The 71,926-nt window shown below is 34.2% G+C and overlaps 4 protein-coding genes across 13 annotated transcripts in view; 2 read left to right on the forward strand and 2 right to left on the reverse strand.

Moving 5' to 3' along the window:
* Positions 1-3,316: 3,316 nt before the first annotated feature.
* Positions 3,317-15,233, forward strand: NRPB2 (DNA-directed RNA polymerase family protein). Of its 2 annotated transcripts, none has more exons than XR_016058554.1 (25): positions 3,317-3,966; positions 4,439-4,660; positions 4,863-5,153; positions 5,321-5,518; positions 6,443-6,507; positions 6,654-6,740; positions 6,822-6,942; positions 7,046-7,090; positions 7,190-7,327; positions 7,450-7,522; positions 7,645-7,721; positions 7,886-7,993; positions 8,102-8,218; positions 9,020-9,175; positions 9,278-9,379; positions 10,542-10,667; positions 10,760-10,837; positions 10,976-11,071; positions 11,170-11,285; positions 11,392-11,461; positions 11,544-11,597; positions 11,679-11,845; positions 12,242-12,541; positions 13,102-13,524; positions 14,520-15,233. XR_016058554.1 is itself a non-coding variant. In XM_006858976.4 (25 exons), the coding sequence occupies exons 1-25, from the start codon at positions 3,733-3,735 to the stop codon at positions 14,649-14,651; spliced, it is 3,573 nt and encodes a 1,190-aa protein (XP_006859038.1). In that variant the 5' UTR covers positions 3,317-3,732; the 3' UTR covers positions 14,652-15,233. The 2 variants fall into 2 exon arrangements, 1 of the variants encoding a protein (XP_006859038.1); XM_006858976.4 differs by having other exon boundaries at positions 11,702-11,845.
* A 25,992-nt stretch (positions 15,234-41,225) lies between these two features.
* MAN2 (Glycosyl hydrolase superfamily protein) lies at positions 41,226-46,894 on the forward strand. 8 transcript variants are annotated; one of them, XR_016058568.1, is made up of 6 exons: positions 41,226-42,659; positions 43,910-44,107; positions 44,782-44,904; positions 45,167-45,402; positions 45,941-46,000; positions 46,138-46,273. XR_016058568.1 is itself a non-coding variant. In XM_020676486.2 (5 exons), exons 1-5 carry the CDS (start codon positions 42,306-42,308, stop codon positions 46,535-46,537), a joined length of 1,311 nt encoding a protein of 436 aa, XP_020532145.1. In that variant the 5' UTR covers positions 41,226-42,305; the 3' UTR covers positions 46,538-46,894. The 8 variants fall into 8 exon arrangements, 4 of the variants coding, with proteins under 4 accessions (XP_020532145.1, XP_006859039.1, XP_088726998.1 ...); XM_020676486.2 differs by lacking the exon at positions 45,941-46,000 and having other exon boundaries at positions 46,138-46,894; XM_006858977.4 differs by lacking the exon at positions 45,941-46,000 and having other exon boundaries at positions 45,167-45,378; positions 46,138-46,894.
* Positions 46,895-56,607: 9,713 nt separating this feature from the next.
* MT3 (metallothionein 3) lies at positions 56,608-58,147 on the reverse strand. The gene is made up of 3 exons (XM_088870894.1): positions 58,040-58,147; positions 57,549-57,596; positions 56,608-56,885 (listed from the first exon to the last, which is right to left on the reverse strand). The coding sequence occupies exons 1-3, from the start codon at positions 58,084-58,086 to the stop codon at positions 56,786-56,788; spliced, it is 195 nt and encodes a 64-aa protein (XP_088727020.1). The 5' UTR covers positions 58,087-58,147; the 3' UTR covers positions 56,608-56,785.
* Positions 58,148-67,078: 8,931 nt separating this feature from the next.
* NSF (AAA-type ATPase family protein) overlaps positions 67,079-71,926 on the reverse strand; it is a 12,934-nt gene continuing 8,086 nt past the window's right edge. For both annotated transcript variants that reach the window (XM_020676484.2, XM_011630507.3), the window contains 10 exons: positions 71,666-71,799; positions 70,646-70,856; positions 69,602-69,733; positions 69,432-69,492; positions 69,227-69,286; positions 69,093-69,151; positions 68,547-68,634; positions 68,000-68,122; positions 67,727-67,792; positions 67,079-67,467 (listed from right to left, as the gene is read on the reverse strand). In XM_020676484.2, the coding sequence (XP_020532143.1) occupies positions 67,318-67,467; positions 67,727-67,792; positions 68,000-68,122; positions 68,547-68,634; positions 69,093-69,151; positions 69,227-69,286; positions 69,432-69,492; positions 69,602-69,733; positions 70,646-70,856; positions 71,666-71,799 (1,084 nt within the window). In that variant the 3' untranslated portion in view covers positions 67,079-67,317. The remainder of the gene's footprint in view (positions 67,468-67,726; positions 67,793-67,999; positions 68,123-68,546; positions 68,635-69,092; positions 69,152-69,226; positions 69,287-69,431; positions 69,493-69,601; positions 69,734-70,645; positions 70,857-71,665; positions 71,800-71,926) is intronic.

Genomic DNA, 71,926 nt, shown 5'->3' on the forward strand with positions numbered 1-71,926 from the left:
TAGTTTCCTCCAATATCTAAAAAATTTCTATTGCAAATACCGAACTTTCTAGTTTACTAATCAAACTTTTTACCATTTTTTAACTTGTACCATAAACATTTTTAATTTGGTATCATAAATTTATTGTTTATTTGAAATTATATAGATAGACATTTGAAAAACTTATATAAAAAAATAAATAAAAATAAGGCTTATCACAATAAAAATATATTATTCCAATAACTTATTATGTTGAAACTAAAGGCTAATCATGTTAGAAGACATGTGATTCCATGTAAGTACCAAATGCATGCAAAATAAGTAAGAAATTGTGTGATAATGACTTTAAAATGATACAAGTTATTATTAGAAATTTTTTTTGGAATGGTGATGATGTTATTATTAGAAAATATTTTTTGAATGATGAAGATGTTATTATTATAAAATATTTTTAGAATGATGTGACGTTTACTTTAATTCCGCATTTCAATAGAATTTTGTGACCCCAAAAAAAAAAAATGATAGTTTATAGACAAGTGCTGCTAAAACGTTGGTAATGCATTTTTCATATTACTTTTTGGGTGGTCTTTAGATGCAACCTCAGATATACATAGCTATTGTTTGGCTATGTGTGGATATTTTCATATTTTTTACAAACAATATATTTCCAGGTATCCAGACAGAAAAACCTTTTAAACATATACTCATAAATAATGTATTACGTCAGTAATATATTTTTGGGTATCCAAACGGGACAACCTTTAAACATATACATGAAAAAACAGCTTTAAACATATTTCACGTCTTACTTATACTTAAGAGCATTGTTTAGCAGAAAATCGGGAACCGCCCGGTTCTAGAACAGAACCGCCGGTTCAGCCCGGTTCCTGTGCAACACGCACGTGCACGCATGCTCACCTCATGTATGCCTCCCACACGTTTCTATACACATAATAAAATTTCTATTACACATGACTTTATAGAGACCAAAGCAATACTCATCCTTCAATGTGGGATAATTCCCACAAAAAATCATTAAAGCAAGATGATTGAATATATATTATTATAGATGCTAATAAAATCACATGTAGTGATAGGGCCATGTTGGTTGACAACATTGATTTTTGGGTGTATGACTTGAGTTCGAACCCCCACAGTGAACACCAACAAATATTTTGAGTTTGAACCCCTTATTGCACCACAAATTTTTTATTTTTTTGAGTTCGAACCCCTTAGCGCACAACCAAAAAATACAAAAAAAAATTTGTTGTAAAAAAAAATAAACAAAGGCAGAAAATACTGTTGTAAAAAAATAGAAAAAATATAAAATAAAAGGCTTTTTAAGATAAAGATAAAAAAAATAATACAATATTTTTTTATTTTTTTGTAAAAAAAATACAATTTGTTGTCAGAAAAAAAAACAAAGGCAGAAAATATTGTTGTAAAAAAATAGAAAAAATATAAAATAAAAGGCTTTTTAAGATAAAGATAAAAAAGATAACAAGTATTTCTTGCAAAAAAAAAAAAACAAAAGGCATAAAAATATAAAATGTACTTTGGCAGTATCTTTTTTTTATTTTTCTTGTAATAAAAAATAAAAAAATAATACAACAAGCAAGAAAAAAATGTAGTACAACATCTTATTCTTTTGTAAAAAAAAAAAACGAAGATAATCAACAAATATCATATTTTTCTTGTAAAAAAAAAAAAAGATAACATAATAAGTATTTATTGTCAAAAAAATAAAAGGTATTTTTTAATACAACCTAGGAATAAATGGCCTAATTATATTTTTTATTTTTATAACTTGATGGTCTTTAACATAAAATTAGTAATATTAATTTAAAGATAGGATTCATACAATGAGGCCATTTGAAATCTCTCTTTCTTCTAACAATCTTTTTTACTAATTTATTCTAGAAACCTAAAAAATTTAAAAAAATTGGTACGCATTCTAATAATTTCTATATTGATAACCAAATATTTTATTTTATTTATTAATTTTGTATTATAAATCATGCTGTATACTATTTTTCTTACAGTTGTCAATAATACATTTTAAATTAGATGATATTATAAAATATTTTGGATTTGTTATTATTTATATAATAAAATAATTATAAAATATTGTTGGTATATAATATTATAGTTAGTTAGGTTGTAATAATTTGAGTTTTTTTAACGGATTAGGGTTTTTCGCCAATTCGAGATTTTAGTGGTCAAATTTTCATCGATTTAGTCAACTCTTTATTATAGTCCATATATGATTAGATAATTAATCTATGATATAATTAATCCATGATAATTCTATGATTTATTTTGTGTGATGTAAATTTAATGGTCAACATAAGTTCATACAGGGAAAGAGAATCTCAATATTCATAAATTGATTAAAAAAATAAAAGTTAATAATGTAGTACCCTCATTTTTTATTGGATTCCTAAAAAACAATATTTATAATATATTTTAATATTTTTTTCGAATTTTTTTGAAACTTTAATCTTACCGATTCAACCGATTCCCGATCCGAATCTCCGATTCACATATCCGAATCAGTTTTTATGGTACCTTATCCAGATCAACCGATCCGCTTTTTGAAACAATAGATATTAGCGGTAATGTATTACGCGAGGTTTACACCCAGTCTAGCCTAACAAAACCCATTAAAGTAACATATTCGTTAAAAACCGCTTTTTTCATAAAGATAAATAAGACGCCTTTTAAAAGTTTAGGCGATAAAAACGCGTATTTTTGTCGATCGTTTCACAATATCGCATTTTTAAACGCCGTATTTTTTTAGAACTCGCGTTTTAACCGCCGACTTGCTAACTATACCATAAACCTAGTTTGGACCTTTAGAAAGAAGTTGGGAAGTAATTACGTGATCGCCCTCCGTTTTGGCGGTTCTCGTCTCTATAAAAGGAAGAATGTGCTTCAGGTACGAGGGCTTTTGAGAAGCTTCACAAAATGGAAGACTTCGGCTTTTGAGCACCCTCACAAAAACGAAATTCAGATCGATACTTCGTTCGAATCCACCATTACAGAACTTCTAGATTGGGTTTTACAGTGTTTTATAGTTTTGGTGCTGCACCGGTTTAAGAAGTAGGGTCTGGATTATCCGAAGGATAAGGGTTTTCAGGAATCCATTACTGTATTTCAGGTGACCTAGAGTTCTAAAACGATCAGTGTGAGATATACCAACGAATTGCAACTTTCCAGTGTTACATTAAGGTCATTTGAGGGACTAGGGCATCATCTGTATTTTGGAGATTATATCCATGTAGAGAAGTGGTTTTGGTGCATTCCATCGGGACACTAATTGTAAAAAGTGAACTGATTTTTAATTCAAGGTCTTGAAATCTCTTTGATTATCCGAAGGATAAGGGTTTTCCGGAATCCATTACTGTATTTCAGGTGACCTAGAGTTCTAAAACGATCAGTGTGAGATATACCAACGAATTGCAACTTTCCAGTGTTACATTAAGGTCATTTGAGGGACTAGGGCATCATCTGTATTTTGGAGATTATATCCATGTAGAGAAGTGGTTTTGGTGCATTCCATCGGGAAAATAATTGTAAAAAGTGAACTGATTTTTAATTCAAGGTCTTGAAATCTCTTTGAAATTCAATCCCTGAAATGCAGGGGTTTTGATTCAAAATTCAAAACTCCAGGTAAACCAGAGTTTCTTCAGAGAAAGCCCCTTCAAATTAAGTTATTTGTCAAAGGAATTTCATATCGTTTTTTGAGGAAAGATGTCTGGAGGAGAGGATGACGACTATGTCAATGAAGATGAGGAAATCACACAGGAAGACGCCTGGGCAGTTATCAGTGCATATTTTGATGAGAAGGGTCTTGTTCGACAACAACTTGATTCCTTTGATGAATTTATTCAGAATACAATGCAGGAAATTGTCGATGAATCTGCTGATATTGAAATTCGACCAGAGTCTCAGCATAACCCTGGCAGACAGGCTGATTTTGTTGAGGTTGGTGTTTTTCAGTTGTTCTTTAGCTGTCTTCATGTTAATTTTTTTTGATGGGTGAGCTTGGGTTTCAAACTACATAATCGGATTGTACCCAATGTTGTCTCGATGTTATTTTTTTTGACGGGTGAGCTTGAGCTTTCAAACTACATAATGGGATTCTACCCAATGTTTAGTTTTTCGCTGTGGTTTTATGATTATACAAATGTTAATTAGAACCTACAATCCGGGAGATGGAAGTTGGCGTATGATCCTATTTATTTGTCATGTAAATCAAATATCATTCTCTATCATTCACAAAGCTACATTGGTTTTTTTAATTTGGTTCTTCGTCTCTTGCTAAGTGATTCAAACTTGATTGGGTTTGCTGATTATCATATTTAAAGAAGAAAAACCAAATGTGGGTTATAAGGGTTACTAAACAAATTGGGTTACTAACTACTATGGATTGTTACTATGTGGGGGTGATGTGTAGACCATCTACAAGATCAGTTTTGGCCAAATTTATTTGAGTAAGCCTATGATGACGGAATCAGATGGAGAAACTGCCACTTTATTCCCAAAGGCGGCAAGATTAAGAAACTTGACCTATTCAGCCCCTTTATATGTTGATGTCACCAAACGAGTCATCAAGAAGGGACATGACCATGAAGAACTCGCAGAGCAGCAAGAATTGACGAAAGTTTTTATTGGGAAGGTAGTACCTTGGCTATGAGTTCACTAGTCCATTTTTTGTTGGGTTTCTTGCCAGTGTTCAAATGTTAATGTTTCCATTTTTGATGAATAAAAAAGGAGGTGAATTGTTTCTATTATTGTGAGATGCCTATCTTTCATTTTTCTTTTTCTTTTGGGTTTTTCCATTGTAGGTTCCCATCAGGTTTTGGGTTTTTTCATTGTAGGTTCCCATCATGTTGCGTTCTAGTTACTGCACTTTGTTCCAGAACTCAGAAAAAGATCTAACAGAACTTGGAGAATGTCCATACGACCAAGGTGGTTATTTCATTATCAATGGGAGTGAGAAAGTCCTGATTGCTCAAGAAAAGATGAGCACCAACCATGTGTATGTATTTAAGAAAAGGCAGCCCAACAAATACGCGTATGTTGCTGAAGTAAGGTCAATGGCAGAGTCACAAAACAAGCCACCTAGCAGCATGTTTGTTCGTATGCTTTCACGAACAAGTTCAAAAGGGGTAAGATACTCTTTTCAACTTTTCTCAGAGCCGATAAGACCGATGCTGGTCTGTGCACTTGTTGACTAATTAATTTAGGCATAGATTGATCATTATGGTATTATATAGACAACGAATGATTAAAATGTACCATGATTATAATTGTCGAGGAATTATTGTTTCTGCAGGGCTCGTCAGGACAGTATATACGGGCTACACTCCCTTATATCCGGGCAGAAATTCCTATAATTATTGTGTTCCGAGCATTAGGGTTTGTTGCCGATAAAGATATTCTGGAGCATATTTGCTACGATTTCTCTGATACCCAGATGATGGAGCTATTGAGGCCTTCATTAGAAGAAGCTTTTGTCATTCAAAATCAGCAGGTACTCTATGCCTAGTCTCTTTCTTGAAAATATGGATTACAATTTCCTGAACAGCTCTTTGTGGAGCAATTTTCAATTCTGGACATCCTTTTAGAATGGATAAGACAGCTTTTGGGAAAGCTCTAATATATATATATATATATATATATATATATATATATATATATAAAGCAAAAATGCTAGGTTAACTTGTTTTTGGAGGTCTAGATATTGCTGATTTTTCAAAGTATGGCCCCTGTACAAAATCCATGGCGCTGAACAGATGAATTTTCTTGATGCAACATCAAGCTAAATATTCAGTCAGCTGAGTTTTGTCTACTTTGAATAAAAGGCTTTGTTTGGAATTGGAGTTGTCAGATTCAACTATGTTCTTTCGCTTGTAACTCTCTTTTCTTGCATGGGTAGCTTGTGACTTTTCAGTTTGGGAGTTTTACCTTCATATAAACTCCATTAAGTGGGGCTGTTTCTATTCTGTGAGTTCTCTTCGGTATTTTCTTTCTTATTATGTTGGGAACATTTTTATTATGATTATGTTGGGAAATTTTTTTATTATGATTCATGTGCTTCACTTACTGGTTGGTGTTTAGATTCTTATTGTCACTACTGGTTTGAATTCGTGTTACATTCTAAGCTCTTTCTTTTCCTCGTTAAGTATAACCTTTTGGCATTGTATAGGCTTTCAGGTTTGGATCTGGAATTCAGTTATTCTACATAATATGCTTTTTATTGCATATTGCTTTTATTGGCTTAACATACTAAGATAAACTTCTTGTTGCTAAGTGGGACAATTATGGCTAATTTAATTAGGTGGAAATTGGGATGATGTATATCCCCCTTATATGTTTTTATTCATAGGATTTCCATGTAATTGGATGGTTGGGCTTCTACTTTACTGTTATTTAATATTTCCACATGGGTCTTTAGGTAGCACTGGACTACATTGGAAAGCGAGGATCAACTGTTGGTGTTACCAAGGAGAAGAGAATCAAGTAAGTGTTTTCTGGTTCTCTTCTGATGTTGTGTGTGATTACCCTCTGGTTTGGTATTCTTATGTTTTCTCTGTTTTTTTAATAATTTCTTACAATCTCTTTTCCTTGCTTGGCATCATGCTTCTTAACCCTTGGTTTATTTGTAGGTATGCTAAAGAAATTCTCCAAAAAGAAATGTTACCTCATGTTGGGGTGGGGGAATATTGTGAGACAAAGAAGGCTTATTACTTTGGGTAGGTATTTCACTCCTCTTTGTGTTTGCAATGTGTTTTAGTTTCATCTCTGGTGTGCTTATTCCTGTTTGTGTCTGCCAGATATATCATTCATCGGCTTCTCGTATGTGCACTTGGTCGAAGACCTGAAGATGATCGTGATCATTATGGGAATAAAAGACTGGACCTAGCTGGTCCCTTGCTTGGAAGCCTGTTCCGAACGGTTTGTTTTATATGAAGTTTTGAACTCTTGTAGTATCGGTTGAAAGATTGGATTTTTTTTTTGGGAGGTTTTGTTTGTAATTCATTATTTTGTTTAAATTCAGATGTTTCGGAAGCTGACAAGGGATGTCCGATCGTATGTTCAGAAGGTATTTGTATTGTTATATTCTTAATCCAGCTTACTTAAGTTTAAGTTGTTTATGATCATCTGATTGTGATATATTGGCTTACTTTGATTTCATGAACAGTGTGTTGATAATGGGAAGGAGGTAAACCTGCAGTTTGCAATAAAAGCTAAAACAATTACAAGTGGTCTGAAATATTCTCTTGCTACGGGAAACTGGGGCCAAGCAAATGCAGCTGGTACAAGAGCTGGAGTTTCACAGGTTTTATTCCTCTTTTCCTGCTTTCTATTTATGGGTCTAGGCAGATTCAGTTTACAAGCTGTCCATATATTTCATCTTCATGCTTCCAGAAAGCCTTATTGGTTGTGAATTTGTACATGCAGGTCTTGAATCGCTTGACATTTGCATCTACTTTGTCTCACTTACGGAGGTTGAATTCTCCTATTGGGCGTGAAGGTAAAATCTTGTAATCATATTGTTTTGCTAATAGTTGCAATTGTGCCGCCTTTGTTCATGGAAATTGGAACTTCTGCGTCTGGTTCAAGCCGCTTGAGCTTATTAGTTTCATGAACACTCAGGGAAGTTGGCAAAGCCCCGACAATTGCATAATTCACATTGGGGCATGATGTGTCCTGCAGAAACTCCGGAAGGGCAGGTAATTTCTCTTCACTAGTGCAATCAAGGGATTTTTTTTTTTGTTTGGTTATGGCTATGTTCAATGGGTTCATATACTTCCAAGTATTTAAGGTTTCCATTTTTGTCGGGTTTTCTGAGCTTGTCGTATGCTGTAATTTAACTATTTTTGGTTTTTGATGTAAGGCTTGTGGACTGGTGAAAAACTTGGCTCTGATGGTATATATTACGGTGGGTTCAGCTGCAAATCCTATTCTGGAATTTTTGGAAGAGTGGAGTACTGAAAATTTTGAGGTTTGTATATTATATTACTGTATATCTCTCTCTCCTTGGATTCTTAGTTTTTATTATTTATTTTGTTCTTTACAATTTTTCCTGGGATTTTTGATGTGCTTTTTATAGGAAATATCACCTGCTGTTATTCCACAAGCAACAAAGATTTTTGTCAATGGTTGCTGGGTGGGGATTCATCGTAACCCTGAGCTATTGGTGAAAACTCTAAGGCAGTTGAGGAGACAGGTAGTACTTTGCTATGTTAATATTTTGTTGAGAGTGCTTATCATTTATTGATTCCAACTATATCTACGGGTTGGTTCCCTTCGAACATTTTAGTTTTAAGAACCATATATCCCTTCTTAAAAAAATAAAAAGTTAAAAAAAGGGGTTCATTTTCTCTAGTTGTCCCTGTGCTACGATTCTGGACTTTGTTAACTACTGAATTGCATTAAGTTACTTATCATAAAGAAAAAGGTGCAGTTTGTACGGAGCCGAGGCTTTAAACGATCAAAGTAGAGTGCACCTTTAAATAGTGTCGAGAAATATGGTTTCAATATTAGAAATTTTTGTGATAGCCTTAAAATATATTTTCAACTTTAATGATAAAATTTAAAGCTTCAAAAATAGTATGAAAACTTGAAAATTGACGGTCCAAAAATGCGTTACAAGATGCACTATTTCCAAACTTGAAATCCATTTTTTTCTTATGTCCATGCATCTTGATGTTGAGATGATCAATTTGATGCGACCTCTTCTAGTGAATTTTTTTAGGTGGGTTCTAATTTGATTGTTTAGAGCCTCGGCTCTATATAAACTTTTTCCTAAAGGGGAAAAGACAAAAAGACAAAAGGAAAAATTGAAGCAAGCTTAGAATTGCTTTGAGGACAAAATCCACAATATCTCTTTGATGGATGTACTTTTAGCTATCCCTAACTTTATGGAAGTTTTGACATATTTTTCTTTACTACCATGCTTATCTTCCTTAATTTTTTTTCTCTTTAGGTATTCCTTGATTTTTGACCTATGTTTGTTTATTTCATACAGGTTGATGTTAATACTGAAGTTGGTGTTATACGAGACATTCGTTTGAAAGAACTGCGATTGTATACTGATTATGGTCGGTGTAGTCGTCCTCTGTTCATTGTGGAAAAACAAAGGTTGCTGATAAAGAAGTCAGATATTCGAGCACTGCAACAAAGGGTTTGTTAAATTACACCTTTCTCGAATGAAATATTGTCGTACAGCAGGGGCAGTGCGTGATTAGGGAATGCTTTTAATTGTAATGATTCCTTCTTGTTATAGGAAAGCCCAGATGAAGGTTGGCATGATCTTGTAGCAAAAGGATTCATAGAGTATGTGGACACAGAGGAGGAAGAGACGACAATGATCTCAATGACGATATCTGTAAGCTGGGCATTTCCTTTCTCGTACCTTGTAGAGATGTGGTTATACAAAATACACAATACATCAGAAAACCTGATGATGTGATCATTTTTCCAACTCCGAATATCAACAATGTTTACAAATATTGATTTTCTAATAGCAACCCTAGGCTCTGGGACAAGGTCTGAGATGCCTATACATCCGTGCATTTATTCTGTATGCTGATCATTTATACGCTGTAAATGTATTAACATGTGGTTTAGAATCGGTCATGACCTGCATTTTCTTGCTCAGGCATATATTAGATTCTTCTACTCTACCTTTGAAATGAGATGGAAAACATGATTCTTATGTTTTCAGGTATTTAGCTCAAGGCTAAAATGCTTTCTGATGATTTCCATCTGTGCCTTATCCAATAAATTTCCTTTATTCTTTTGTCTTGCTAAGTGTTGGATTTTGCATTCCTATTCGTACTCGTAAAAAGAAAGTGCATAGATTAATTTCTGTTGGTTTTCAGGATTTTTAAATTGAGAAATATTTTTAAAGGGAGGACAAAGAAAATCATGAAAATTCTTTTGTCCAAATTGTGCTCGCACTTAATTTCTATCTTCCAACTTCAGTGAATTGTCCAGCACCTGCAATAAAATAGAAAAAAGTAGACATGGAACGCTTGGACTGCCAGTGCACTGTGATGATCCTTAACTGGGTTACATAGACCTTTGCTATTGTTCATGATTGATGATGTATTGACTATTGAGTTACTCGTGATGATTATTTTTTTTGTTGGGAATTTTTGGGCATTCTTGAAGGTTGCAATTTCGGCGTGTGCATTTTTGGTAGAGCTGTTTTGCAGGCCAGGAACATGATATTGGGTGCTTGGTAGACTTCATAGGAATAAGGCTTGTGTGCATGTAAACAGATAAGAGTGGATATATGATGCCATTATAATAAGTATATGAAATCGAAGTCGTCTTTTTTTTTTGATGAGTAAAAACGTGTTTATCAAGTTATATATAGAGAAATTCCAAAGAAAAAGAGAGGAAGGGGGGATGTATGGGTGTAATGACCATTGGGGCTGCTTGAATCCCAAAAGTCAAATCCATCACCGCTAGCTCCTAAATTAGCTTACTGATCTGTGTATGTCAAACTACAGTCACTCATAACGATGAAATCTGTATTGCAGGATCTTGTGAGTGCCAGGCTGAACCCTGAAGAGGCATATTCTGAAACTTACACTCACTGTGAAATTCACCCATCTCTGATATTGGGTGTCTGTGCCTCGATTATTCCATTTCCTGATCATAACCAGGTCAGTCATGTGCTCAAGTTTTTCTATTAATAATTATTAAATTTTTAATAGACTTCCTGATTGTTTGACCTTGGTTGTGCATTCCGGTGCAGTCTCCTCGTAACACATACCAGTCTGCCATGGGGAAGCAAGCCATGGGCATTTATGTGACCAATTACCAGCTTCGAATGGTGTGCAACTGACGGCCAAATCGTTCCTTTTTTTTGTTCTGTTTTATTTGTGGGCCTCTTGTTAGATTGCAAAGTTTATTTGCTATTAATTTCACTCTATGGTTATTTATTCTTGTTTTATCCCTCCTCTTTGTTCAGGATACTTTGGCATATGTTCTTTACTATCCTCAGAAGCCTCTTGTTACAACACGTGCAATGGAACACCTGCACTTTAGGCAGCTGCCTGCTGGAATTGTATGATACTTCATACCGTTTGTTTGGTTCTATCTTCTGTCTAATAATGACAGTAATTCTGATCACGCTGTTTTCTGTTATATTCATGCATTTTGCAGAATGCAATTGTTGCAATTTCCTGTTATTCAGGATACAACCAAGAAGATTCTGTTATCATGAATCAGTCTTCAATAGATCGGGGATTTTTCCGATCATTATTTTTCCGTTCATACAGGTAGAAGTTTTATATCTTTTAATCGTATGTCTTGCTTCTCTGTTCCCTATCCCTTACCCAGTGTTCCTCATGAATTTCTTTTTTTATTTATTCTTTTATGTTCTAGAGATGAAGAGAAGAAGATGGGAACTCTTGTGAAAGAAGACTTTGGTCGTCCAAATCGGGAAAACACTATGGTTTGTCCTTACGTTTTTTTTATAAATTGTATTCTTTTAGTGTTTATGAGAAACATGCACGAAATAGATGGTTTGTTTTCAGGGCATGCGGCATGGTTCATATGATAAGTTGGATGATGATGGTCTTGCACCACCTGTGAGTATTTGAAATCACTGCGCTTTTAATTTTCTTTTCTTTTTTATACATTATGAAGTTGCGAACTGTGTGTTGAATCAGGGTATGTGTTTGCTATTGCTTAGGGTACAAGGGTCTCTGGTGAGGATGTCATTATTGGGAAAACGACCCCAATTACTCAGGAAGAAATGCAAGGGCAGGCTTCAAGGTACACAAGGCGTGATCACAGCACAAGTTTGCGCCACAGTGAAAGTGGGATGGTGGATCAGGTACCTTTTATCTGTTGAAGCGCAGAACGATAAAAATTGCAGAGTTGTTGTAATAAGTTGATATCCTTGTTGGCAATCTAGTAAGAGAGATTTTGTTCTTTCAGAACCCTGGATGTGATTTACTTTTTAAATGTTACATATATTTTATTTTTGAAGATCAAAATTGTCGTCCCAAGTTAGTCTTAGAATTTGGACAGAAACTGTTTCAAACTTGCAACTTCTGAATCTCAAATAGAAATTTTAGAACATAGAAATGCTAGGATATGACCATAAAATGTATGGGTGTGGAGATAGCCTTCATTTCTGTTTTGTCAGATAGAAATTCCATGTAGTATTGGTGCCTGGCAGTGCTACTTCCACTGGTCTTTTCACTCAACATTGTGCTTCTCTCTGCAGGTTTTATTGACGACCAATGCTGATGGCCTCAGGTTTGTGAAAGTTAGAATGAGATCAGTGCGCATACCACAGATAGGGGATAAATTTAGCAGTAGACATGGTCAAAAGGGAACTGTGGGCATGACATACACACAGGAGGACATGCCATGGACAGTGGAAGGCATTACACCTGATATCATCGTAAACCCACATGCTATTCCCTCTCGAATGACAATTGGGCAGCTGATTGAGTGTATCATGGGAAAGGTAGCTGCTCACATGGGGAAAGAAGGAGATGCTACCCCTTTCACTGATGTCACTGTAAGCTATCTCTCTCTCTCTCATTCATATGATTTTAAAACCAGAAAATCATGAGGGAGTGTTCCTAACACTTTCCAATTTTTGTATCTTCTGAAAATCTTCCTTTTTCTGCTGCTCATCAATAATTTTGGGCAATGTTTTGAGTTTTGAGCTGTCTTGAATGCTGGGCTGGATAAACTAGTCATGGTGTTAGACATTCAAATTAAAAGTTGTATTCTGGTGTGGATTGGATTTGATTTATTAGAGTTTAGGATGCTAGAGCCCATGCTACTGGAGTAAAATTCTCTCAACTCAAACCTATGTACTTTGATCAAAATGAAAATTTAGCTAAAAATTATTACCTTCATATTTAGGGGACTTCCACTACGACGAGATAAATTCTCAAATTATAATCCTTTAGAATCTGCTAGAAAACGAACTTCGAACTGGTTAAAACTCTGAATTCTAAAATACAAATCTGTGCTTCCTTGCTATTGCTGAAAATAAACATAATATGGTGTGTTATAACTGAGGCAATATGCTGGTCCATGCTAAGCAGTTGAACCTTTTTGAAATTGCAGGTGGACAATATCAGCAAAGCCCTTCACAAATGTGGGTATCAAATGCGTGGCTTTGAGACCATGTACAATGGTCACACAGGCAGGAGGTTGAGTGCCATGATATTCTTGGGCCCTACATATTACCAGAGATTGAAGCATATGGTGGATGACAAGATCCATTCTCGTGGGCGTGGGCCAGTGCAGATCCTCACGAGGCAGCCTGCTGAGGGAAGGTCTCGTGATGGAGGCCTTCGCTTTGGAGAGATGGAGCGTGATTGCATGATAGCCCATGGGGCTGCTCACTTCCTTAAGGAGAGGCTTTTTGACCAAAGTGATGCCTATAGGGTCCATGTTTGTGAACAATGTGGCTTAATCGCGATAGCCAACCTCAAGAAGAATTCTTTCGAGTGCAGAGGTTGTAAGAACAAGACTGACATTATTCAGGTATGAAATTCTCTCCCTCTCTATGCGTACTTGCTTTTGTTGATAGATGATTGATTTCATTGTTTTTGGTATGGATGTTCTCCTTGGTTTGTGATCTTTTGGTGGAAGCTCTCCCATTTCATCTTGGAATTACAAAGCATTCTTAATTCTTAACCCACCTCCTGTGACCCCTTATGTATAAAAACTAATAAAGAACAGAAGAACCCCAACGTGGTGGATTTTGGGCTAGAGAATCTGCATTTCTGATGTGCTTTTGTGAATGTGTTCGACGGATTCCCAACACAATGAGCAACTTACTGTCGAAAAAAAGGAAATTTGGATGAACAAAAATGAAGATTCACAGTTCAAGAAAGAAACAAGGAAAAGGAGGTTGGGCTCCATTATTGGTAGCAAGACTTGGTAATTGCGAGTAAGCTTCCAAGGGCACCAGGAAGTCTGGAAATATTAGTTCCAATAACTCTCCCCTTGACTTCACACTATCAATCACCTGTCTTTGCCTTGTAAAGGAATGATAAGCCAGCAGTGTTGTTAAGATCTGGCTGGACTGGACCTGCAGATTGGACTATGAACCGGTGCCCAACCTGGTCCGAGCAGGTGGTCTACTCTAGGACAGTCAAGATAAGAAAATGGATTGGATTGACCGGGTCCATGTTGAACTGGTCGATATGTGTCTATGGCAAAAGAAAAAAATCTGGCCACAGTTTTATTTCATCTTCCTGCCCTTTTTCCCTTGATTTTCTGTCCTTTTCTTTTGGTTTAGAGTTGTTTTTAGCCATTATGAAAATGGTGGGCTGACGACCACAACACCCAAGTTCAGAGAGAGAGAGAGAGAGAGAGAGAGAGGTGCGGTGTTGTCTTAAGATGCTAGTGAGTTCTCTGTGCAGTTCATTCTGGTGTGTGTTTGTGGACACAATCATGGGCCTTATATTGTCATATCTGTTTTAAAACAGTATGAATCTGATCCTATTTGTAACTTCCGTCGTTTACTTTTTTAGGTGCACATACCCTATGCATGTAAGCTGCTTTTCCAAGAGCTCATGGCCATGGCTATTGCCCCAAGAATGTTCACCAAGGAAGAGAAGAAACCAAAAGATCATAAGAAGAAAGGAGCCCCTGGACAAAGCTAGTGCAAGCTTATATGGCTAATTAGCCCACGTTATAAGAGAATGGGATGTCATATGAAACTGTTCTCTCTCTTCCAAAGCCACTGCCTTCTCTTTATTGCTAAGTTAGAAGTTCACTTGAGAGAAGTTTTGTTATGGCAGAGGCCAGGATGCAGGATTCTCAGAGGTATTACATGTGATGTAATCAGAAAAGGAAAGAGGTTTCAAATCTAATATGTGGCGGCAGTTCAGAACTCATGAAAGGCTTTTATGGCCTTCTTTTTGATATTGGTGGAAGTGGAAAACTCATAGGCAGGGATATTCATGGAGAGATTTTAGTTATATGCTTCACATTCTGAGCTTTCGTTATAATTCAGAGTCTGAGAGGTGATGATGTGTTCCTTCTTTTATTCAAGAGAAAACAGCTCTATTTATTTAGGATTTGGAGGATAATTATCATGGTTAAATGTGGGATAACTTGAACTTGGAAGAGAGGACCAAAGGTTTAAGTTAACATTAGTTATGTACCTGTTTTGTTTTTTGGGTAAGTAATTATGTATCTGTCTGGTAAGTTTATTAATCAAAGAAGAAGATGACTTCCTTGTATGATGTTTGGCAAGATGATGGAAGTCCATATGAATCATGTTCTTGTGAATTTCTTAATGAGGGATGGGCAATTTTGAGTTTAGATTTTTTATTTTATTTTTGTTTTTTCTTTCCCTGATTCGTCCAAAACCAGCGAAGGCCAACATATGAATGAGTATGATCATGTAAGCTTTTAATTTTTATTTTTTATCAAGCATGCGAAATTGAAAGTGAAGCTTACAAAAGTCGCGGCTCTCTCTTTTCATTCTCTCTACGATATCATCTTTTTGAGATTATTTGTTGCTCAAAACCCTTTATTTTAGTAGCCCTTTTAATGTTATCAGAGTTCAAAGAATTGTCGAGACGGCCCGAATGCTGACGTGGCTCAAGACCAAGCTGGTTCGCACTCAAAACTCCTAGTCGCCCGGGTTTTATGTACAAAACATGCTTTTGCATACTACTATGGTCTTGGCAATAAATGCGGGTTTGGTAATAAATATATTTTTGAAATATAATTTGATTTTAATATTTTAAAAAATATATAATCTTTAACATGGAAATCATGAATATGATTTTTTTTAAAAAAAATTAGAAATAATAATTATATTAAAAAAGCATTTATACTGTAAGTTAACACCTTGTTTTTAGATTGAACGCCTATTTGCATCAATCTTAAAGATAGATGCTTTATACCTTTGGATCGCAGATTGTAAAAATGCGGTCCAGTCTGCGTGAAACAATTTTTCTTTTTGGTTTTTTTTGGGTGAATCAATGGGGAGAGGGCCTTTATCCTAGGTACTTTTTTTTAACTAATAATGCACTTCTAGTTATTTGAACCCCCATTTTGGACCATTTTGGCACAAATCTATTCCTTAGCCCCAAAGATCATTTTTATTTTAAAGTTGCATTTAGGCGGGAGTTTTTTCATCAAGACATTGTTTTATGGAAAAAATTTATGCAAGTGTGGGGCTCTAAACAATTAAATTAGGGTGCATCTCAAAGATTTTACTAGAAGAGGTTGTTTTGATGCCCAATTATCCTCAACTTGTAATGCATTTTTGAACTATTAATTTTCAAGATTTTCAAGTTTTTATAGATCTGCTCGATCTACAATGTTTTTGACACTTTAAATTTTACAATTAGAGATAAAAATATATTTTAAAGCTATCGCAAAGATTTATAGTATTCAAACCACATTTCTTGACACTATTTGAATGTGCGCTTTATTTTGATTGTCTGGAGCCTCGGCTTTATACAAACCACGCCTTTATTTTATGGGAAAGCTTTATATGTTCCCCTTACAACATAGAAGTTCTATCCTCCCCCTACCATCCAGCCGTCCATTTTTTAGCAAGAGAGTCATTCACTGTTTGATCTTAGATCCGACATCTCAAACTATTTTATTTTTAGTTTTTTTTAATAAAATTTTTCTGAATATTAAGTTTGGTACGTACCATCTTCTCATTGGGGCGCACCTATAAAAAATATTAACAATATTTTTTCAATAAAATATAATGACCAAAATACCTCTTGAAATTTTCAAGGGTATTTTGGTCATTTTATTTTATTGAAAATATTTTTTTATATATATTTTTCGTTAGTGCGAATTTAATAGAGGAATGGACGTCCAAAATTTAGTATTCAAATGGTTTATAGAAAAAAATTAAAAATAAAACAGTGTAGAGACGTGACATTGTGATTGGGGCAATCTTAGCCCTTCTTTAAAAAATGGACTGTTGGATAAAAGGGAGGAAAGAAGTTCTATGTTGTAGGTGGAACATAGAAAGCTTTCTTATTGCATTTTCCCACTCAATTCTCAAATAAATGATACGAAATTGGTTTCAAATTATCATCATGGGCCCTTTAACATACTCAAAATCACATATCTCTAGCTAAAAACTAGCTACAAATAATTTGCAATCACTGAGAAAATAAATAATTAAATAAACAATATACATCATATAGGGCACGCACGAAACAACTACAAAAATACTATCATATAAAGTATACTAATTTTTGTATACTCTAAATAAAATTAATTGTCATTAAACATGCCATAATCTACTCATTCGAGCAAAACCTAAAATAAAAGAATTCGACTACTGCTAAAAAAACCTTAAAAAAAATCAGGCCACAGTAGTATTAAACACAAATTTATATTTTATGGATGTTCCCTTCTGTGTTTAAGATATTATATTTGTTTTCAAAGAAACCATATGGTAATTGTGATTCCATTATTATACTATAGCCTGTTTTCGGGCACGCAGAATGCTTTTTTAAAAGAATATTTGGCCCTTTCAATACTGTAAATTGCGTGCATAAAAATAGGCAATTCGTCCTCAAGTTACAAGAAAACAGAAGATCTCTTGTTGCCCTTCTAGTATCTATACACCCAAACCAGAAGTCTATTGTAGAACACCATAATCTTGTAGTTTTAGAGAAATAAAGATAAAAATATACGTAGAGAGAGGCATGAGCGCTCTGTTTTGGAAAATTACATGCAGAGAATGGTGTACAAAAGGTGTATCTCAAATGGGAAATCGCATGTAGAGATTGGTCTACAGAGCTGTATCTTGAATGAAAAAAAGACCCATTTGAAGTGGATATATTACGTGCACTGCCTTTAATATCGATGGATGTGATATGTTTACCAGCCTTTATGTCTCCTATGGATGTCGATGGATGTGATATGATACAACCCTTTATGTCTCCTATGGATGTGATTTGTTAAAGCTTTTATATCATCAATGGCTAGTGACTAGTCAAAAGAGCATCATTAAACGTTTTTGTACATACACCCTAGCATACATATACACTTTGCTTGTTCCGATTACTCTCACTTTTATTCTTAAAACATAAAGCTGGACAATGCCCACACTTAAATACCACTCAATCTACTTTTTTTTTCAACACGACACTAAAAATCCACGCACTTTTCTCTTTATAATTTAAAAACAAAAACCACACAAAACATTTTGTAGTTTTGAAATACACCCAAGTATCTTACAAAACTAAAAAATACTAACACAAAATGTAGGGCAGCCGTTTGCTCCCGCGAACGTAGCTAGTAGTATTTTCCCCAAGTTTTAAAGATGTGAGTTATACAACCCAAAGACAAATCAAAATAAAGAAAGAAAAGCTTCAAAAAATTTCTCCAGAATTGCTCGAAATTAGGAATGAGCACAAACCACCTTTTAGACCGCCAATTTCAAGTAAATAAGTAAAAAATCCACGTTTTTGAGGAATTATTTATGTATTAGTTTTGGAAATCACTTGGTGTGACGGTAAAAGGCTCAGGCAGCTAGTGCAAGAGCACGGATTCGAATCCTGAAAGCAATCACTTTGTGCATAAGCCAAAAATTAATACCGTTTCCAACTCACCTCTCTCGAGACCCAGCGTAGGCGGGACTAGCACCAGGTCACAACCCTTTTGAAAACTTCATATCAAGAAAATCCTCCAAAGTCTTTTGCTTGAGGGAGCCAATATACAATTTCTCCCTCCGGAGTATATGCATTCTCCACACAAAATAGATATTTGTTTTGCCTTAGGGAACAAGTGCACAACGTACTCCTATAGTTGTCTGGAGTATATATATTGTATACTTATTTCCTCACGAAGAAGACTGGGAAAAAAAAATTTGATTCACAATTTTGGAAACTACATAAAATCACTAGATGGTTATGTTCAAGTAAAAAAAAAAACTGAATTTTGAGTTTTCTAACACTTAGTTCTCAATTTGCAGGGATTATGATAGGGCAATTTGGAAAATGTTATTCTTTAGTTTAACATTATGAGTTGAGGAGCTTGAATCCCCAAATTTTGGGAAATTAAGAATAATCTTAGATTAAGTTTTACTCAAGGGAGTAATGCAATATGCTCCTTTAGGGGCATGAATATTTTGGCTTTTCAATGCCTTAAGAGAGGATAATGGAGAGAACCATCAAACTTGACTTGGCCGGTTCAATTCAAAACCAGTGGGTGACCAGCTCAATCCACTGATTTGGCTCATCAATTTAAAACTAATGCGACCAGTTCAACATAGTGACTTAAAGTTAAAAAACTCAATGTATCAAGAAACTTTGCCAAGATCAAAATTTCTTTTATTCTCACCTGTCTACTGGTTACTTCCTCAAAACTTGCGAGGGAGAAAGAATGTTTAGTTGATTAAAAAAATATATATATATATCAAATCATTTTTACATCTACAGTAAATAATGATTGTGACATCTTTATACCAAAAGTAAATGATTTTATAGCATATATTTATTTTTGTTATACTTTTTTTTTAACCTTTCCTCCAAAGCCAAGCAACTTGTAAGCAATTTGGCACTATGATATTTATATTCCTCTTTATTTATTGGAGGAGATTTGTATAGAAGAATTTATCGAGAAAAAAGATTTGTATAGCACATGTCAACCTTAAAAATTACATTTCTAGGGCCACAAAATCCCTACATTAATTTTAAAATCTATTTTCACCATTAATTATATAAATATTTGAATTCTTTATGGTGTATGGCAAACTTATACACCATAAATTTTCTATAAATTATTGATTCTTGAATCAAAAATCAAAAAACAATGAGTTTTTGATGGATTGAAATCGTGGATTTTTGAAGCTTTGAAATTTCCGCCATTTTATTAATATCAGCTTCAATACTGAATGGAGTTTCATAAAAATGGAGGGCTTTGATTCATTATTGAAGCCTTAAATGTTTCCATATTTCAATTTGTCCAAAATGATGAAAATTAGAGGTTTTTTTGGGCCCAAAGTCTGCTGCTCGAAGAACTGTTTTTTATCCTAAAAATTTGATTTATGATCTATCAATTTATCATTTTTTATCGAATTGATCAGTCCATTTTGATCATCAAAGCTTCATCTGTCAAATAAACTTGGTATGTTGATTTATTATTGATCAGATTTTTTAATATCGATTTTTTTTGTCGTGTTTTTTCCTAAAATTTTCATGAAGTGAAAAATTTGTCATTTTTTGAAGAACAATCTCAATACTGAATGGATCTTCATGGAATTTAAGGCATTTGAATCATAATGGAAGTATCTATCATATCCCCATATTAATTTGTTCAAAAAAGGGAAGATTGGGGGGTTGATTTGGACTCCAAATTTTCTGTGTTCTTGATGGTTTTGGCTAGATTTTAGGGTTTCTTAAAAAAATTTATTTTCAATAAAATTATGTTTTTTTAATGTTATATATTTTTGGTGAGCTTATTGGATTTTTTTAATGGTATATATATATTTTTTTATAAAAATATTTTTTTTTGTCATGAATATGAGAATATATATATATATATATATATATATATATATATATATATATATATATATATATATATATATTCTTTCTTTTTAATGTTATATATTTTTGGTGAGCTTGTTGGATTGTTTTTTAATGTTGTATAATTTGTTTTTATAAAAATATATTTTTCATATTAAAGTTACAATCTTGTATAAATTTTTTTTCATCTTAATTATACATTTTAAGTTGCATGTCTACGAATGGCACAAATTTTGTGGCAAAACAAGTTAATTTTTTGATCCACTTCAAAATATGTTAATTCCCCATTTAAATAACACAAACCATGGAGGGTTTGCAGTTTGTAGAGAAAGTTGGGGCTCGCATTGCTCGGTTTTCGAGTTAGAAAAACACTAAGAGAGTTGGATCTATTTGTCTCGCTCTTATCATTTTCACCTTGCAATTGTTCTTGAATAACTTTGTTGTTGAGGTAATTATTTTCTGGTTATGAAGGCGATTTATTGATTTATGGCCATGATAATTTAAGGGAATGATTTATTAATGGACAACTTTGCTTTTCCTTTTCATGGATGATTAGTAGTGCTTCAATATTTTTCACCTTGTAAACCCTAATAGTGAAACACAACAGTACTATGATCCCCCTTGTCACTCTTATTACTACTAGCCATTGTTAGTTGGATTTTGTAACTTCATCAATTGAATAATGTCAAATTATAAATTGTCTTGCATATCTCCATAGTATTCAAATATTAATTTATATAAAAAATTATTTCAAATTTTTTTTTTTGTAAGATAAATGTATGTAATATGATAGTATACACTTAATCTAAGTTTTTCTATCTTTAAAATCTTTTTTATTTTTATTTTTTTAGGGGTTTTTGACCTAATTTTTTTTTTTAAAAAAAATCTACTTGACAAGTTAGTCCGGTTAATAGCCCCGGTTAGTTCGGTTCCGATTCAAACCACTCCCAGCCCATTTCGGTACAAACAGCTCCCAGCCCTATGTCCGGTTAACCATTCCGGTACAAACCGCTCCCAGCCCCCTGTCCGGTTAACTATTCCAGTTCAAACCGCTCTCAGCCCTATGTCTGGTTAACTGTTCTGATTCGATTTTACGAACGTTAGGTGCACCTCAAAATCTCATAAAAGTTGTATTTTTGGTGCCCAAACTCTTATCATCGCCTAAAATTCTATTTTTCATCCCTATAATGAAATTGAAAGCTTCGAAAATTGTTCAAAGCTAGCATATCTATGAGCTCTTGAAAATCTTAAAAATGGACGGTCTAGATGATGTGTTATAAGATGGACTAAGTTTTAGGACTTGAAATTCATTTTTTCTTTCATATCCATATATATTGAGGTCAATATGATCAATTGGAAAACTTTCTAATGACGAAACAACATTTTTCAATGGGTTTGTGAGGTGCACTTTACTTCTACAAAGGTTGGCACCTTATATAAATTTTTTCCTTTAATAAAAAGCATTGACGAGCTCTTGAAATTAGATAAAAAAGCATGAGGCGACTTAAAATCTTAGATGTAGTCTGATAAACTTCCCAAATTTAATTGGAATAGGTTTTTATACTTCCCTTAATGTATGGAAGTTCTATACTCTCCCCCATCGAGCGTCCAATCTAGATTAAATAAGCCAGTGACCATTTGATTTAGATCTGATGCTTCAAAATATTTTATTTTTAGTTTTTATTCTATAAATTATATTAATACGAAATTTGGTACGCGCCATCATTTCAATGGGGCAAACTTAAAAAAATTATAAAAACCATATTTTTAATTAAATAAAATGACTAAGATACCCTTTAAAGTTTCATGGGTATTTTGTTTATCTTATTTTATTAAGAATATTTTCTTATAATTTTTTTTCAGGTGTACGCTCAATGTCAAAATATTTTATAGAAAATAAATTAAAAATAGGACATTGTAATTAAATCTATGTCAGCTGTTCATTTAGATTTGACCCCGGGGGAAATATATTACTATACATTAGGAGAAGTATAGAAAGCGTGCTCAATTTAATCACAAGAATAGTGTCTTCACAATCAGAAAGACCCAACTCATGCTTTTAAAGTTTTTATTTTTCAGAAGACACTGATTATGTGCAAAAGCTTTTTATATCTTTTTATTTTTATAGGTGGCGACCTCCCTTTGGTTCTTGCCTTAGAAGGTATATGGCTGGTGCAGCTGTATATGCAGGGCTGGGGACCCATTAAATTGATATTTTCATTATAGCAGGGATCCCATGGCTAAATGCCAATCCTTTTATTGAAGAAACATGTTTTGATAGCGCTGCAATCCTACCAAAATAAGTAAAGTCTCCCCTCAGAACTCGCCAAAAATTATAGTTCTGGCGTGGGAAGACCTTCAATCATCTGACCATTATGGTTGTGAAAAACATTAGGATTTTAAGCCTAAAAATAGTGTATATTACAACACATTATTTAAACCGTCTACTTCGTCTTAAAAATAAGTGTTCACGAATCTACAAGATCGGTATTAATTTTTTAGCTTCTAATTTCATAGTTAGTAAACTATGAAATAGGCGATAAGATGAGAGAGAGTAGACTTAGGTACGCTGATCATGTGTGGCGCCGACCAAGTACAAGTACAAAACCTGTTAGGAGGTACGAGTTAATTCAAGTGGAAGGACTTAAAAAGGCAAAAGATAGACCTAAAAGGACGTTGTTGAGAGTAGTTCGAAAAGATATGGGGACTTATGGCCTCACTGAAGGTATGACATTTGATAGAGTAGAATAACATATCTCGATTTGTGTAGCCGACCCCAATTAATTGGAAAAATGATATAATGATGATGATGATGATAAAATTTCATCTTCCGTATTGGAAATTGATTTTAAAGCTATCATGCGATTTCCGCCGCTCAGAGTGTTTTTCGGATGAGGAATCAAGGTAAGGCTTTACTTTATTTTCATAAAGCATAGGCCTTAGACAAACTACACCCTTTCTTGGAATGGAAATCGTTGATTTGAGGGTGAATGAGTGATTTTCAATCTCCCATGGAAGTTTACTTCAAAAAATCAATGTTTTTATATTTATCTTTAAAGAAATAATCCTATAGGATCCTCCCCCGCCCATGTGTCCAGGACCCAAAAGGATCACCATTAAATTTGGCACCGATCTACAGAAAAGTCAAGTTTCACACCCATGTGACAACTTTTCTAGAGATCCATGCCAACTTTAATGGTGATCATTTGGGGTCCTACACACATGGGTGGGGAGGGTCCTATAGGATCATTACTCTTATCTTTAATACTTTCTCTAATACTTTTTCATATAATGACTTCTTATTAGCATGAGGGTGTTGATGTGTTGGGTGAGTGTGGCCATTAAAGGCTTCATAAGTATTTGTAAAATGAAATGATATAGTGGAACATGAGCTCAGTGGGAGTGTTTTCCCTTGTGGATCATACTAAGCAAACGATGTTTGCTGATACCGGACTGTGCTTGACAGTTTAGGTTAGTCAGTTGAGAAAAACCCATGTTACCTGATCATAGAGTATAAATCGATGAGGGTTTTAATGATTCATTCATTGATGAGATCGGAGTTTGCTCAGATGAGTGAGCCGAGAGACTGTGTGACCATTGTCTGTGATGGTGGCCTTTAAAGAGGGGGGCAGAGGCTCATCGATCTACCATTATACAATATGCATATTGATAGACTATTTCGGGAAAGCAACCCACCTTACATGGTGAAGCGTATGCATGTGCAATAGTTACCCATATGCACCATAGGAGCACTGGTCACATCAGGTTGAAGTGACCTTGGCCCGTCTCTAAGGGAGAACCTGAAATCTACAGATCGGGATTGCGACCCTTTGGCTCATCGACCAGACTTTGGTAACCCACTAATGAGCCCTTGCATGGACTATGGGTCATGGGAAACACTGGGTTGGTTTGATAAAGCAAGTGTGGTCCGTAGTCCACAGTTGAAAGTGGAGTGACCATGTGTTTGATTGATTTAATTCCTAGACCATGTGGATCATTTTCCATCTAATGAATTTAATTATATTTTTTTTATGATATATATGATTTTAGGGTTACTATTTGAATTTTTCTAGATCTCTGGATATTTTATTTATCAAATTTGGATTTATAAAATCAGAGATATTGATTTTACATTGATTTAAATAATCAAATAAATTCTAAAATTATTTTATTGAGTTTTAAAAATATTTAAAATTACACGGGGGCCCATTGTGAACATGGGCCCACCGTGGCCTAGATGGTGGGGCCCATGAGATCCTCTCATGGGTGGTAGCCCCACCAATTTAGAAGCTTTCTATTTTTGTGATAAGTGATTTTGGCACCTAGGCCAAGTTGCTATGTGTTTTGGAAAGGTATTGGCTTGAGGAAGCTTTGAATCAATTTTTTGGAAAGCATGAGAAGGCTTGTACATTATTTTGGTTTGCTCAATATTATATTTGGAAATATTTTATTTAATTTTTATTGATAGGAAAATAGTTTAGGAAAGGAGGATAAATGTTCTAGCACATTCTATAATGTTGATGGTCCATCTATAGAATGGAGGGCTCAAATCTCTCACCCCATAAGTCATCCAAGATTAATGGTTTATATTTAATCTCATCGAAGCAAACCAAAGAAAACCTTAAAAAACCCTAATATTGTTTAAAGCCTATAAAAATGGATTGTCTCTTACCAAAATCTCTACACCTTATCTTTCTATCTCTCTCCTAAGAAAGTTTCTCTCTTTCTCTTATGAAAGCCCAAAGGGGGCACACCCTACTCTATCATCTTTGTTCTTTCTCTACCATATTGTAAAAAGGGGTTAAGGGTTTTGACTATAGGGTTATTCTCTCTCCTATCTCTTAACTATGGATTTATGGCTAAGGGTTTTAAGATATAGCAAAAAGAGAATCCATCTCTCTCAAACTAGGTTGCTAAGGGAATTCACTTAAGGTTTGAGTTTGTGATCAAAGGGGTTTATGTTTTATTGGTATGGCTTAGCTTAAAACTGTTTTTTCGGTTGAGATTGAAGGTTGATCATTGATCCCGCATCATCGGATGGTCGTGACTAGGTGTGGGGTATAATAAGTCCGGTTGACGTAATTTCTGACTCACTCTTTTTGTTTCTTGCTATAGTTAATTATATTGGTTTTATATTTCCAAGCATAAGAATTGTGGATATTTTTTTTGTTTAAAGAAAATTGGTTTAATAGCATCAAGGTTTTTAAGATCTTGGATTTGTTAGTTTAATTTTATTTGAAGCAAGAGTTATTGCAATAAGATAACGTGTAAGTGATCTTTGCCAAAAGAAAAAAAAAACAGAAAAGAAAATGGGTGAATTTTTTTTAAAAAATAAATAAATAAATAAATAAATAAATAAATAAATTATATATATATATATATATATATATATATTTCTCGGCAAGATTACATTAGTTTATCTTTCATTGGTATCAGAGCAATTGATACTTGATGTCATTAGTTGTCTTTTCTCTTTATTGAGTCCAAATCAAGCTTGAGAATGAGATATGAGAAAGCTAATGACTTTTGTAGTCAACTAATACACCCCAGTTAAAGAATTATTGGAATATTCAAACACCAATACACTATGCATAATGAGTATTCTAGGCTATTTTAGATCAATGATATGAAGAAGATAATGATGTATTTTTCTATTGCATTCCTCAGTGATATTGTGTGTATTTGATATTAGGATCTACCTGTAAAATTTCAGTGGGAGATCCATTAAGAGTTACGAAATCATTAATGAAAGGTGTCAGCCTGCAAAATCCAAAAACTGTTTATTGAGTTTCGTGATTTTTTCCACCAAACATATGATTTTATTTCATGTTGAAATTTTACTGTGACTTATAAAATTTAGTCTACTTTCAAACAAAAAAGGTTTCATCAAGAAATTCCTTGTGGTTTAAAATATATGATCAATTTATTAAAGGGTGCGCAAGTATTGTTTTCTGCAACGAAAACTATTTCCATAACTTAGAAATCATGATTTTATTTCTATTCTTAACATAATGTTTTATGGTTCACACTAATTTTTTAGAATTTTATTCTGAGTCTAGTTTCTAATAAAATTTATGTGAGAGATAAATATCTATGGGAAGAGAGGAATAAAAATTTTGGATTGAAGAGAGGTCATCCTGAATTTTCTACAATTTGGTATGTTTTTCATTGAGACATGAAATCTATAATTATCAAGCCTACTGAACAGAGCGATATAAGACTTGTGAAAATATATGTGCTACTATTATTTGTCTACTTTCAAATAAATTTGGTTTGAAAGGAAAACTTCATGAAGGTAAAGAGAAAAGATAATTGTACTTGATAGTATTCAACTTAGAATTCTGCAGTATGATTTATTTTATGACGTGAATGCCACTTATTTATTTCTCTAAAGAGAAATACTATTTTAGATTTACACTATGATATTATGATTTGGTTTTAAGTCTAATTTTCAATGTAAAAGATTTCGGGAAGATATTCTTTGAGGATTGAGAGAAACAAATTTTTTATTGAGAGGTGCTCAACTTGATTTCTGCTGAAAAAATTGTATTGTGGCGTAAATGTCACTGAAATGAATACTCACTAAATAGTATGATTTAGGGATGGAACTGAGCACTATTATATATTTTTTGAATCTATTTCAATAATCAAAATGATTTGGAGATAAACTCTTTATGAGTTAAGAGATATCATAATTTTATCATAAGATGCTCAAGTTCTATTCTGCAGTAAATTAAAAGATGTGTCATAATAAGGCACATCTTTGGATTCCTAATTATGGAGACCTTTTTAGGGCTCATTTAAAAGTGCTTTATAGTATGCCATGAATATGGTTTATTATAGCCAAACTTCAGACAGATGTAAAACAAAGTTTGTGAGATATGACACTTTATATGAAGAGTTTTATATCTGGAAATAATATAAGAAGAAGAAACACAATACCTATAAAATCATCTTTGTTTCTTCAAGATGAAGGGATACATAAATAGACTTGATGATAGCAAAGATACTCTAAAGATCAGTGGAAGAATCAAAATTGTGATATTTGAAATGATGGGATGAAGAAAATTATTTCTTCACGGTGAGACAAGGAGAATCTAAGTGGACACTTTATGACATGTGCAAGCGATGACCAATATATTCTCCATCAGTTGCGTGCTCGTCCAAGATCACAAAAGCTTGTCAAATAAGTAAAAGCAATGAATAAAAAAAGCTCAGGTACCACACTATATGGTTTTGAGGTATGAAATCTATTCTACATTACATGATAATGTCATTTAAGGAAAGATGATTTAATAACTTTTTATTTTATGTTTAATATGTTTTTCTTATTTGTTGGCTAATTGTTTTATGAATGTGTATGGAGTGTATAGACATTAAGTGATGGGTGCTAACAAATTTGAAAGAGCTGATTTATGAATACCCTTTGTTTTAATGTCTCTTTGTGCTAAAGTATGAACTACTTAAGGTAGTAATACACATGGAGATGTGATTTGATCAAGGGCTTTGAACTTTAAGGATGAAACACGAGAGATGGGTATGACTAATTCAAATATGTAAGCACAAAGGGAGTGTTCTGATGGAACTTGATATTAGTGATCATCATCTCAATAATGTCTATAATATGATGTGTTGCATATGATGATGATCACTTGATAAATTCTCTATATATGCCAAAAAGGAAGTATTTTGTCAAGGCTTTAATAACCATCCTTTAATAATGCTTTATTTTGGATAAAATTATAAGATGATATATATAATTTATTTTTGTGGTCATGAACTTGACTTGGTAGGAAATTAAAAGTAAATGCGGTAAAACGATTTATGAAGGCTAAGCATGTATTTTAAAATTAAATTGGATAATTTGAGAAAAATCTAAGTCTATGTATATGGTTTTGAGAAAACCACATAGTCTTGCATGGTCCAATAAGTTTTATGAAAATCATTTTAAATTGTCATACTATTATCTAACTATTGCTTATATATATATATATATATATATATATATATATATATATATATATATACATACCAAGTCAGTAGTTTTATTTATTTATATTAAAGAGAAAAGCATTGTCTTGAAGGTATTTATAAAAATGGGAGAAAAATTGTCATGCACTTTTTTTTAAATACCAATATGCCTTGACCCACGTTTCTAGCTATTTAGAATCATCGATTGCCTAAGACTTTGAACCATAGGGAATGTTGTAGGAAGGTCATCGTGTTCAGCTTCCTTAGCACATGTTGTGTTGATTAGATAACTTGGTTTGTAAGGATTTACTACCCAAATGACTAGTGTGGTTGGCCCTTTGTGGTTCATGAAGGTTTTCCATATTGTGAAACCAACAAGTATTGAATTACATATTTACCTCATGATATATGCATAAGAATGTTGAGAATGTATAAGTTGTATGTGCAATAATTGAGTGGGAGCTGCTATAGTTCCACATTTTTTTTAGCTGCTTGGATATTCAGATATCAGGTGTAAGCTATCTCACAGAGCTCGATGATGCGAAGTCTTCATCTGGATATGTGTTCATGCTTGAAGGGGGTATAGTTTTTTGGAAATTAAAAAAACATGATGTGGTAAAATTGTCCACCATGGAGGCAAAGTACATGGCCAAGGATGCCGTATGGATTAATACATTTCTTAATCACCTCGACTTTCATTCCGTGTGTTGTGAGGCAGTCACTATTTTTTGCGACAACACGACGGCGGTATGTGTGTCAAAAAAGCCACGATTCCATAAGAACTCCAGGCATATAAAAACATATTTCTATCACCTGAGGAATAAGGTGAGATTTAGAAAGATCGAAATCCAGATAAAATAAATATTCTAATAGAAGCACCTGTTAGTATTTGATATGCAAGATGGAATAACATACTATAATGTTGTTCACCCATAGACCCCGGATGTGTAGCATGAGTTGTATGGCTACAGAATGGAACAACTTATTTGAATAACTCCTTTGAGCCCATGAACATACGATCCCATGTGATGAGGGTACGTGATGGTTTTCTGCAACAACATGTCTATGATTCGCGATGCGATATGAAAGATGGGCCACAACACTTTTGGGATGAGATTCAAGCAACAAAGAGAAAAAGGCGTTGCCTCTATAAATCTTTTTGTAAAAAGATTGATGACGAAAGCCATGATTAATGTATTGAGAAAGAATAAGTAAAAATTTCTTGAGAGATTGTAATTGGGGGAGAGAGAGATGATGAAGAGAGAAAGTGAGGAAGAGAGAATGTAAGGCCTTCAAAGGCCAAATGGGAGATATTAGGTGAGTGTGGTCATTAAAGGCCTTATGAGTATTTGTAAAATAAAATGATATAATGGAACATGAATTCAGTGGGAATGTGGTCCTTCGTGGACCATACTAAACAAACGATGTTTGTTGATACCGAACTGTACTTGACGGTCTTGGCCGGTCGATTGGGCAAAACCCATGTTACTTAGGCATAAGCCGATAAAGATTTTAATAGGTCATCCCTTGATAAGGTCGGAGTATCTCTGGATGAGTGAGCCGAGGACTATGTGACCCTTGTGTGTAATGGTGACCTTTACAGATGGGAGCCAAAACCTCATCCATGTACCATCACATGGCATGACCGTTTCGAGAAAGCAACCCACCTATAGGGTGAAGCGTATGCATGTGCGAGAAATACTCTTATTCACTATAGGAGCTTTGGTCGCATCAGCTCTAGGTGACATTGGCCCATCTCTTGGGGAGAATCTGAAATCCACAGACTGGGAGTTGGTTCATCGGCCAGACTTTGGTAACTCACTAATGAACCCTTGCATGGACTGTGGGTCATGGCAAATACTTGGTCGGTTTTATAAAGCAAGCGTGGTCATTAGTCTACAGTTGAAAGTGGAGTGCCCCAATGTTTGATACATTTAATTCCTGGATCATATGGATCATTTTCCCATCTAATGAATTTAATTATATTTGTTTTATGATATATATGACTTTAGAATTATTATTTGAATTTTTCTAGATCTTTGGATATTTTATTTATCAAATTTGGATTTATAAAATCAGATATATTGATTTTACATTGATTTAAATAATCAAATAAATTATAAAATTATTTTATTGAGTTTTAAAAATATTTAAAATTGCATGGGGGCCCATTGTGCACATGGGCCCACCATGGCCTAGATGGTGGGGCCCATGAGATCCTTCTTGGGTTGGGTTCCCCTCTATGTGGAGGATGGTCCAAAGTTCATCTTGTTTTAGGTGAAGCCCAGATGGACTAAATCCCATATGGAGTTAGGGCATTTCAGTTATTTTTCCCATTATATGTTAAATGAGGGTTTTTCCTCGTTCAATCTCAAGATGTGAGATTTAAGAAACAGAGAGGAGAAGAGAAAATTCTGGGTTTTTGGAGGTGCTGTGTAGTCATCATCAAGAGCTCAATCGGATGTCATTCGCGGTCCGATTGACCTGAAATTTTGACAGCAAGTTCGCAAAACATGGTTCTTCATTCTGAACGGTGTGATTGACATTTGGAGTCCTCTAACTCAGTTCTGTAGAGCCGTCTTTGGTGCATCTGTTTTGGTGAGATCTCTTCAATTTTCTCTTTTTTGGAGTTCATCTTGTTTATGATATTGTCAATAATATATTGTTTTTTATGAGTGATATTGTTCTATGCCTCTAGTTTTAATTAGAGAAGACTTTTGTGTATTCCTATTATTTGGTGATAGTGGAAGCTTTGGGTGGACTACGGTCTCGTGGTTTTTACTTCTCACTTTGGGGAGGTTTTCCATGTAAAAAATTGGTGGTGTCTATATGTGTTTGTGGTACATTTAGTTGTTGATTTGGGAGCTTAATTGCCTTTAATGTGCTTGATATATTGCTCTCTACTTGATTATTTCCTATTAGGTTCACTCAAGAGGAGAAGAATTCTTTTATTTCATTGTGCTTATTGACCTGTATTACTCGATTTTTCTTTCCTCCCAACAAAGTGGTAGCAGAGCATTGTGGTTGCTGAATTTAAGCTTTGTGATTGTTGAATTATTTATTTTGGATTGAACAATGGAAACTAATACAAGTAGAATGGTTACTTTAAATGGTTTAAATTATACTGTTTTGAAGGAAAAATGGAGGACCTTTTTTATGTAAAAGATTATTATCTATTGGTTTTTTCTAGTGATAAACCCGCTAATAAGACCGATGGAGAATGAAATATATTTCATCGACAAGTGTGGGGGTATATTAGATAGTGGGTGGATGATAATGTGTTGAACCATATTAGTGGAGAGACATACGCACACATTTTATGGTCCAAACTCAAGCAATTGTATGCTCGAAAGACCGGGAATAATAAACTTTTTTTGATCAAACAGATGATGGCTTTGAGATGCCAAGATGGAACTCCGTTGACAGATCACTTGAATACATTTTAAGGAATCATTAATCAGTTGGCTGTAATGGGTATCAAGTTTGATAAAGAGATACATGGATTATGGCTTCTTGGTACTTTGTTGGATTCGTGGGAGACGTTTAGGACGTCATTATCTAACTCGGCTCCATATGGTATAATTTCGATGGATTTGGCTAAGAGTTGTGTTCTGAATGAAGAGATGACAAGCAAGTCACAAGGTTCCTCTTTACAATCAAATGCTTTGGTCATCGAGAAAAGGGGGAGGAGTAAGAGTTGAGGTCCGAAGAATAGAGACAAGAGCAGAAGTAAGTCCAACAGGTTTGCAAATGTTGAGTGTTATCATTGTGGTCTAAAGGGCCATACTAAGAAATATTGTTAGAATTTGAAGAGAGAGAATAAAAAGGAAAAAGTTAAAGAAAAGAAGAAAGATGATGACAGTGATGACGATCGAGTTGCCATCACTTCCGGCGATTTTCTCATTGTATATGATATTGATGTTGTTAACCTTGCATGCCATGAGACCAGTTGGGTGGTTGACAGTGGTGCTTCCATTCATGTTATATCTCGGAAGGACTTCTTCACATCTTATACACCCGGTGACTTTGGGGTTGTAAAGATGGTCAATGATCGTTTGGCCAAAATTGTTGGCATAGGAGATGTTTGTTTGGAAATAAATACCGACACAAGGTTATTTCTCAAGGATGTGAAACATGTTCCTAACATCCGTTTGAATTTAACTTTATCAGGTAAACTTGATGATGAGGGGTTATGTAATACCTTCAGTGATGGCCAATGGAAGTTCACCAAGGATGTTATGATTGTGGCAAAAGGTAAAAAGTATTCGACATTGTACTTATTGCATGCAAAGCTCTCCAAAGGCATTATAAATGCAGTGGAGAATGAGGGTACAATTGAGTTGTGGCACAACAGGGGAAGAATTGTTTTGTTCCGTTGTGCTAGTTGATCGGGTATTACCCGATTTGTCTTTCTTCCCAACAATCCTCTAATGGGTGGCACACTCCACTCATTTAGAAACATTTTATTTTTGTGATAAGTGATTTTGGCTTGTAGGCCAAGTTGCTATGTGTTTTGGAAAGGTATTGACTTGATGAAGCTTTGAATGAATTTTTAAAAAGCATGAGAATGCTTGTGCATTATTTTAGTATGCTCAATATTATATTTAGAATTATTTAATTTAATTTCTATTGATGGAAAAGTGGTTTATGAAATGGGGATAAATGTTCTAGCACATTCCATAATGTTGATGGCTCATTTATGGAATGGAGAGCTCAAATCTTTCACCCCACAAGTCATCCAAGATCAATGGTTCATATTCAATCTCATAGAGGCAAGCTAAGGAAAACCCTAAGAAACTATAATAATATTTAAAGCCTGTAAAAAGGAATGTCTCTACCAAAAATCTCTATACCTTATGTTTATATCTCTCTCTTAAGAAAGTTTCTCTCTCTCTCATAAAAGCCCAAGGGGGGCACGCCTCACTCTCTCATCTTTGTTCTCTCTCTTCCACATTGTAAAAAGGGGTTAAGGTGGGGTTTTTCTTTTTCCCATCTCTCAACTATGGATTTATGACTAAAGGTTTTAGGGTATAACAAAAAGAGAATTCATCTCTCTCAAACTAGGTTGCTAAGGAAATTCACCTAAGATTTTAGTTTGTGATAAAAGAGGTTCATGTTTTATTGGTGTGGCTTGGCCTAAAATTGTTTTCCCGTTTGAGATTGAAGGTTGATCATTGATCCTGCGCCATCAGATAGTGGTGGACTCGGTGTGAGGTGTAATAATCCCGGTTGAGGTAATCTCCAGCTCTCTCTTTTTGTTTCTTGCTATATTTAATTATATTGTTTTTATATTTTTCAGCATAAGAATTGTTGATATTTTCTTTGTTTAAAGAAAATTGGTTTAATGATATCAAGGTTTTAAAGATCTTGGATTTGTTAGTTTAATTTTCTTTGAAGCAAGAGTATTGCAATAAGATAACTTGTAAATGATCTTTGCCAAAAGAAGAAAAAAAAAAAAAGGGTAAAAGTAAATAAAAAAAAAAGAATTTTTGGCAAGATCACATTAGTCTATTTTTCATGGTCGACCGTCAACCCATTGTTTTGTCCTAGCCTCCTATTTAGGATACGAAACATACCTCATAACCTATAAGAAAAAGGATAAAACAAAGAACAAAAAAAGTGAAAAAAAGAGAGAGGTTAAAATCAAGTATCTAAAATAAATAAATTAATTCCACAGTATATGAAGCATAAATTAAAATCAAAATAAAAGAAAACAAAATCAAAAAAACATTTTGGGCATAAAAATGCGGAAAAATGTCTGAAAAATAACCAAAAGTTGAAATTCGATATTTTCAAATTTGATTAAACAAAATTATTAGAACTTTTGTAGATCAATGTGGTATGAACCTTTTTTGGAATATATTTGAATGGTTTTGGTGGGAAAACGGGAGAGAACTCAAAAAGATTTCAATTTTAGTTTAAAAAAACTCCCTCAAATTTGAAAATTCAATCCTCTTGTTTTGATTGTCGATACTACAAATTGATATAGGGGCTTAAATACAAATGATTTATAACAAATTTCTAAGTTCTTTTGTTAAGAATCGAAGGGAGTTTTCGGGTTCAAGAATCATGAGATTTTGACGAGAAAAGCTCATCAAAATCTCAAATTGATCCAATTAAGCTAGTGTTGCTTAAAAAAAAGTCTTCATCAATTGATTTTGGGGGTTAAATAGCATTTGATCAATTATTGATAGAGAGAAAATCAAATTATAGATCTAAAAATCAAATTTCAGGTATTAAATTACTTTTTTTTTTTTTTTTCTGGTTTTCTAGTTTGGCACCCAACCAGTTATGAGTCGACTCGCCCTTTTCCCACCGGTTTATAATCTCTAATTTTAATGAATGTAGACAACTCAAATTCCTTTTTTTTCTTAAAGATTCATGATCTTTGCTGTTTGGATAGTAGACTTGCAAAATTTTGGTTGCAAAAATTTATTTTCTAAAATGGATTTTGGAAGGTGGAGCGACACATAGACGAGTGGTTTGGTGGGAAGAGGACTGAGGGTTTGTCCCACTTGCTTATTACAAAAGAAAAAAAAAAGTTACGGTTGAATAGGCAAAGTGATAGGACACAGCCCCCTTTCCGCTAATTCCAAGCATCATTGTCTCAATCAAGGTTTAAAAAGACGTATATGACCCGGATGGGCCAAAAATTATGTTAAGTGGTTGATCCATCTCAAAAAAAATTTAAAAAAATCATTATAATTTCTCAAAAAATCTATTTTTTTTTAAGTTTCTAAAAGAAATAGTGACTATTGCATTATAGTTTTTTATAATTATGTCAAAAATATAAATATTGAGAACTTGTCTCATTTTGAGTATTTGTTGTCTATTAAGTTCATTTTATAGTCAAAATAAAGTTTAAAATGCAAAATGATAATAAAATGAATGTCTATAATTATTTTCTTTTTTTTTTATATTAACTTTTCAGTTTTAAATTTTAAAAGAAGTTATATTAAACAAACTTAATGGAAGAAGTTAGTACAAAGAAAAAACGAAAGAATTTTAGTAGAATTGATTGTATGTAGAGAGAGATGCCACAGGGGGAGAGAGAAAGGGGTTGTTAGTAGAGAGAGACACCCATGGGGGAAGGGACGAGGGAGATATGCCAAGGTGGTGGGTGCAGGGAGAGAGAGAGAGAGAGAGTGAGTTTCCGTATGAAAATTGTTGCCCCAAAGTTTGTTTTATATGGTGGTGAAGAAATGTGACTGATTTGGCCCACATCAAAGATTGAATGAAGCAAAAACATCTATAAAAGTCTCACACAATACATATGAGTTGTTGAGCGTGTGCACACTTAGGCCATCGAAGATTGGATGAAGCAAAAACATCTAAAAAAGTCTCACACAATGCGTGTGAGTTGTTGTGTATGTGCACACTTACTCTACTCAATGTAATTCAAAAATGCACTTTATTGTCTTTTCTCATTTAAAGTCAAGAGGGGACCTTACCCAAGTCAGCACTTACCCAATTTTCTAAGTTGGGTGAGTTTCAAAGTTTCCTCATTTAAAGATCTGATCGGTTCAAGAGGGGACATTACCCAAGTTTACGCCCTTATCCAACGTAACGTAATTCAAGAGCGGACATTACCCAAGTTACACACTTATCCAACGTAATTCAAAAGTCAAGAGGGGACCTTACCCAAGTCAGCACTTACCCAATTTTTTAAGTTGGGTGAGTTTCAAAGTTTCCTCATTTAAAGATCTGATCGGTTCAAGAGGGGACATTACCCAAGTTTACGCCCTTATCCAACGTAACGTAATTCAAGAGCGGACATTACACACTTATCCAACGTAATTCAAAAATGCACTTTAGTGTGTTTCCTCATTCAGAGATCTGATTGGTTCAAGAGGGGACCTAAAATGCACTTTAGTGTGTTTCCTCATTCAGAGATCTGATCGGTTCAAGAGGGGACCTTACCCAAGTTAGTACTTACCCAACTTTCTAAGTTGGGTGAGTTTCAAAGATCCGATTGGTTCAAGAGGGGACATTACCCAAGTTACACACTTATCCAACGTAATTCAAAAATGCACTTTAGTGGTTCAAGAGGGGACCTTTACCCAAGTTAGCACTTACCCAAGTTTCTAAGTTGGGTGAGTTTCAAAGTTTCCTCGTTCAGAGATTTGATCGGTTCAAGAGGGGACATTACCCAAGTTTCTAAGTTTCCTCATTCAGAGATCTGATCGGTTCAAAAGGGGACCTTACCCAAGTTTGCACTTACCGAAAGTTACCCAAGTTTTTAAGTTTCCTCACTAAGAGATTTGATCGGTTCAAGAGGGGACCTTACCCAAGAAGTTACCTAAGTTTGCACTTACCCAAGTTTCAGTGTGTTTCCTCATTCAGAGTGTGTTTCCTCATTCAGAGATCTGATCGGTTCAAGAGGGGACCTTACCCAAGTTAGCACTTACCCAAGTTTCTAAGTTGGGTGAGTTTCAAAGTTTCCTCATTCAGAGATCTGATTGGTTCAAGAGGGGACATTACCCAAGTTTCTAAGTTTCCTCATTCAGAGATCTGATCGGTTCAAAAGGGGACCTTACCCAAGTTTGCACTTACCGAAAGTTACCCAAGTTTTTAAGTTTCCTCACTAAGAGATTTGATCGGTTCAAGAGGGGACCTTACCCAAGAAGTTACCTAAGTTTGCACTTACCCAAGTTTCTAAGTTTTTACCCAAGTTTGCACTTAACCCAAAGTTACCCAAGTTTGCACTTACCTAAGTTTCTTCATTCAAAGATCTGATCGGTTCAAGAGGGGACCTTACCCAAGTTTCTAAGTTTCCTCATTCAGAGATCTGATCGGTTCAAGAGGGGACCTTACCCAAGTTTTCCTCATTCAGAGATCTCATCGGTTCAAGAGGGGACCTTACCCAAGTTTCCTCATTCAGAGATCTCACCCAATTCCCCATTTATGACACGAATCTCATCGGTAGATCAAGAGGGGACCTAACCCAAGTTTCCTCATTCAGAGATCTCAGCCAATTCCCCATTTATGACACGAATCTCATCGGTTCCAGTTACCCACAACCAATTCCCCATTTATGACACGAATCTCATCGGTTCCAGTTACCCACAGCCAATTCCCCATTTACAAATCAAATATCCATCCAATTCCCCATTTATGACATGAATTAGATCGCCATCGACATATCCCGATCTAGATAGGGTGATTCCGATCCGGATCACCAAATTTTCAAACCTTGGTCTCAAAACAATATTCATTTCTTTTGACTATTGTAAATGGAAAACATTTATATAAGGTCACAACCTTAAATGTAGAATTAAGGTGAGCCATATTGGAAAAGCTTTTTTTGATGTTGCAAAATTCTCTAATTGATCATCACGTCATTGAAATGTATGAATATGAAAAAAAAAATATTTTGAGACCCATAAATAGTGCATCTTGAACCACATTATCTGGACCCATCTATTTTTAAGATTTTTAAAATTTTGTAATTACAGATGAAAACGGATTATTAGGCCATCCAAATAATTTTTTACACAAAAATATGTCTTATAATAAAATTTGGAGGTGCATCTTACTTTGATTGTTTAAGGTTGCAACCTCATGCAAACTACACCCATTGTTAATTACCAAGGAAGGTCGGGCCCAAAAAAGGTTCATCTTTATCATCATCGTTATCATCCTCTGTCTATCATTATGGTCAAACAAATCATCATGATCATCGTCATCTTGGTCATGATTCCCATGATCACCTCATGAAATTCATACTATCATCGTGGTTTTAAAACCTGGCAATCTGAAACAAAAACCACCGATTTATATCAAATTCCATGGGTGTGATTAGAGTTTTAAAACCTAGCAATGCGGATCAGGAACCATTGACTTGTATCAAATTCAATGGGTACGTAAGGAAAAGTATATAATGAGACCATTTAACTTTGGTGCAAGGTGGTCACAATTAATTTTGATATTGGATGTGAAATTAGGTGGTTGCATTTATTTTATTGAAATAACTTAAAGTTCAAAATAAATTTTTTCGAACTTTGTAACACACCCTAGCTATCAAATTTCATATCAGATGATTATAAGTAATTGTGATCATCCCGTACCAAAAATAAACGATCTCATTGTATAAATTCCCAATACGCAACCTAGGTTCCTCTCTTGACCAACTTTTTATTAGTTGTCAATTCGGATTTGTAAAATGGGTGGGGATCCAAGGTTTTTGAACACGGTGCCATGATGGTTGATGGTCAACGAAAAAATCACCATGGCCTTGATGGTCCCGATGAATGGAGGTGATGATGAGTATGGTAAGCTTGAAGCAGTTGGTATTACTAGGTCATATTCTCATAATTTGCATACCTACCTTCATATAAAAATAGAAGCAATACTTCAAGGACTTGTTAGAACATCACTGTTTGTGGGAGGATGCCATTTCAATTCAGACAATAGTACACTAACAATAAGTGCATTAATCCCAAAAGTTTATATAGAGCGTAGGCTCTAAACAATCAAAATAGAGCCCACCTCAAAAAATTCAATAAAAGAGGTTGTTTTGATGTCAAAATATAATACATCTTATAATGTATTTTTTTATCATCAATTTTCAAGATTTTCAAGTTTTCATAGATCGATTCTATTTACACTATTTTTTAAGTTTTAAATTTTATAATTAAAATGAAAATAGATTTTAAGGCTATTATAAATATTTCCAATATTAAAACTATATTTCTTGATACTATTTGAAGGTGGGCTCAAATTTGATTGTTAAGAGCCTTGGCTATATACAAACCGCAAAAAGACTTTACCAAGTATGTGACCTTTTATCTATTGGTGTAGCAGATGGTTTGTATGAGAAGGCTTACCAACCCAAGGAAAAGAACACATCTTGATGAAAAAGTAAGGGGGAGAATATTGTAGAATAAAAAATTGTAAATTGCTAAAAAAATAATAGGATAATGGTTGTAGTGGGATTTGTGCAAGTAAAAAATACAATTGGTTAGTAATTGTAATGTGGGGTACAATTCCCAATAATAGTGAACTTATTGGAATAAGGCAGCTAGGCATCTTTGTCTTTTACGCATTAAAGCAAAGGATCTCCCATGAGAACAAATCATGCAATCATAAATTCATAATTTCCAAATTAACGCTCAATTTGCATGTCATTGAATTCGGGCTACACTTTTCATGAAGGGAAAAGTTTATATAGAGCCAAGGCTCTAAACAATCAATTTTGAGCCTATCCCAAAATTTTCACTAGAAGAGTTTGTTTTTGATGCTCAGATATCTTCAAATTGACCATCTCGACATCAAGATGCATGGACATGAAAAAAAAATGGATTTCAAGTTTTGAAAATAGTGTAGTTTGTAACACAATTTTGGACCATCAATTTTTAAGATTTTCAAGTTTTATAGATACATCAATCTACAATATTTTTTAAGCTTTAAACTTTATAAATAAATATAAAAATATATCTTAAGGCTATCACAAAAATTTCCAATATTAAAACCACATTTCTCGATACTATTTGAAGGTAGGCTCTAATTTGATTGTTTAGAGCCTAGGCTCTATACAAACTGCACCCTTTCATGAAGTAGTTGATGTATGTCATATTAGTTATGGGGGTGGTTTGTATAAGGCTGAGGCTTTAAACAATCAAAGTAAGGTGCACCATCAAATAGGGTAAAAAATGTTGTGTCAGCATTGAAAATCTTTGTGATGACCTGAAAATTTACTTTCATATCTAATTATAGAATCCAAAATTTCAAAAATAGTCTAGATCGAGCTGATCTATGAACACTTGAAAATCAACGATCCAAAATGCATTACAAGATGTACTATTTCGAAAGCTTGAAATCTATTTTTTCTCATGTCCATACATCCTGTGGTCAAGATGATCACTTTGAGGACTTTTGGGCATCGAAGCAACCTCTTCTAGTGAATTCTTTAGACGCGCCTTAATTTGATTGCTTGGGCCCTTGCCTTGTAGAAACTTTTTCCATTAGTTACTGTACTGGATGAAGCTAAAAGTCACTAAAGAATATGATAGACGTTCTCGGTATTTATATTTCTTATTAAAGTATTTCAATATTGAGAAATTTACCAAATCATACTAAAGAGTAGAAATAAATTCCTTTTATCTAATGTCAAATACACTGTCATTCTTTTGAACAAACTTGCAAATAAGAATCATTATGGATTTTGAAATTAATCAAATTACACCTCCGGGGAAATTGTTAGTGGCAATAATGAAAGAGCAACAGAATTTGATGTTTAGTATGCATAAACTAATTCAATGGAAGAAATCAAATGCGTATCAGTCTTAAGAGTATCATAATCTTAAAATCATCTGATGGTTTTGTTAATTTAGATATGAATACACACACCACAATTAGGGGTTTGTTTAGTCATTTTCAGTGGCCCACTTCAAGTATGAAGATTGTTTTTTCTTTTAATTTAGATAGGAACTGTTTTTGCTTTTTAATTTACATATGAAACTTAATTTAACCTATGGAATATAGTCTTTCTAGTAGCACAAGGAAACTTGTTATTTTACCTTTCTCTTTTTATTTTAGCTTTAACCTTTTCCTTTTCTTCCTTGTGTGGTACCCAACGGTGAAGAAAATAAAGAATTTGCATGTGACTTTCGCAGCCTTATGGCGGAATAAACAGGAAGGTATAATATTTCAAGATGAAATGTCTTTTTTGATTCATTATTTCTATAAACAATGGGCGGCAAGAGGTTTGACCCCATATAGTTTAGAATGTGAAGCCTACACTCCACCTAATATGGAAAATACACCAACTTAACATTCAAAAAAATAAGCATCCCACCGCACATGAAAATGTCTTCTTCTCTTACTATTTTTCATCTTTTTTCTCCCCATTTTGACACAGTATGCCTTTTGCTTTATAAAACCAGAAATTTCTTCCTCCATTCTAAGAATCACCCATCTCTAAGATTGTAGACCCAGGATTTAATTTTCCCTTTTAGCTCCCAACATTTCTTTGAAGAAAAAGATTGATCCCATGTGGCTATATTAAGTGAAGGTATTAAGGCTCAAAATCCTGCTTTGATGCCCCTGACTCTGCCTATATGGGTACCCATAGAGTAAGAGCAATATTTGGTTTGGCTACTTCAAGTTTGTGAATAAAGGGCACCAATTGCAAGAGGTACCTTAATTTTTAGGACACCAAACAACAGGGTACCTAGATCCTGTGCTGTACAGCCTATTGGTGACTCAAGATCTTGGGGAAAAGGGCACCCATTTATCACACTGGGTGCCTTGGATTTCGAACACAAGACCTTGTAGGACACCAAAAATCTCATTTCAGTTCAACTAGTACTCCCTTGGGACCCCTTTGGATATTGAGAAAGGACACAAATATGTCTTATTGGACAAACAGCAAGAGATAAAGCTGAGGAGATCAATTGGGGCCTTTATTCTTGGTGTTACAAGACCCCCATTGGTCACCTGAGTACCCTGGACTTGGTTTTCTAGGATGCCCCAAGTTACCACACTGTTGTTGAAGTCTATTTATGGGTTGCCTGAACCCTAAAATACCGGTGTTACAAGACCCCCAGCTCCTCAAAGGTCACCTGAGTACCCTGGAGTTGGTTTTCTAGGATGCCCCAAGTTACCACACTGTTGTTGAAATCTATTTATTGGTTGCCTGAACCCTTAAATTGGCATTTTAGGACACCCAAGCTTCCTGAACTGTGTGCTGAGCTTGAAATCTGGATTTGGTGCTGAGGTGAACTCAAAGAAATCTCATCTAAGTACTGTGTCATCTCAGTGATACCAAGCACTAGGTCATAAGTGTCCCACATTCACACAGGCTGTAAGGCACTGGCCCTGAAAATGGTAGCAGGCAATGGGCTTCTAGTCCCTATATTGGGCTTTGCATCTTCTGTGGCCTTCATTTATATGACTCTTGGGGATTTAAGGCTCTATTTTGCAGAACCACAGTTGGGTTTTGTAGAGAAGAATGGGACTCAGTTCATGGTGGATGGAAAAGCATTTTATGTGAATGGGTGGAATTCTTATTGGTTAATGGACCAGGCAGTGGAGGAGTTTAGCAGGCCTAGGGTCAGGGCAATGCTTCAAGCTGGTGCAAGAATGGGTCTCACTGTCTGCAGGACTTGGGCTTTCAATGATGGTGGTTATAATGCACTGCAACTCTCACTTGGGACAATTGATGAGCGAGTTTTCAAGGTACATTTAGTTGGTTTTTCTTTTTTATTTGCTTCATGAGTTTGGAGGCTGATTTAATTTTTTGTGGTGTTTGTTTCACGAATTTGGCTTGGTTAGTTCTCATAGCAGTTTCTTTGTGATTTTGTGCAGCGTTTATTAAATTATTGATTTGTTATTGTTATTTGGTGAATGATTTGATCTGCAGTTGCTAAAATGGTTCTGTACCCTTTAAATTTCAGTTCTTAGTTGGTATATGGTCTTATGGAGGAATTATATGGATCTGTAGAAAAGAAAATATCCGCTTAATTAATCTTCAAAATAATGGTCTCATTTTATATATTGATTTTGTTTTTATGAGTAACTTTTTTTTGTTAAATGGGAATAAATGTGACCATAGTTTGATGATGCATAAATTACTAGAACGATGGAAGTCTGATGTCTTCTTATTACATTGAAATGAGATCTGAATAGAGTTATCAGTCTCTACCTATCTTCCTGAAACATCTACAGAATGTATGCCCCTCCTGATAACTTTCGAAAGAAAAAGAAATGTATGCCCCTACCAATCCACCGGATCATATTAACCCACCAATTTTTTCTCTATTGTTAATGGAAGAAACTATCAGATGTTGTCTTCTTGATGGCTGCTAACAATATTCCATCTGAAATTTGAATGCTATGGTAATGCAAACAGAAAGGAGGGTTCATGATATTTTGTTGAATGAGCAAATTTGATTTTAATTTTCATGAGTTTTTGCTTTGTTTATTTGATCAATTTGATGAATTATTTGACTGGCTCATGATATATTATGTCCTTTTATTTATTAAAATAATAATAAGTCTTCAGGCATAAATAAGTTTAGATGCTCCAATGTTTTTGAATATTGAAATTAGTAAGAAATAGACACAGGACAAGCATTTGGAACAAATTGCTGGGTTTTCTTTAGTTATCGCTGAACATTAAGACCCATTTGGGCCAAAGTGCTGGATTTTCTTTAGTTAGCGCTGAACATTAACTCTGTGCCACATGGTATGTGGAAAACCCTACAGGTACCACATTCAAAAAATTTGTTAATTATTTCTTTTGGGCGTTATTTGATACCATGCTCGGATAGATTGCTATAAACGAATGCTACACGTGCACATTCACTAATTCCATGTAACAATTTCAATGCTGTAAAATAATAGATCTTTCTCTTTGTTTTGTTTCTTTCTTTTTCTATATTTTTGGATTTTTGTCTGATATTAACAAGCTAATTGGGGCATTTCAGGGATTGGATCGAGTCATTGCAGAAGCTCGGCATCAAGGGATAAGATTAATCCTCTGCCTCGTCAATAACTTGCATGCCTATGGTGGTAAGGGTCAGTATGTTCAATGGGCATTGGAACAAGGGGCAGCTTCAAGCTCTTCCAATGATTCTTTCTTTTCTGATCCATTCATCCGCAGTCATTTTAAAAATTACATGAAGGTAATTCCATACCAACAGACTTATTCCTGTTTTTTTTGGGTTTAATGCTTCAACTTGGCCAACTTGATTGCACCCACTCATTAGGTTTTTGGCATGAATTTGGGTCAGGATAATTCTCATTCCTTGTTTTATTTTATTTTTTGAGAGTCAATTTCTTGTTTTATTATTTGTATCAGGACTTACTATCCTGATGTATTTGCCCTTTCTAGTAATGCTTTTGGCGTATATTCTCACCGCACACCCACCCACCCACACCTCATTGAGCATAAAAAATTATTATTTTTCACTCTCCATCCAATGCCTCCTGTTTTTTTTTTTTTCCCTTGTTAAACTAGTGCAATCATTTTTGCTAGGCATTTTTATCGGACTTAAAGTAGTTGTAAACATCATTGCTGACAGAATAAATCTTTGGACTACCCAGATTAGGTACTAATAAGTTATAGTTTTAGGAATACTTTGTCAAATTTTCTGTTGTATTATGATTATTACTAATAGGAAAACTATCAGTAAATTCTTCCCTCCATAATGAACAGAGTCAACCCATAACTTAATTCAGCTGGACTTGTGTTTGGCTCAGTTTGAGCTATTTGGTTTTAGTTTTTCTTTTACTGCCTTTTAAAATATTGATGTCAATATATCAGAACTCAAATCATTATTATTATTTCTTTTGGCAGACCATTCTGACTAGAAGAAACAGTTTGACCGGCATCAAATACAAGGACGATCCTACCATTTTCGCATGGGAGATAATGAATGAGCCTCGTTGCAAATCTGATCCCTCAGGTGACACTCTCCAAGTAAGGCCACCTGTTATCTCCCTTGGAATTTATATGTTTTTTTTTGTTTCTTTTTATCATTGGCAGTTATATATTCATTTGTCTGGGGAGGAACAGAGTAGCAGGAAAAGTTGGAAATATTTGTTGGATATTGATAATTAATTATTTAATCGTAATCTCAATTCTCATATATATCCCACTATATTCTAATTGTAGCATTATATTTTTTTGTGAGTGAGTTTTTGGGGTTGATTCATTTATCAGTACATTTGAAGAATTGTAGGGTTGGATCAAGGAAATGGCAGAGTTCGTGAAATCCATCGACAATAAACACTTGTTGAGTGTTGGGAATGAAGGATTTTATGGACCCACAACCCCTGAGAAATTTGATAGGAACCCGGGCGATTGGGCGAGCTCTCTCGGTGTGGACTTCATTCGCAACAATATGATCTCGGCTATCGACTTTGCGTCCGTTCATGCATATCCTGATAACTGGCAAGTGGTATATTTTGATAACTGGTATGTGGTATATACAATAGTATGGTGACAATAATATAGCTGAGGATAACAAAGGAAACTATGTTATTATAGTCAGACTGGACCAGCCTGTTAGACCAAGTTATTTGTGGTTGAAATGGACCGCTGGTGGGGCAAGAGCAGGGTTGTCATACTGAACCAGCTAGTTGCACATCACAATAAATGCTTGTTGGCACACCCAAAATGCCCCAAATCTGTCTGTGTGTGTGGGTGTGTGAAAGTGTGCTATAATCCAATGAGGTATGGAGACACATAAACCCTTTGGGTCATCTCCATCCAATGAAATGATGGTTGGTAATTGAAAGAGGAGATCCACCAGGACAGGACATGCCCCTATAGTGTGTCCAAATATCTCAATCACCATCCATCATTCATCATTCAGTAGACAGTGATAACTCCAACAGGATTTTGTCGACTTTATCTGTCTAGTTATAGTCCATTGTTACCTATATTATATACAATCCATATGACTATGGAAATTCAGAATACATGTTGAGGATCATCACTGTTGAATCCGCAGTGTTGGCTAGATGACGATGGACAGAGGATGGAATCCACCACTGGAATCATGTTCTGACAGGTCTCTCTCTGTGCCAAACTGTTGACCTGGTTTATGATGATCCTCATGACAATGTATTTCCGTAGTCAAGACTTACACCCATCTCTTTCCTCTACATATCGTTGTTACTAGAAATAAACAATCACATTAAATTACAGGTTTCCTGAGCCATCACCCGAAAAGAAGCTGAACTACCTCGCTAAATGGGTGAAGTCTCACATCGAAGATGGAGACACGATGCTTCAAAAGCCAGTCTTATTTACCGAGTTTGGTATCTCAACACAGCAAGAAGGCTTCGAGCCAACACAGCGTGATGCTTTTTATTCGACAATTTATGACATAATTTACAAGTCGGCAAAGAGAAGGAGATCGGGAGCTGGGGCAATGGCATGGCAATTCCTTGCTGGAGGCATGAATGAGTATGGCGATGCCTTTGCAATTGTGCCATGGGAATGGCCCTCGACATACAGTTTGATAATAAAACAGTCTTGTAGATTGCGTGCTATACGTCAGGATAAAGGGCTGGTGGATAGCGATTCAAGCTCGATTTGTTCGTAGTTTTTTTTTTCTTTGTTTTTTCCTCCACTATTTGATTGATTTTGGGTCCATTTTTTGGATGAACTTGGCAATTTGTAGAGGTGCCTCTCTTTCTCTCAGGATGGCCGAATGGTGCACCTGAGAATGTTGGAAGTTTTCTAATTTCGTTGCCATGAGAATGTAGAGGTGCTCTCTCTCAGGATTTTGGGTTCCTCTATTTTATGGTAAAATTTGTTGCTGTGATGGTCTTTCCTAAAGAAAGGGAGAGAAATGATGTTCTGTTGTGAAAGCATACGATAATAAAACCCTGAGATGTTTTGTAAGGGAATTTTGTAATTCTTTATTTTCCGCAAATAAGTGATCTCCATTATTGGTCAACAGTGAATGTGATGGATGGTTAATAAGTGATCTCCATTATTGGTCAAGAGTGAATGTGATGGATCGTTAAAACACCACTATGTAAATGTACGCATGTAGATGACAGGTTATCGGTCATTTTTTCATGTATACCCATATTTTTAAAAGGATAAAGTTCAATTTTACTAGAAGTACGATTGTAGTAATCTACTTACTATTTTAACTCAATGGTATAGATTTGACGCTCTTAAATTTGTGTCAAATATTGACAATGTTTAAAAGAGGTATTTATGCCATCAAAGTAGACGATGTAAATCACTGCCTTATTTCTACAAGTAAGGTTGGCTTTATATAAAATCTATATGAGGCAGCAACCTTATACTATCAAAGTAAGACAAGTTAAAAACCCATTTAAAAATTAACTCCGACATTGAAATACCCACCGATTAATCATCTTGACCTCAAGATATAGAGATATGAAAAGAAGAGGATTTCAAGTCTTAAAAATGATACATTTTGTAACAATTATTTGGATTGTACATATAAAAGATTTTGAGGCGTTTATTGATATGCTCAATCTGGATCATTTTTGCATTTCAAATTTTGAGCACGTATGATATGCTGCCTCAGGAGCATACTTTACTTCTTCACCCTTGGTCAGAAGACCTACTTGGGAGGATTGTTTCAATTTCAAATTTTGGGAGTCAACTAAGAATCACTATATCATTATTCTCAAAAGGGCAAAAAAAAAAATGAAATTTGAGATTTCTAACACTTAGATCTCACTATCTAAAAATTGGATGGCCTCTATTCAATTTCGAGATTTTTTTTTTTTTCAAGTGCGTAAAGGGTGCACTTAAAACTTTTTTTTGTTTTTTTTCTTTTAAAGATTAATAATTTATGGGTTGAAGAGGTTACATCCCCAAAAATTTAGGTTCCTAAAATTGAATCTAGCTTGGGTATTCCCAAGGGAGTAAATGGTCAATCCACATTAGTTTTTCTCCTATGGAGATATTGGTCAGTACACATTAGTTCAAATCGCATATATTTCAATGCTTTTGAAGTTAATGTGTCTGCAACTTATCAATGCTAATAGAAATAAAATCTAAAATAGGAAAGTGTGCGGATAGGAAAGAGATATTGCTCTTTCCTATTGAGAGGAGAATGTAACAAAATAAGAAAATATATATTACATGTAACAAGATAACAAAATGTAGGAACGTGGCTGGGTCTTGATGGTAGCATCCCCACATCCAGTTATCATGTTGAGGTATCCATTCCTACAGCTGATACCCCCAATTTTATTTTTTTTATTGAACGGTAACACATAACTCGTCATTGATTCAAATGTAAAATACAAGATGTTCAAGCAAAGACACAAGATTACAGAAGTAACGTACGGTAACGTATGACTTATCATTGATTCAAATGTAAAATACAAGATATTCAAGCAAAGACACAAGATTACAAAAGAAGTAACCAACGGTAATGTATGACTTATCATTGATTCAAATATAAAATACAAGATGTTCAAGCAAAGACACAAGATTACAAAAATGAAATAACCAATGGTAACATACAACTTTATCATTGATTCAAATGTAAAATACAAGATGTTCAAGCAAAGACACAAGATTACATACATGAAGTAACCAACAGAGAGGGAGTATGGACTCCTCCTTTGGTGTGAACATCATCATCTTCATTTGCCTCTTTATAACATTGTTGGACCGTTGTCATAGATGTTGACAAAATATCCCAAATTTGATAAAAAATAGTCCTTAATCTCCAAGGAATATAGGCCTTTCTCTTACTCTGGCAATGATATTTGCCAAGTCTCCTTCGATAATCATACCCCCTTTCAAAGTGTATAGTAATTTCAAACTTTCTAGTAAACATCGTGCTCCCACTTCATTTGTTGTTGTGATAACACAAGGACCCGAGTAAGAAAATATAATGTGCCCCAAACTATTTTTGATGAGACCACCATAGTCAACTGGCCCTGGATTGCCAAGTGAACTTTTATCAAAATTAAGTTTAAAGGAATTCAATGGTGGTGGTATCCAAAAAACCTCACTACGAGTGTTGGTGGTAATTGTTGGGTTTATGTGGCCTTTAAAGGCCTTATGAGAGCTTGTATGAGCATTTTATAGGGTGAAACATGAATTCAGTGGGAGTGTGGTCCTCTTGTGGGTCATACTAGGCAAATACGAGTTGCCGATACTCGAACTAGGCTCGTCGTGCTAGGCCCGCCGAGTTTGGAAAAACCCAAAGTACCTAGGCATAGGGATCTACCGATAAGTGTTTAGTGGGTTAGCCATTGATGAGGTCGGAGTATGCCCAGATGAGTGCCAATGGACTGTGTGGCCCTTGCTTGTGATGAATAGCTTTTAGAGACAGGGCTAAAACCTCATCATTATATCATCACACAACATGTACATAGTAGCCGTTTTAAGATTCGTCAATGAAGGTGAATTGTATACACGTGTAATATATTACCTCTATGCATCATAGAGTCATTGTTGTATCATGGTCTGGAGGATTACATTTTTTTTTGTATCTAGGGGAGAACCTGAAATCCATAAACTGGGATTGCATCCCTAGTCTATTGGCTGACATTGGTGGTTCAATCATGAGCCCCTACAGTGGACTGTGGGTCATGAGAACTGCTTGGTCAATTTGAGAAAGCTAGGCGAATTGTGATTCACAGTTAAAGGTGGAGTGCTCACATGTATTGATAATTCTTAGATCTAACGAATCCGATTCCCATCAAAATTAATTAATTTTTACTAATTTTATGGTATATGAGTTTTAGAATGTTTATTTGAATTTTTTTTAATCTTATAATAGTTTTTTTGTCATTTGGATTTATAAATTAAGATAAATTAATTTTTTAATGTTTTAAATAAACTATAAGATTTAAAAATTCTAAATATGAAATAAAATATTTTCTAACAATATATGAGACCTCCATAAAATATGTGGCCCAAAATTTAAAAACATATGGATTAGGTGGGGCCTACACGTGTCCACCAAAAGGGTGGCATACCCCACCCATTCACGTAGTCTTCTTGGGAAGAATGTTTGTCCATTGTTTGTTGGCTTATCTTTTGGGGATAGCCAATTTATATGATAAGGTTGAATATTTGAAATATTCAATAAATGTTTGAATCAAGATTGCTTGATCCAATAAATAAATATTAGATATACTAAATTAGAAAATAAGATATATATATTTTTTATTTAAAGATTTGATGGGAATAGATCTAGAAAAAAGAAGATAAGGCTCTAACTTATCTTTTTGAATGTTGATAGTGGATCAAAGAGATAGATAACTCAAATCCCTCATCCCATAAGTCTTCTTAGATCGACAATCACATTTAACCCTACGAATTGAGTAAACCCCAAAGCATAAGAAATCTATAAAAGGAGGTCTCCCCCTTCATAAAATTACGTGCGCATTCTCCTATCTCTTTAAGAATTCTCTCTCCTACCCAAATTTAGTTATCTCTCTCTGGATTACCAAAGGGGAGGCACGCCCCAAAAATTTTAGAGGCACGCCCAAGTCATCTTTTTGTGGTCGTTTCTAAACTTTCAGTGGATGTTTCTAAAGGGCACGCCCAAGCCAAGTTTTTCTAAAGGGGCACTCCCAAGTCTAGTCATTTCTAGATGGCACGCCTAAGCTAAGTTTAGCTTGTGGTGGTTTGATTTTTGAGTAGCAAATGGGAGGATCCCCTTGCTAGTAGATCTCTCTCTCTCTCTCTCTCTCTCTCTCTCTCTCTCTCTTTGATCTATCTCTCATCTCTCAAAAGATTAAGCCAAAGGGGCTTGAACAAAACTAAGACATTGAGGCCTTAGGTAAGTTGGTTTTAGATCAAAATACATATGTCATTGAGAGGGTTTTGCCATATGTAAGATAAACAAGAGACCGATCATAGACCCCAAGCACCATCAGAAGGCGAAGACTCGGTGTAGGATGTACTAAGCCCGGTTGAGGTAATCTTCGGCACTCTCTTTTTGTTTCCTGCCATATTTACCTTTATTAGCTTTATATTCCCAAGCAAAAGAATTGGATATTTTATTTGTTTAAAGAAAATTGGTTTAATGGCGTCAAGGTTTTTAAAGATCTTGGATTTATTAGTTTTATTTTCTTTGAAGCAAGAGGTATTGTAATAAGATTATTTGTAAATGATCTTTGCCAAAAGAAAAGAAAAGAGGTGTAAAGAAGAAAAATAAATAAAATATATTCACCGGCAAGATCACATTAGTCTTTATGATGAGACCACCATAGCCAGCTGGCCCTGGATTGCCAAGTGAACTTCCATCAAAATTAAGTTTGAAGGAATTCACTCGTGGTAGTATCCAAACAACCTTACTACGAGTGTTGGTGGTAACACTTATAGTCGTCACTGCCAAGGAATTGCTAATAATAAGACTTTTAGGAATATATCCACTATCCTTATGTGCAAAGAACCAATCAACTATAACTGTCAAACTATTCGATTTTAATGTAGACAGATCTATACTTATACTTTCAAAGACTCTTCTATTTCTTTCCTTCCACACACTTCAAAGAAGGATAACCCAAATAGATCTCTAAAAAATAGTTCCCATCTTTGAAATATCGGGTGTGGTCCATTGGTTAAGAAGAGCTCTGACATTTTGGGTAGAGGTAATGACAGACTGAGGCACTGTCGAGCCCAATCCCAAAGATATGTAACAAAATGGCATGAGAAGAAAGATGTTGTGAAGCTTCATCATTGTATTTGCATAGGATACATACATTGGTGATAATGAACCCCATCTTTCTCAAGTTGTCAACAGTTGCTAATTTATCTTGGCACATGATCCATAAGAATAAATGCACTTTAAGAGGCACATGCAATTTCTTAATCTTGAATAAACTAGCAGCTAAGTCTCTCCAACGATCACAAAATAATAAATTATAGGTTGACTTAACCGAAAAAATTCCCAAATAAGTAAGATCTTAAATAAAGCTATCATCCATATTTGGAATCAAATATGTGTCATTCAATAATTCTAACAATGTTTGATACTCCTCAATGAATCTATCTATACCTCTCCTGACACCCCCAATTAACACACCTTCAAAATCTAACTCCCCCAATCTATTAAAAAAATGCATGTTTTCCCCACTGAAATACCCAGAAAAACAGATAGAAAAGTGTATATAATTCTTTAAATGCAACTCAGGTGTCATTATTCTGAGCTATCCATTTGACTTATTAATTGTTCGCAAGTCGTTCTCAATAGTTTAGAAAAAACAAAAAGCCAAACTTATAATAGCCATAACCGACAATTTCAAAAGTTATAATCCTTATATTTGACAATTCCTTGATGCCTTTCTTTTCAATTCGTTTTCTAGCCATTTTTAATTCACTCTAGGAATAATTTTGAAAAATAAAGCCATTAAAAGGGTTAGATAATCTTGCGAAAGAGATTAAAGGATCTCACTCTTTACTACAAAGTTTACTATTAGAGTTTCATTTCACAAAAGTATCATAGTAATCTTTAATAAGGGTTGAGAATCGCAGCAATATATATTTTGCTCCTTTGACCCACTTAAGTGGCTTGAGCTAAATTACTAAAGCACCTTTGACTATTCAAGGTTGATAATATAGAATTAGGGGTATTTTCATTATTTGGTATTTTTTTTTTTAACCTTGAACCAGTGATTTAAAAAGTAAATCGGTGCTCTGGATCGAGCACCACAAAAACTCATCCAGATTGGTGAATCGACAATCCCGATTGGGATTCGACCTTAAAAAAAACCAAAAAATTTATTAAAATTCATTATAAATATTATTTTTTAGGAATCCAATAAGAAATGGGGGTACCAGTAAGAACTTTCATTTTTTTTGCATCAATATGTGAATATTGAGTTGTTATTTCCCTGTATGAAATACTGTTAACCATTAAATTTACATCACACAAAAGGAAAAGCAAAGAATTATCATGGATGAAGTATATCATCATACATGGACTATAATAAAGCATACAATTCGTAAAAGACGACCTAATAATAAAATGAAAAACGACGTCGTTCTTCATCTTTGTCACGCTGGTGCCATTGATTGAATTCGTGTGACAATTCATCGACTCGATCTAAGAACAAATCATTCAAATTAGTTGGCACTGAACTTTACCCAAATCCCTGAAGGTTTGTTGCATTCCTAATCCAAAATCCCTGAAGCTTGTCCATCCTTCATACTCACCTACATGTAGACTCGCCACATATCTTATTTTTTACAATAGAATTAAAAAATTCAAGTTTTGATTGCATGATAATTATACATTCATAACATACTTAATTATGTATCAATCAAAATTGAATTGTATATCTAGATTCAAGAACATACATTTTAGTGCATTAAAAAAACTGACAATAAAATTAAAAAATACATATGCATACCTAAAACTTCGAAGCTATTTGATTTATGCAACATAAAAATAATATGTATCAACCAAAACTAAGATCAAGAAAAAAATAATTATAATGATATAGTATCAATAAAAAAAAAAAAGTTACAATGATATAGGCATTCATAATGCCACTACATCTTGACGATAAAATAAAAAATACAAGTTTTTAATTTTGTATTAATCAAATTTTAAAAAATAGAAGTATCAAATTTTCACCTCATTCAAAATGCATGATAATTATACATTCATGACATACTTAATTATGTACCAATCAAAATGATTTTAGTACACAAAATTGACCAAACCAAGCAGAATGGCTACAATAGCATGTGAAGATCAGGATTTCAACAAAAACCCTCTGTTTTCAAGAAAAAATTCAGCCCGTATCGATTGAGATCTCAAGATTTGCGAATTTTCGTTTTCCATCTACTGTTCTCACGAAACCTCTAATTTCTTCAAAAATCAACCACCAATATTTGTTGAATCACAAAAACAATTACTACGATCATCTGTAGAAATCAATTTCCTTCAAAACCCCTCTGATTCAAACAAAAAACAGTGAATATTTGTTACGAAATTGAAAGAATGACAGATTTAGGGTTTTTCGTGAAAAACGCAACAAATTTTGTGATTTAGTTGTCTCAATTCGTTGTTTTATAATTAAAAAACGAGTAACTTCTCACAATAATGCAATATAAAAGCTAAAATTAATCAATAATTGAGAGAAAAAAGCTGCAAATCTACAGCAATCTTGTGACAAAATTGTGGCATTCACTGTTCAGTGTGTTTTTTCCGTCAACTCTGATGAGTCACTGTTGAAAACCGGGCGATTCACTATTGCAAACGGGGCGATTTCATCTTTTTGCCAAAACGGTGTGTCCTGGGCGATTCCTATGTCGACCCGGGCAATTCTGGGTCGACTCGCCATTTCTTGAACCGCTGCCTTGAACCATCAAAAGAGTATTTTCATCCTCTTAGTTGTTGAGAATTTAGTTAATATGTGAATTGTTGACAAATTTTTAGGAGTCACTTTTATAATGTTTCAAAACCCTCCGATTGGGATCGGGAGATTGGGAATCAGCCTAGGACAAACTGGTTCCTAGCAAGTATTGGGAACCGGTCCAAGTCTATGCCAGATTACCCAATTCGTGTTAAAGAATTAAAGATCCCGCCAAGGAACTGGGTGATCCGGACTGGCCAAACCGCGCAGTTCTCATGCTTTATATTTTTATTTCTTTTTTTATGGAATGATTCTCACCCTTGAGAATCGGTCGGATCGCCGATTTGGATCAGCAACTTGCATATCTGAACCGGTTTCCTAAAAGACTAGTTGGCCTAACCATTCCGGATTTTAAAACAATGCCATGCAGCAATAAATAGGATCTTTTGAGCCCCTTGATGATATTATTCGTAAAAATGATTTTTTTTCCTTTATCCCCTTTAATATGTGACTCTTTGTAAATGACAAATTGCGCCAAAGCACATACTATATGTCACGAACCGATGCTATCTCGATTACTTTCTTGTTGCGGTGAACCCCCCCTCAACAAATCTAACACATGGAAACCAACTTGCCTTTCACTAGTAAATTGATTCCAAGAAATCCAATACATAAAAGTCAAATATATGTTGTAACAAAGTTAGGAAAAATATGATGAAATCAAATAGCACAACCACATACTACAAACAATAATCAAAGCACCATAAACATACAATATATGTGCTTCACCCAAAATCGGGCTACATTCACAAGCAATCGGTAAGAAAATGATTCATTATCAATAAAAAATTACAAATTTGGGGTACAGTAAAGATTATCTCATACAATGGTAAAAAACATTCAAATTGATATTTCCCACCACAATAACACCTCCGATCAACTCCTTGCTTTGCCTCCGTTGACTAACCGCAAAAAAATCCCAATAAAATCTGACCCAATACAATGCCATAGGCTTTGCGAAAACGCCGCAATCTCTATTCTTCCCCAAACTCCTCGAGTTTCGCTTCCCAAAAAGCTCCCTGACTTCAAACTTCATGTTTTTCTCTCTAAGTGATCTTTAACACCGCCATTAAAAAACGTGTTTTTTACAATGACCAAAAAATGCTCTTATAATGGAGAAATGACATAGGTTGAATGGGAGCATCCCAATACTATACACATGATATGTGCATCACATACCAACAGGTCATCCACATAATGTTAGCATCTTGAACATGGAAAGTGGCAGTTTTACATGGTATTTTATAGCATACACACCATGTTTATGTTTATGCTATTATCAGATTACATTATGTAGGTAGGGAAAATTATCAGATGTCCCACCAGAGATATACAGTTTACTCATATTTCTAGATTTAATTTTGAAATGCTCATTAAAAAAAGGGGAAAAGTTTATATAGAGCCGAGGCCCTAAACAATCAAATTAAAGTCTACCTCAAAAGATTTACTAGAAGAGGTTGTTTTGATGCTCAAATATCCTCAAATGGATCATCTTGAGATCAAGATGTATGGACATGAGAAAAAAATGGATTTCAAGTTTAGAAAATAGTTTATTTTGTAACGAATTTTTGGACCGTGAATTTTCAAAATTTTCAAATTTTCCTAGATCTATCGATCTACACTATTTTTGAAGCTTTAAACTTTATAAATGAAGATGGAAATATATTTTAAGAATATCACAAAGATTTCCAGCAATGAAATCACATTTCTTGATACTATTTGGAGAGAGGCTCTAATTTGATTGTTTAGAGTCTAGGCTCTATACAAAATGTACCCTAAAAAAAAAAACATGGCTTTGAGTTGAAATAATTGCAAATGGATAAAATATTAAATAGTTTATCTCTAATTGGTATTTTGATAATCTCCTTGCATTTTACATACCTATTGTAGCTCTTTGTCATACATTCAAATGCTAGACCACACACACACTCTCTCTCTCTCTCAATGAGTATGCATTTGATGACAGTAGTGCAGGTCACGACCTCCATTCTCACAAACACCATCATAAAATAACTCTTTCATCTCTCTCTCTCACACACACAGTGAGTATGCATTTCATGGCAGTAGTGCAGGTCATGACCTCCATTCTCACAAACATCATTATAAATAACTCTTTCCAAGACAGATAATTCCTGTAATCCTCACTGATCTAAAAATAATAATTCATAGTCCCATGCATTTCTGATCTAGGACCATAACTTTGTCCTGGATTCAATTTTTCTATCATCTCTCTCTGTCTCTCATGCAACGCTAGAGGCCGAATTTTCTTCAGCCACAATCGACAAGGATAAAGTTTAAATAGAACCATATATTTCTACGAAGGAAACATGGAAAAGTTCAATACAAAGAGCTATTACATATGCAAGCCTTAGCACCAAGCCATGACATGGTACCAAGGCTTGATTATTCACCCAACTATTACATTACATTACTGATTACATTTTAAAGGAAACGATGGATGGGATGTTTTAATGGCCACAAGTGCAGTTTACGCATGGGCATACGGGACCACACTTGCACTTGGGGTCATGCTCAGCAACTGCCATCTCCACCACTTCGTCGAAGTAGCTGCATGGTTTAAAAAAAAATATTAATAAATTGGAATAAAAATCCAAGAAAATAATTTTTTCTTTTTCTTTTATCGTCACGAATATAGTTTAATTTGTTAGACTAGAAAACCATTTCTTTGTCTGTGTTTTGCCTGAAAGGTTTTTTTTGAAAAATATTTTTATCATAATTTTGTGAGGAAAGTAGTTCAATGTGTGTTGGACTTCCCTATGTATTAGATGCGTTTAAAATATAGAAACAATTTATACAAGGTTGCATCTTGATACTATAGAAGTAAGGCTTACCGCAAATATTCTAGAGAAAATGGTGTTTTGAAATTGGAAAACCTTTCATTGATCATTTCGAAATCGAGATGTATGGATATAAAAATAAAATAAAAAAATTTCAAGTTCTAAAAATAGTACATCTTATTATAACAAGTTATGCAGCTCGTCTATTTTCAAGATTTTGAAGTGTTTAGAGATCTACTAGATGTGCATCAATTTTTTAATTTTAAATTTGATAATTAGAGTTGAGCATAAATTTTCAAATCATTATAAGATTTCTTATATCAAAACTACTACCTTCCAATAAAATCTAGAGGTGCACCTTACCAACTCCTTTCATTCGATAAAAAATTCATCAAAATGGTAGGGAAAATAAACTTGCCCCATCCATGCTTACCTTTTCTCCGTCTCGACGAGCTCGAGACCGAATGAGTTTACCTTCTTCCTGCAACCATACCGAGCAATCACCATTAGCACCCAAAAATTGTTTTGGGAGAGAGAGGGCTAAACAATCACCCAAATATTAGGAGAAAGAGACAAAACGAGTCAAGGGAGAGACCAACAATCATCATAGATCAGCATAGGAAAAATCAAACCGGAACGGTTAACCGAAGATGGGGTCAAAAGCAGTTTAACCGGCCTAACCGACAAACCAATCGGTTCAACCAATCTACCCAGGCAAGTCTCGAGCGGTCGGTCAAGAAATGGTTAAAAAAAAATCTAATAAAACATAAAACATTTATTTAAACTATAATTAAACACAACACATCCAAATGAAGTTAAAAATTAATGAAAAAAAGGTCGGACTAAAATTGAAACCGTCTGATTTTTCTAACACAAAATATTTTCTTTTGGGGGATTGGTAGGTAGAGAGAGAGAGAGACTTACACGCACTGGGTCTTGTCTGCGCAGTCACAGTCGCCACAGGTCGACATGGTGTTAGTGTTGGTAGTGAAACTGAAGATATGGAAAGAGTGTAAAGAGTTGATCTCAGTTGAGAGATGGAGAGGTGCGTTATGGGGGTATTTATAGGGTTGGTGCGTGTGTCTTTGTGTGTGGCACACGCCTCAAGGGGTGGGAATGGTCCAAAGGAATCTCAATTATATGCCGTGGGTTAAGTGCCCATCTATTTTAACCTCTCATGTCCACTTCTCTCTCTCTCTGAAAGTTGCATCGAAAATGAGAAGCAATGGATGAGCAAAGCTTTCAAAAAGAATGAGGGGAATATTTAAAAGAGGGAACATTTCAACAAAGCAAAGGTATTTCACACATAAATGACCAATCTATAAAAAGAGAAAAGAAACAAGAATAAGGTGAAAATGACCAAATGAGCCCTAGTTTTTCTTATGATTTTGAAAATGAAAATTGCCTTGCAAAATCGGACATTCTAATTAACTCTAGAAGTTTTTTTTTTTTTTTTTAAGTTTTATTTCAGTCGAGTACCTCCTCAAAAAAATATTTTTGAAAAACACCCAAATTTGCCTTGTCTAAAGGTGTTTCTGTAGTTTGATCCACCTAAGAGGCTCGAACAAATGACAGGAGCACCCAATGGTCGGGGTGGGTTAAACCTTGCTTGTCCAGGTTTCAAATCTTGATCAATAGCATTTTCGGCAGTTCTAAAGATATTTCTTGAGAAGGAGGATATACGTGAAATGAAAATTTAAAAGTAAATTCTCTTATGTTAATGGAGATCTTTTGTTCTATTAATGATTTTGTAAATAGTGTTGATCCCTTTAATAAATTTTTTTTCCTTTTAATAACTATCAGCAATACGGTTACCGTTAATTTTTTTCCCCTTGAAACAAAGGTTATGTAAGAAGACTTGTAGATACTTTATTTTCTTGTGTTTCGAATAATAGACAACATAACAATTATTGATAGAGCAAACCCAAATTTTGCACATATGCTCTCTTCATTTCAATAATCAATCCCAAAATAAAAAAATTTCAATTTAAACCCTGGTCAAAATGAATCCCTTCCAAAAAAGAATCTAGGCCATTCTTTTTGTGCATTTCAAGATCTTAGCCTTTATAAACTTAAAATCATTTTTTTTTTGTTTTAACATTGTTCATCTAGTGATAATAAAGCCAACCAAAAAAATTGGAAATGAAAAAATCCTTCTAAGACCTAGATCCAAGCATCTCACCTAAATAAACGGCCTATATTAATTGGGCTAAAAAAATACTTTCTAAATTGTGTTTTCAATTTTTTCTTTTTTGTAATTGTTCATTAGAATAAAAAGAGTGTATATTTCAAATTTTGGATCAAACAAATGGCCAAAAGATGGTTTATTAAAGTTGCTACATCATATTACTATACAACGGTTGCAAGAAATCATTGCTCATTGATAATATGAACTTGCGTTCTTAAACTGTCATCAGGGCTGGGAAGCAGGTCGAATCATCCCAAGTGGGTTTGGGTTAGTATATGGACTAAAACAATAGACCCGATGGTTTAGGTCTGGGTTCACCCAACCTGATATTATATATAGAAATAAAAAAATAAATAAAAATATTAAAGACCTATATAGATAGGGCTGCCAATGGATTAGGCCTAGATTGAGGCAATCCTGGCCCTAACCCAGCCCTAGTCTCTATAGGAATGGCTCAAGCCCGGCCTAGGCACTATTAGGGTTGGGGCCGGATGGGAGCAGACTAATGCAACCAAGCACGAAGAGAACACGTACAGCATGAGGAGAACGGAAGCTAACAAATAAGAGAGTGTTTTTTTAGGTCTTTTGTGAGAGGGCATATTAAGGGTTTTAAGTAATAGTGCATGCGTACGTGTGAGAGAATGTTTTCCAAGTATTCTTTTTCTAAAGTGAACGTTTCTCTTTCCTCAGCACAACGAAGTCTAGGATGAAAGGGAGTGGTTATATTCTCGCAACCCCTGCTAGCTTTTCTTATATATTGTTGTGTTTCTATTTTTTTTGAACTTAGTACAAAAAAAGTGAAGGAAAAAAAAAAGAAAAAAGAAAAAATTAAAATAAGACATAACTCCTACAAAGAAAATTAAGCAAATTTTAGTCTCAAAAATTACTGTCCCGGTATTGAAGAACCTTCAAGCATCTTAACCTTAACTATTATGGATGTAGAGAAAAATAAAGATTTGTGAACTATCCATTTTGAAGTTTCACATATCCGTGAGAATACTATTTTTTGAGCTACAAATTTCATAAATGGCTGTAGAAATAGATTTTGGGGTCATCATAAGGGTTTCTCATCTCCAAATTATTTTTCCAAATGAGGCTTTACTTTTTCTCATAAATGTTAGGCCTTGCAAAAAACGCATCCGATAAAGAATATGGGAAAACTTCAAATAAGGTGAATCCTTATAAAGCAAAGTAAACCTCAAAAAGCTACTACAACTTTTGACATTAGGAAACCATCCAATTGATCATCTCGCCTTGAGATACGTAGATATGAAAAAAAAAAAAAAAAAAATGGGGACATTTTTCAAGCCTTAAAGATCTTGCATCTTGTATATTACACAAAAAATCCATTTTCAAGACTTTCAAGATTTATAGTTGCTCGATCTGTATCATTTTTGGAGCTTTAAAATTTATAATTAAAGTTGGAAATACAACCTCAGGGATTTCCCATGCCAAAATTGCATCTTCCGACAGGGTTTAAAGGTGACCTTACTTTAAATATTTTAAGGTTGATGCCTTATATAAAAGTGCTACCTTGCTAAAAACATTCTCTTCAAATTTTACAATAAAATATGTCAAAAGATTACATTAGGCACCCCATATTTACTTTTTGAGGTTTGTCAAAATTTTATTTTTATTTTAATTTGCTACCTCATTTTACAATAAAATATGTCAAAAGATTACATTAGGCACCCCATATTTACTTTTTGAGGTTTGTCAAAATTTTATTTTTATTTTAATTTGCTACATCTGCAAGGTGTGTCTTAAAAAATACCAAAATTCCAACATTTCAATAATTTGGCATGTGTACAAATTCAAATTTATTTTCAAATTTTAAAAACACAGCCTTGTATTTCATATTTTTACACTCAAGCACCACTTTTGAGAGCACATAAAGTATTTTAATTTTAAGATTTTCTATATGTCGAATGAAGCTGAAATTTGACGCATGTCGATAACCATCACACACTAATAGAAAAATACAATAAAAATAATTTGAAGGAAATAAAATTATCAAAACACCCTTAAATTTTGTAAATATATTTTGATTATTTTTTATTAGATTACTTTTTACATTGTTTTTATAGACATATAATGGAGAGAAGTATGGATGCCTCAATTTTGAACTTAATTTGACTTAGAAAATAACTAAAGTTAAAATACATTATATGCTCTTGAAAAGTATGGCTTGATTGTAAATATGAAATACAATGAACTATTTTTCAATATCAAAATAGAATCGGGTTTTCTATAAATACAACGAAATATTTCAATGTACAATGAAATATTTATATACAATGAAATACAAGAAAATATTTATAGAATCGGGTTTTCTATAAATACAACGAAATATTTCAATGTACAATGAAATATTTATATACAATGAAATACAAGAAAATATTTATAGAATCGGGTTTTCTATAAATATTTCAATATAAAATGAAATAGAACGAAAAGTATGGCTTGATTGTAAATATAGAAAACTATTTTTCTATAGATTATAGTAAAACCCTATCTAGGTGTATTTTTAAGACCCAGAATTTTGGGATTTAACCTCTGCCATCGAAACAAATAAAAAAAAAAAAAGATTTTACTATGCACTTAGTACGTGTCCCGAAAAAATAGCATCCTAAGATTGGACAAAAACCATCCAATTTTTGGACAGTCAAATCCAAGTTTTCTGAAACGCAAATTATTTTTATCGAAAAAACTCATTTTGTATTTATAGTGCATCCCAGAGTTTCAGTTTGAAAAAATCCTCCTTAGTACCAGATGGAGCAAAGTTACAACATGGTCACCTTGATTTGATGCAAGTCATAACCATTTTATAACAAATATTACTGTCAATAAATTTATTGAAATATTTCCCTCTTTTAAATAAAAAGCCCAAGTAATTGTTATAAGACCACCATTTTTGTCATAAAAAAATGATAGCATAAATTTAAAAATAAAAAAAAACAAAAAATAAAAATAAAAAAAAAGAAAAGAAAGAAAGAAAAGAAAAAAAAAGAAAGAAGACGAAGAAGAAGGATAAATTAGCTTGAAAAGTATTACTTTTATTCATATCGATTTATAAATATATTATATTGGTTCTCCTTTTTGTAAAGCAGGATAATGGATGGATGAGAATTTTGATTGTAAAAGAAGGAAAAAGAGGGGGCAGGATATTCTATAACACTATCAATGGCTATGAGTGAATGTCAATAACTTTACCATCTGCATGCCCCACTCTCTGTCTTGAAGTATCCTCTCTTTTGTTTTGAACTCTCTCTCACACAGTGAAGGGTGAGAAAACTAAGCATTTTCACTCTTATCCAAAATGTGTTGATCCGCTGTGACCCCTATTGTTTGCGAAAACTTTTCTGCCATAGTACATCAGGTAAGCCGGGAAAATTGCAGGGGTATGAGGTGGTACCTACCCTTCTTTAACTACTCGGTCCTAGTACCGAGTAATTGGGCCGAGTATTCGGGCTGGGCGCCCTAACAAGTCTGAGTTACTCGAGTTGGGTGTCTCACTTGGGGATATTAAATAAAAAATAAAAAAATCATAAAAAATCCCAAAAATAAGGAATCTATTGTGATATTTATGTTTTTTACCATGTTGACAATAAAGATTGGAAAGTGTTTTGGCTATAAATACTTATTTTTATATTTTTTATCTTTTTTTAGATTATTTTAAAAATACCTTCAAGTTGATTTTCTAAAGTCTATTTCTTTACTAATTTTTTATAACCTCATTTTGAGGTGTTTTGCTTAATCTTACTTTAAAAACACATTTCCTATTTTTATTGATATTTTATATTTTCATGATTTTTTTTTTTTTTTTTTGCTGTTACTGCATTCAACACTACTCGATCGATCGGGACGAGTTACTCATACAAGACTCAAATCAATATTTCTAACACTGATACCCATAATTTTGTTAATTTTCTGATGCGTTGCCAGCTACAATTTTGTGGGCTACTGAATACTACGTATGATTCAAAACATATGTCCTTGTGTCAGCGTCCAGCACAACAGAGAACAACAATACATGAAAGAAAGAGTGACTTTTTCCAGCTAGAGAGAGAAGAAGAAACCCGCCAACTACAAAAACCATCAAATGTTGTTTCATGGGGTAAAACGAAGGGAAATTAGTAGTCTGAAGAATCGCCGAGCAGAGCAGGCTTAGAGCCGGTGGGTTACCGATCCTGGTCTAAAACACCCCCGGTTTTACCGGGTTCCAACCGGTCCTTGTAGGGCTTTTCTACTTTTTAATTATAAGAGAACCGACGAGCTTACCCCGAGCGTTTCCAAGCCAGCTCAAAAACCATGGGTGAACGAATCGATCCAATTTGGTTAACCCCAAAAAATTATTTGATCCGGTGGAGCCACTTAGGTTGCATTTAGAATTTCTTTTAGGTTTAGGTATTGAACTTGCAAGTCATGCAATTGAAATTTGAAAATAATCATTTATTCCTAACATCTTAAATTCTACACACAATTCCCGCTGAAACTCCATGAAAGCACACAACTTTAGAAATGCCATAGCAAATTAAATCCACAAAGTAACTTATACTTAACTAAATAAATATATACACCTAGACTATTTATTTTTTATACAAGGTCACAATCATTATTGATCATTGGATGTGAAATGGATAATTGAAGATGCATCATTAATTATATACAAAATCCAAATAAAAATTCTCGAATGTTGTGACACATTTCAACCTAGTAGGTTTTACATCCAATGACTAAAAATGATTGTGACCTCCTTATATCAAAAGTATATAGTCTCATAATAAATATTCCCCTAGACTAATAATAAACTTCAAGAGTGATTTACATTTTAATAACCATGACCTATGGATTTATTACTATCTAACTAATTGGGTGTAAACACTTTTTCAGTTGCCCCCATAGGGTACTTCACAAAGAAATTTAGTGAGCAAAATACCCTTAGTATTAAATGTAAAAAAAGTAGAAGTTTAGAAAAATATATGATGAGATTATTTATTTTTTGTACAAAATGGTCACAACCAGCGTTTTAAAAAACGCCGAGTCGAACCGGACTCGCCCGGTTCGACTCGGAAATAGTGAAAAAGGAACCGGATCGCCCGAAAATCGGAAATCGTCCGGTTCTAGAGAGAACCGGACGATTCTGTACAGTGAATCGCCGATTCACTGTACGGAATCGGCGAGTCCGAACAGTGAATCGGCGATTCCGTACGGAATTTTTTTTTTTTTTTTTTTTTTTTGGTAATCCATGATAGATTTTTTTTGTAATCCATGATCGAATTTTTTGGTTTTTTGTAACCCATAATAGAATTTTTTGTAATCCATGATCGAAATGTTTGTTTTCTTTTCTTGTAATCCATGATCGATTTTTTTGTTTTTTTTTTTTTTTTTGTAACCCATGATAGAATTTTTTGTAATCCATGATCGAATGTTTTGTAATATATGATCGAAATGTTTGTTTTTTTTTTGTAATCCATGATTGAAATGTTTGTTTGTTTTTTTTTAATCCATGATTGAATTTTTTGTTTTTTGCTTTTTTTGTAACCCATGATAGAGTTTTTTGTAATCCATGATTGAATTTTTTGTAATCCATGATCGAACTATTTTTTTCTTTTTTTGTAATCCACGATTGAATTTTTTGTTTTTTTTGTTTGTTTTTTTTTGTAATCCATGAACGAATTTTATGTAATCCATGATTGAATTTTTTGAAAATTTGTGATTTTTTTTGTTTAATCCATGATCGAATTTTTTTTTGTAATCCATGATAGAATTTTTTGAAAATTTGTGATTTTTTTTTTAATCCATGATAGATTTTTTTGAAAATTTGTTTTTTTTTTTTTTTAATCCATATTATTCAAAGAGAAAACGAGAGAGATGATGATTCTGAGGCCACCCTATCCCAGCCATATTATTCACATATCGAGTCCCAACAGCAACAGTGTAGGGATGAGCACGAAATACTGTAAATTAAATGCTGAATGGCGGTTCATGCAGGGAAAGAACATATCAATATTCGCATATTCATTCAAAAACATGAAAATTCTTAATGGAGTACCCTCATTTTTTATTGAATTCCTAAAAACCAATATTTATAATGAATTTTAATAAATTTTTCGGAATTTTTTGAAGCTTTATTCTGACCGATTCACCCGATTCCGATCCGGATCGCCGATTCGCCGATCCGGATCGGTTTTTGAAAAGCCCGATCCGGGTCACCGATCCGGTTTTTAAACCATTGGTCACAACTAATCTTTAGATGTGAAATTGGATGGCTGCATTTTTTTCATTGACCAAGCTTAAAATTCAAAAACAGTTTTTCGAACACACCCAAGCTGTCAGATTTCAGCTCGGACACTCCCTATACTAGAGATAAATGTATACAATCCCAAGTTTTATTTTCTCAAATTTATTCTTGGGTCCTTCCCTTCTATCTGTAAATAAAGTGCAAGGGGTTCCGGCGAGATTTCCCACAAATTTTAGACGAAATTCACATAATTCCGTCAGATTAGCGTGGGCCTCGTTACTTGCATTTCAAAAACAAAAACTGAGTGTCTTATGGGGTTCACCCCAAAAAATTTCTCATTTTAACAGGTCCAAAGGAACCATATAAGTATTATTTTATTTTATTTTGTTGGTCCCTTAGGCTTTAGAGAAGGCAAATATCATTTAAGTGATCAAGAGTCAAAACATCATAATTAACAACATTCTAATAAACATTGTATTGTTTGCTTCTTTTTTTTTCATTTAACTCGAGTACCTCTTCAAAAAAAACTTTAAAGAATACTATAAATTGCCATTTTGTAACTCAGAATCTAGAAAAAAAAGGTACATTTTTGTAATTTGATATGCCCAAAAGGCCCCGAACACAAGAATAAATGATAAGGTTACCTCATGTTCATCATGTCATGATAATATAATGAAACCACAATTCCAAAAAACCATGTTTGTTGCATTTATATAATGAAACCACAATTCCAAAAAACCATTTTGTTGCATTTATATGACAACAAAAATTGCACGTCCTCTCTATCCATCCCAACTATCAATCCCAAAAAATAAAATTCAAATTACACCTTAAATAGATTCCTCTCCAACAATGAATCTAGACCACCCATTTGATGAGTTTCAAAACCTTGGCCTTTACGAACTCAAAATCATCTTTTTTTTCTTTTTTTAACAATGTTCATTTAATGTCAATTAAACCACCCAAAAAATTTTAAAAACGAAATAATAAACATCTAGGTTAAAAAAACACTTTCTAATGTGTTTTTAAAATTTGCTTTTTTGTGATTGTTCATTAAAATGAAAATATGAATTTTAAAAATAGAGTCAAACAAATGACTCAACGACTCCAAAATATGATTTTTTAATAATATTTAATTATAGTACTATAAAACCATTGCGTAAAATCACTCCGATATACACACACCAACAGAGAGATGGTTTCAAGTCCAAAAAATTATTATCTTACAACATATTTTCTGGAAGGTCCATTTCAAGTGTTCACAGTTCAGATTTACAACTCTCTTTTTTTTAGCTTCGAATTCCATTGGTGAATTTAATTTCCAAATCATCACAAGGCTTTCCAATGCCAAAACTACATTTTTCCAGCACGGTTTTGAAGTGCAGCTCCCCCAAATGTCATAAAGCAGCGGCATGGACGCTACACTCTTGTTTTGAATGATTTTCTAGTACTTGAGTCACTCATATACTCCCGAGAGAGAGAGAGAGAGAGAGAGAGAGAGAGAGAGAGAGATTTGTCACACTATCAAATCTAGGTAAAATGATGCAATAAAAGCAAGAGATAAAAAATCTTGAATTTAACAATGGAATGCTAAAAATGCCTCAATATACAGTAAAACAACTCACAATGAAGCTCAACTTTTATGATACAACCAAGCATCAATAAAGATGTCACCAAGAATCAAAATCTAAAAGATGTGAAGAATAAAACGCCACAATGAAATCAGCACACACCCCCACAGAAAATTAGTCTTAAAAATGTGCAAGAGATTCACCTATATACAGAGACAATGTCACCGAGGCAGTCGAAGAAATGGTTGATGTTGATCTTCTCTCTACCAGAATAAATAGCTTCAGAGTTGCCACCTTTTTCACCTTGGGCTGCCATCTCCACCAGCATATAGAGCTTCTTGATTGGCATCTGCAAACAAGAAACAGAAAAAAAATATAGCAATTTCATCTTACAATACTAAACATTGCAGAATATATGCATATCACAAAAGGTGCATAAAAGACGACTAAAATGCCTTAAGACATGATGGTGGTGTTGGTTTTACAAATTTTTGGCTCCAGGGAAGGTTGGTCGTCATTTTTTGAAAACGAAAAATCTGAATGAAATGGCAATTTTTAACAGTGCTTAGGGGCATTCTAGTCAAGTTCCATAGATCAAACAAACATACGTTGTTTAATGCTTCTGCTGCTGCATCTATATCATCTTCAGAGAACACATTAAGCGCAGCCAAAACCTGCAGCCACAAATCATAAATAAAAATATCAATATGAAAACAAAAACAAACAATCAAAACTACTGTTAGGTTAATCCGAACAAAACACAAACGAGTAAAGTCCTATCTTGTTTATTTTATTCATGTTAAATGACAGTAACTTCAAAATCTTCTACTTTCTAATGTCAGTGAAAGCTTTAATGAAACCCGAGTATGATCCTCTTTTACCTTCTTAGCATCTTCAGTGTGCAAGGTCGGGACATGATAAGTGACAGAGAATGCATCACAGATACCAAGACTCTCCAAAAAGCCCACCTCACTGGTTGTGCCGATCACCAGAACATTTTTACCCTGGTGGAAAATAAAATCCAGTGCATCAATAGATAAAACCATGCTCTAGCAAGGGTGGATCTAATGTATCCTTCAGAGCATGTGTCACCTAGTATCAGGCATGTTTGTTACATGGATGTTGAAAACACAAGAAGGAAATCTTTAAAAGAATACAAAATTTCTAAAGAAAGCAGAAAATTGGAATAGAAAAGGAAAACAGGAAAGTGAAAAATGCGAAACTGAAAACAAAAAAGAGGAGAAAGAAATATAATAAAATTAACGCATTCAGACATAGATTAGATTTTAAAAATGAAATCCATTCTCTTGGGGAAACAAAGTAAAACAGGTCATAAAGAAAAATAGAAACGGTGAACAGAGTAGATTAAACTGTGTAGCTACATCTTTTCAAGAACAACAATGTTTAGGAAACTGAGTAGAGAGGAACCTTGGGAGGAAGTCTCTTGAGGAGCACCATCAATGTCTGTGAAATCAAATTGGAAAATCGTGGACCAATAGGCACATACTCCAATAGCCTGAAACAGAAAATATTGGTTCATTGAGAAACCACACCACATTAGTCAGACTCCAAGGAAAAAAATATGAACAGCGAGAGAGTGAGTGAGTGAGTGTGTGTGCGTGTGTATGTGAGACAGAGAGAGAGAGAGAGAGAGAGGCAGGCACACCACACTACATTAATCAGATTCAAATAAAAGGAAATAATAATATTTACAATAATAATTGAAAGAGAGAGAGAGAGAAGTGGAGTGGTGGGAGTATGGAGAGCATTTCGCAGATAACTCTTAACTCAGAAATAGTTAGGATTATTTCACAATCACTTCCAGTTTCCGAAATCTTTAAAAGCCAAGAAAATTTTGCCAACAAAGTCCAAACCTGTATTTATTTGGTTTTGCATAATGAAAGGAAACCAACAGGAACCTGTAATAATTTTCAATAAGAGGATTTTGTGGGAAATTACTTCAGCAGGACTCACCTTTCAATGTCATCGAGGATGATAATACTTAATTGAGACTTGTAAGCATCCTCAAACACCTGGTGGTTACAGGAAAAAATACTTTAATTTCCTCCAGTCTTCCAAATATTGAATCTTCAATTTAGCTTACAAACCTTGACAATTTGAGCACATTTGCTGGCCTCACTTAAACCAATCATTGTCTCTGCAGATATCTGTATTTGTCCGTAACAATATTAGACTTTCTTCTTTTTTTTTGGTTGGGGTGAACAAAACATAATAATAACCACACGAAGTTAGGATAATAAGTTAGGATAATTGTACGGGGAATTTGTATATGCATGAGCTAAGGGCTCTTACAATTTTAACATAAGCAAAATCGCTGTCAAGACCAATTGTGGCAGCCATGGCAGTCTTACCACTGTCACAAATTTCAGAAAATTGGAATTAGAATCTAACGAGAATTAGCACAATGTATTATCATAAAGATAAAGGAGAAAGGAAAAATGAACCCCAAACCAGGGACCCACCTGCCACCTGGCCCTTCTAGAAGGCAAGTAACAAGGGGACTTCCTTTGCTCACTTTCACTTGCTCAACAAGCAACATTGCCCTTTTGTAGATGTGCTTATGTCTCCCTCCACAGTCCGCCATGCCATTAAGTCTGAACAGACAAACAAATTTAAATCATCAGAATTGCGAAGTTCACATGAAAAAAAAACATTCTAATTTTGCATATCAGTGTACCAAATTATTCATATTCATGTATGTGCACAAGTAATTCAGTGAGCTCAGCGGGTTATCACTGGAGGTCAGATAGACATAATTCACATTGTCTCATACAAAAACATAAGGGTGCCGTTTGTATAGAGCCTAGGCTCTAAACAATCAAATTACAGCCTACCTTCAAATAGTGTCCAGAAATGCGGTTTCAATACTGGAAATCTTTGTGATAGCCTTCAAATATATTTTCATCTTTATTTATAAATTTTAAAGCTTAAAAAATAATGTAGATCGACATATCTATGAAAACGTGAAAAGCTTGCAAATTGACGGTCCAAAAATGCATTACAAAATACACTATTTCCAAAACTTGAAATCCATTTTTTTCTCATGTCCATGCATCTGGACGTCGAGATGATCAATTTGAGGTTATTTGGGCATCAAAACAACATCTTCTAGTGAAAGGTTTGAGGTAGGCTCAAATTTGATTGTTTAGAGCCTCAGCTCTATATAAACTTTTCCCAAACCATAATTCACATTGTCTCAGAAAAACATATGATTTTGGTCCTCATTATAAGATAATTTGTCCTGGTTTTTATGCATCCTTTCATTCTAAGGTTGGAAACGAAAACAGAAAGCAGGTTACATCAATTGTGCAAGCAAATAGATACACACTGACAGAACAGTTCCAATTATGTTTGCTAAAAGCACCACACAAATTCCAAGCTATCTCCACAATCTTCTCGTAAAGGAAGAACTACAGTGCCTTATAGAAGCATCCTTGTGTCCATTGAAGTTCATAAATAGGCAGAAAAACTAAATGACATAAATAATTAAGATTCTCGGAATGCACCTGCATCTCTCAAGGTTGTCTGTAGAGGCCCCAAAGGCAGGAGTAATTTCGTGGAGAGCATTCAGAAAATCATCCATGGTAACCTTTATGTTTTCTTCATGCAAAGGCTTAGTAAGGTCATCAAGACTAATCTGCCTATTCAATGCAAATGAGACTGCGCTTTTGACGACTCCTTCAAGTTCAGCACCACTGTAATTCTTTGTGCGGGCAGCTGCATCAGAAAGAAAATTCTCCTAAAACTCCAATATTTTGGAATTTTTAAGGCTGAAAACATAAGGTCCAATAACTAAGAAATTCTGAGGTGGAAGGACACAAAAAATTTCAAGTTCTGCCACTAAACATAGTTCAGGAATGAAAAAAGCACCAAGATCAGTAAACTATAGAGTAGAATGGCTCCAACATAGTAAATCAAGAGTAAGTACAGACAGTAAGAATTAAAAAGCTATAATTTTTGCTACAATATGACAACCATTTCACAGTGATTCTCATTACGGTTTTCACTAAGATATTATGATTATGCCAATATGGCAAGCCGTAGAGAACTAAGAGGTTAACTCCGAGCAAAAACAATTGGTCCTGAAAAGGCTGTTAATAGTGGTGTTCTTTTAACCTGTGAGCTCCAATACAATAAGAAAAAATGTCAATTATCCAGCAAGCTCAGAATTAACTGGTTACTGGAAAATTTGGCCCAATAACTGGAAAAAGGACAATATACAGTCAACAAATAGATTAGGACCTTTTCTGATTGTTAAATGTAACAAATACATTGGACCTCTCAACATAGTTTTGAAATTTTTATTAATTATCAATTCAAAACAAAGAATAGGAACATGAGTCAGGTTGTCTTACGGAATAACCACACATCATTTCCAATATCAGGAAACAACTAAGCACGCCATCGATCCCTTGTCCAAAATAAAGAATGTGTATTCCTATCCCAGACTACTCTTTTGTTTGAATTAAATCCCACCACAAAGTGAAAATCCAATATGCAGCATCTACTCTCACTATATCACATACCAAGCTCCTGAAGGCTCACATCTGGAGCCAGAAAAGAATTTTCTTTCATTTTGTTTGTGTGTATTTGAAGGATTTGCAAACGACCATTTTCATCAGGGAGACTGATCTCAACTTGAACTTCCAAACGTCCGGGCCTGCAAAGGGGAAAAAATGTTCGTGATTCAAATTATCATCCACAATGATCAGTAAAGAGATGGGATTTCCCTGAATAGAAAGAAATCATGGTAGCAACCCCATGCATAATCTGCTAGCTTGCAAGGT

The sequence above is a fragment of the Amborella trichopoda genome, chromosome 1 (assembly GCF_054954075.1).
Source record: "Amborella trichopoda isolate Santa Cruz 75 chromosome 1, AtrichopodaSantaCruz75HAP2 v2.0, whole genome shotgun sequence".
In the NCBI taxonomy this organism is placed as follows: domain Eukaryota; kingdom Viridiplantae; phylum Streptophyta; class Magnoliopsida; order Amborellales; family Amborellaceae; genus Amborella; species Amborella trichopoda.

What these genes read in the sequence shown, in the direction of transcription:
- NRPB2 (XM_006858976.4), top strand. Translation starts at nt 3,733, where the DNA reads ATGTCTGGAGGAGAGGATGACGACTATGTCAATGAAGATGAGGAAATC. An exon ending in TCCGATCGTATGTTCAGAAG is followed by an intron (nt 7,091 to 7,189) that starts GTATTTGTATTG and finishes TTTCATGAACAG; the next exon opens with TGTGTTGATAATGGGAAGGA. An exon ending in ATGATGGTCTTGCACCACCT is followed by an intron (nt 11,598 to 11,701) that starts GTGAGTATTTGA and finishes GCTATTGCTTAG; the next exon opens with GGTACAAGGGTCTCTGGTGA.
- MAN2 (XM_020676486.2), top strand. Translation starts at nt 42,306, where the DNA reads ATGGTAGCAGGCAATGGGCTTCTAGTCCCTATATTGGGCTTTGCATCT. An exon ending in CCTCAGGTGACACTCTCCAA is followed by an intron (nt 44,905 to 45,166) that starts GTAAGGCCACCT and finishes GAAGAATTGTAG; the next exon opens with GGTTGGATCAAGGAAATGGC. An exon ending in GTGGTATATTTTGATAACTG is followed by an intron (nt 45,403 to 46,137) that starts GTATGTGGTATA and finishes ATTAAATTACAG; the next exon opens with GTTTCCTGAGCCATCACCCG.
- MT3 (XM_088870894.1), bottom strand. Translation starts at nt 58,086, where the DNA reads ATGTCGACCTGTGGCGACTGTGACTGCGCAGACAAGACCCAGTGCGT. An exon ending in GCAGACAAGACCCAGTGCGT is followed by an intron (nt 57,597 to 58,039) that starts GTAAGTCTCTCT and finishes GTATGGTTGCAG; the next exon opens with GAAGAAGGTAAACTCATTCG. An exon ending in CTCGTCGAGACGGAGAAAAG is followed by an intron (nt 56,886 to 57,548) that starts GTAAGCATGGAT and finishes TAAACCATGCAG; the next exon opens with CTACTTCGACGAAGTGGTGG.